We start from the raw sequence: 71,738 nt of genomic DNA, 5'->3' as shown, positions 1-71,738 counted from the left end.
CACAACATAATATAAAAAGGGCAAGCGATACCATGCCTAAGACTGCAGCAGAAGGAGACATCCGCCGATAACATTTTTCCTGTAGTCAATCGCTCGACACATTTCCCTATACATGAATGTCAAATTTGTCAAGCCCCAACTTAGTGATCCGGCCAGATAAAAGTCGCTAAGATGTCTCAATCACATACAGTGAACTTGGTTGCGCGATTTGTCCGGCATCAGTAACCCTCCTATCAGCTACAATATGCATGTTCGTGCATACATTTTAACTTGATCCTCTGAGGCGTCCTCACTCAAATTCTGAAAATTTGCATCTAACCAATTTAACGGTATCCGACCACCGTTAAAATTTCGCGGGACACCTCCTAGATAATCCTGGCACAAAGTAGTCCAGTTACCGTGCGCCATCCCTGAAATCACATCCCCATCCACCAAAAACCCTAAGTGCATAGAAACATCCTCAAGTGTAATCGTGCACTCTTCACACGGAAGATGAAATGTGTGGGTCTCCGGCCTCCACCGCCCCAGTAATGCAGAAATCAGGTTTTGTTCTATCTTACAATGGCCTTCTTATCTAGCTATGTGATCAAATCCAGCCTCGATTAAATACGGCTAGATACGGGTAGATAGCGCTAACTTAAAATTCCTAATAAAAGGTACTAATATAAGGTCGCTCTCCTAAAATATTAATAATTACAAAAATTAATTTATAAATTAATAATCATGCAATAAATAAATAAATTATTACTAATAATTTAAATTAAATTAAAATATAAAAATGTTACCGTATCAGCAAAATGTCGAGATATATGATTTCCATCCCAATGAAGTAGACCGCCTTCTATTTTATAATTACAAAAAAAATAATTAAATAAAATATTAAAAAAAATAAATAGTTAAATAAAATACAAACAAAATATTAAATATAATAAAATATACCTTAAAGAGCTATGAGAAAATATAAGAGTATTTAAGATAAGTTGAGAGAATTTGGTCTGATGAAAGTGATTGAGAATGAAGGTATTTATAGGGAGAGAATGAGGTGTGAAAGGACGCGTGGTTGGAAAATTAAAGAAAATGCGTGGTGCCTACACCGCGCATTTCTGATACATGTCAAAATTAAAACAAAGGTGCAACTATGCATCGCGCTATATCATTTCGTGACATAAAGTATGCCTCATGTACCATACCTTAGTTAGTGTACCGTCATATCAGCATAAGGCGCGGTTTATGGATCGCACCTTACCCCACGTAATGTCAGATTAATGTAAGGCGCAATGCATGAGTCATGCTTTTTTGTAAAAAGTATTAGATCTGTAAATAAAGATGAAAAGATATTTGATAGTTAATTAAAATTATAAAGGGTGATTTTTTTTTTGGTGTTATCGCCTTGGACTTTTCTTACAGTGTCTTATTTACTACAGACTCCACTCGAGTCAAAACTATTTTCATAAATTTTAAAGGGAAAAAATATAAAGAAAGGCAGTGTGAAAAATGGAAACCGTGAAGATCGGGTCTAATCCCAGGATTTAACCGAATCTTGGTGTCTGTAATTATATAAATCCCTCAAGAAAAATAGAGCTCCGAACGATTATTTTAGTCTTTTATTTTAAAGGTATTTTTTTAAAATTTTGTTGTGATTTTAATTCTTATTTTGGATTTTCTTTATTGATTTTCAATGTCTTTTTGAGTTTTTTTCCTTTAAAATAAAAAAAGAAGTTGAAGTGTTGGAGTGGAAGGAGCTGTGGTTTTAAAATCTGGGTATGTTCTTTCATTTTCCTGGAAACTTAAGCCGAGTATTTTTTTTAAAGAAACTTTCTGTTCAATTTTCTTGCATTTTCTTTGCAACCAAAACAAAGGGAGTTTTTTTATTGTTTGGATTTTGATGTAGGAAGTGAAAATATTGCATTTTAGTGGTGAATTTAGAGTGATTCGCAATTTTATTTTCTGTTCAAAGTAAAGATTTTTACTTGTTTGAATTTGGTGGAAAAGTTTGAAAATTCAAATGCCAGAGGAGGACTTGGTAGAACTTAAATTCCGATTGTATGATGGATCGGATATCGGTCCATTTCGATACTCACCTGCTTCAACGGTTGCTATGCTCAAGGAAAGAATCGTTGCTGAGTGGCCCAAAGGTCAGTGCTTCAATTTTCTCTACAGAAGTTGATTGCTTCAAATACCAAATTGCATTGTAAATTTCCAAGTAAATCCAAATTTAAGCTTCTTCAAAGGAGGCATAATTCTTATAAATTAAGTGTGCTTTGCTTTAGTGTTGTCTCTAGGGATATGCAGAACTGTTTTGCTCCCTTCTTTGCATTTTTGATTTTATAGTTATGGCTTGATTGAATTAATCTCTCCTTGTCTTTAATATAATGTAGTGGGAAGTTTTGTTCTTAGATTTCTTGTTTCAAGTTGTTTTGAATGTTGCATTTAAGTTGGATTGTTTAAAAGGGCGCATCGGCATTTGTCATCTGGTTGTTTCACCTTAACTATGTTCACTTTCCGGGAAATAATAGTGGACTGTTTGTATAACTTAATCCAGCTGTTTGTCTTTTCCTATATTCATTGACGGCATTACTGGTCATTGGGAGGATTTAGTTTGATAATAAATGGTAACTGGTTTGTACAAATACGCAAGTTTTCACGCTTTTTGACAGAAGTGGCCATGAAAATGGTGTTCACATAGGAGACTTCTTAAGTTTTTTTAATCCCAAGCAGCTCCACCTTCTATTTTTGGATCCTATAAGTGGATTTTTACTCTCTGATATGATTAATTTTAGTTTGGATGAAGTTGATATTGCTTGTTCATGCATCAATGAAGATATTCAGGGTTTCCTCTGCCATCCTATTCTCTGTTGGTTTTTGGTTCCTTGTTTTAGACTACTACTATTCCATCCTTCTGCTGCGTATGGTTAATGACCGGCCGGACGACCAATATATTTTCATTTACATGTGTGGATGGTACTTCTGAGATCAAACAAGTTTTTTTAATCTTTTTTTTTTGATAAAAAGTTTTTTTAATCTTTGATTTCAATGTAGTAAGATGATCTTATGTTCCATTTTGTAATACTTGCTGAACTAACTTTGCAAAGCATAAAACTTTGTTTTTTTTTTCATCCTTTTGGTCGGTATGATGCCTTGTTCATTCATCCTGCTTTCATGCAGTCAAATTTATTGGGTTGAAATTACTTCGTAGTTACAATTGCAATCGAAAACCTACTCCCATTGCTGACAATATATGTTTTATTTGTTCCCTTATCCCATCTTCTTGTTCTGCTCTGCTCTGTTGTGTTGAGTGATATTATACCAACAAGGTTATCAATGGCTACATGGAAATACTGTTTCATTTTACTTTTGCCCATCCACTTCAAAAGGTTCTACCTCATTTTTTGTGAGTCTTTTTGTACTGGTAATCTCGAACGATTTTGAGGATACCTTGGTTACGAGAATATTGTGAATTTTCAAGGTTTCTTCTAAAGTGTTGGACTATATATTATACTTGAGACTGCTAGATGATTTAGTATATTCCTCTCGTGCCCCTTGCCTTTACTTTGTCCTGTGGATAGTCACATCTCTTCTGCTGATATGGAGGGAACCATATGCTTTTGTTGATGACTAATCGTACATGAGAGTGCACATACTTCAGAATGGAAAATTTTATTTCTGAACCTTCATAATGGTCGGATGCATGTAGCAAAGATCTAGATAAAAATGTCGTCTTTGTGCTTTCTAATGTTCGATCTTAGTTGGTTTGATACGTGTTAGATAAAAAGTTTGCGCCCAAGGGAACCAATGACATCAAGCTGATAAACGCTGGGAAAATTTTGGAGAACGACAAGACTGTTGGCCAATGTAGAGCACCTTTCGATGATCTCCCTAGAGTGGCCATCACTATGCATGTTGTTGTCCAGCCATCTGTAACAAAAACGAAAACAGGTACTCCAGTCTTGTCATAACTTTTCTCACTGCAAGCAGATTTTTTTATGTTTTCTTTCTTATATGCTGAATGTTAAAATGTGGTTAATCTTTGTATATTAGCAGAAAAGAAGGTGGATGAGGCGCCACAGAAAAACTTATGTTCATGTTCCATATTGTAAAAAAAAACTTCTGTTCCTGTTCCATGAGTAGAACAGTGACATCATTCTTACATGGTATGTATGAGGGTGTTCTCGGGTAACAGTGAGTCGGCGACGATGTATTGGCATCTTTATAGAAACGGGTTTTTTCTTGCATCTGATAGCTGACTTCATCTATAATGGAAAGCTTATGGATTCATTGACATATATACGATCATCTTCCAGCCATGATCTTGATCCAATCTTGTATTTATTACCATATTTACTACTAGCATTTCACCAATAGCAATTATAAATAAGCTATCCAGTTCCGTGTGATTCCGTTGCATTTAATTTATATAGCAAGTAATAGCTTTAGCATGAGCTAAATGATACAGGCTGTACCACCACCGCCTCATTTCAACCTTGTTCACGGGTATTATATCAATGCTTCCCTTTCAGGCAAGGCAATAATTGCACCTAAACGACCCTGCAGATAGATGCTTGTGACCCCATTGAAGGAATGTTCCAATCCAATCTGCAAAACTAGTCTTTTAAGTTTGGGTCTTAAAACCAATCCCATCGATCCACATATTGCCAAAATACATTCACATGTCTTTGTTTTCTTGTGAATTTTTTTTCCTGATAAATTCAACCACTTTTGCTTGCCATTGGATCTCTCCATCAAAGTCCCATTATCCTCTATCCACATGATAAAATGATAATGCTTCATTAGATATTTGATTGAAACCAATCGATTGTTCATACAGAAAGTTGTCTCTCATCTCTCCAAAATCTTCTGCCATGAAACCAGTGATTCCCTTCCTGTTTTTATCTCTTCTAAGTAAGATATTATCTTTTCAAACTGAGTCAGCAAAAAACAATGGTCAGATCACTGTAATGGGCCTTGTTTATTGTGACATTTGCTCCAACAACAGCTTCTCCAGACACAGCTACTTTTTACCAGGTGAAGTGTCTCTTCAACAACCTACGCCTTGTTCCATGTTCTGTTGTTTTACTCTTTGAATATTTGGTAGGTAACAAAATTAAACCGAAAGCATGGTTTCTTATCATTTAACATGTTTTCCTAACCCAGGCGCCGAGGTTCGAATAGACTGCAACTTCAGGGCATTTGTTCCGAGAACAAGAGAACAAATATCGTTCTCTGTCAACAGAACTACGGATAAACGTGGGGTATACATGTTGGACATACCATCGGTCGATGGGATCGAATGCGCGAAGGCAGCCATTGCATCGACTTGCCAGGCAAGCTTAGTTGGGAGCTCATCTACTTCGTGCAACATTCCAGGTTACAGTAGCACAACAGATGAGATAGCAATCAAATCCAGACACCCCAATATCTGCATCTACAGCCTATCTGCATTGAATTTCAGACCATCGAAAAGAGACGTTACTTTGTGTGGGAAATAAAGCACGACATCTCAACTTGTTAGTCCCATATTACATAATTCATTCTCTTTTTATTAACACAATAATCCCGGTTATAGAAGATAGATACGGTCGCCTTCTCCTCAGCTATCCAGTGAAGGTTCTTTCTGTTTCCCAGTCTGCACATAACACAAGAAATGGAGAGCTTGCGCTACCCTTTTGCAGTTGCCTTCCAGCCTTACTTGGTGCTCTTAAGGACGAAAAAAGAGCCATATATTAATCGGTATTTTCATCCTTTCATTGTTGTTTATGCATATGGAGTCAAGGTCAAGCTTGTGGACATACATGATCGATGTACCATATATGTTATTTAGATATTAGTAATGACAGTATTTAAATGTGATAAGCTAAACAATTTCTCCAATTCTGCATATTAATTATTCCATGGCACCTAGCACTGACTCTGCCAAATACATAGGACGAGAAAGAGAGAGATTTATGTGATGGTATGAGAAGAAAGGCTTTTGTTGGAAAGATTATGATTCATATGAACTCCCCTGCCTGGTGTTCACATTGCTTTTGAAGATGCTTCTAATTCGATCCGATGCGTATGAATGAACTTCGGCTTTGGTTTTATGTATTTGTTTCTCGTCGCGTATCGATATTTTTGTATTATAGAGGATGGACATTTTCAATCCTCTACCACTTAATCCGCAACGTCTTCTTCAGCATAAAAAAATGAAATATGAGACATTATGATTTTGATAAAGACAAATGATTGGATTTTAAAATGATTAATATCTCTAACCTTGGGCATTCAAAGTAGTTTATACTATACATTTTCTTGATGGATTAGTTATTGCTTAACCACGTCAACACTATTCTCCAAATTAAAGATGGACAATTTACAAACAAGAAATACTAAACTTTGAACAATGGCGAAAATCATAAGAAAAAGAAAATGTTGGTACTTAAATGTATAGGCATTTCCTGTCGCAGTATATTGACATTCATTTATTTTCAAATAAGTAGGCACAATACAATACAGTTCAGAGGCTCACACCTCACCTGAAATAAAAACGCCACGAGAGTAACAACTTCTATGAGAGTTTGTATCGAAATCAAAATTTGTGGTCTGGCGGTAAAAGTATATATTGCTTCTACAAGGAAGCCCTTTTTCCTGATATTAGTAACATAAGAGAGAATCACTCAATAGGCTGCTCAGTCCGACAGGCGAATAGATTGCAGGATGTGTAATTTAACCGAGTCGACTGATATGAGACAGCCTACCTCGGACACCCTTGTGTGTGGTTCTCTAGGCTAATGAATGGAAAGGAATCACAGGGTGAACGCACTGAACATCTAACAAGAATTGAAAACTGTTGCTAACAAAAGGTCAAGCCGGGCCACACTTGCTTAAGCAGGCAATTCCCTCTTCCAGATAATCTTCCTTGCTGATCCAAAACTCGGGTGCATCCTGCAAGGTTCAAATATTTCATGCTGTCATCAGATATCAAGCTTTTGAAACATAGTTTTCTCTTTTTCGGCTGTGCAAATGAGAATGTGTTATTGTGTTCACATGTGCATGACTAGGAATGAGAGAGAAGAGCACCTTCATAATCCCCGCAAGTACAGCACCACCAAGATACACCATATGCTTTCTTCGTGGTGGATCCTCAATCCTCAGTCGCAGTTTCTATTTAGAAGCATGAGAAAACTATTTAAAGCTGAGAACAAATTCGTTTTAGCCATTTACTTGTTTTTGCTGTATATAGCTCAAATGATGATTTTACTTGACTTGCTCAATCAATGGCATTAAACAAAAATCAAAGAGAGATTATAGAAACAGTAGATGGAGTAGTTTCTATTATAGGTTCAGCAACAAATATTACCTTCAACCCATCCTTATTTCCCTTTAGAACCACGTCAAGATATCGATCTAGGATTTCCCTCTCCAGCCTGAATCAAAAGAAAATTGTTATAATAAGAAGGCACTGCCATACTAGAGAATGCAGCCAGGGGAATGATGGAACCAGTATTAAAGAAGATACTGGAATTCACTGCATGCAATTTCAAAAGTATCTTAGAAGGTAATTTATATAAGTAAAGCATATTACCTACTAGGTAATCCAGGGTACATGGTGCTCCCTCCACTTAAAACTATATGCTGATAGAGCTGTAAAATATAAAGCAAATAACAAGTTAGGTTTACATAACTAAAATCCAGCCAAGAACATATACATATACTACAGCCAAAGGGGCTCTGTAAATGGGAACAGGAGCACTAGAAAATAACTTTGCCTTGGGAATTTGTATCCTCCATTAGACAAGCATTTTTTACAAAGAAGATATTGAAAGAGCAAGCTCCTTGAAGAAAATGATGACTAAAATAAAGCAAAGGGAAATAGACACGAAAAAAAGCTGCATAATGGATTCAAAGAAAGAGGAGGATAAGAAGATTCATTAAAATGCATATACAGAGTAACAGATTTACAGCATAACGCTTCAGCACTTTGTTAGAGTTATTTTAGACAACAGATACTATATTCCCAGAAATAATTTAGTACCATCATGCGGTTGTCGATATCCATCTCCTGAATGCAGCGGAAAACCATGTCAGCCATACCGTCTCCTTCAACATCAATAAGTTCCTACAAAAGAAAAAAATCTTACTTTGACAATCTGGTCTATCAAATATATTTTTAAACTAAACTATCTTAGTTCTAAACTTCTAACACAATAATTTATTAAAACACGAATCGCAGCCTAATCAATGCAAAACCACATACAAACAATAACTGAACAGCCAACAGATCTGATACACCAATTCAAAAACTACATTACCATTGCAAATATTAATTCACATGGTAACAGTCAAATACATCCAGATAATCCTAGAAAATAGGTAGCACAGAAAAATATTAATTCATATAGTCAATGACAACAGAGAGAACTGCAGTACTTACTGGAGTGAAAAGAGCCTCAGGAGCCTGGAACCTTTCAGTGCCAACTTTTATAACTCTCCCATCAGGCAGCTGTTTTAAACAAAAATTGTCAGTACTCAAGAGACAATACTTTTCAATAGAGTTTTGATACTACAAATCTAGAGAGAACGAAATGCCAGACCTAATCCATAAATGTGCATCAAATTTAACAAGTAAAATCATAAAAAATAACAGATGGGTAATATACCAAAAAAAATTGTTTAGGTTCCTAATAAAGTTTCTTGCATAGGTAATCAAATTTTGTGGCAGACGAGGGAATGATTTACCAAAAGTACTTACAGTGTAATTCTTAACAAGGATGGTGGTCTCCAGTCCCAGTTGATATTCCCTTTTGTAATCATAACTGAATATAAACACAAGCAATGTGACATTGAACTATATACTTGATTCATAAAAATGGAAAACCAAATAAAATGATCTTTCACCTTATATAGCAGAGTTTCTCTTTGATTTCCCTGACAGTCTCAAAATCGGCAGTTCTATTCATTGCATACCTACAGAAAGACACCCAGAAAAAGATCATTCGATGATCAATAGCATTAGTAGTTTAATGTTCTGACAAGGTTTCTCATAAAGAAATGGTCCTCACCCTCTACGTGAGAGTAAATCAACAAGATAGGCTGTTATGTGCCGACCCGCTACATTCATTCGCTTAGTAAGATGAGGAAATGAAAAGCCATCAACAACTGGAACCTGAGACAAAAGGCAAAAGAAATTATTCTCAGGGCTTCACCTCGAGTGCTCCGATGATGGAGCACCTTACTACAAACTGCAACGTATCCTAAAAATAATGGTAAAGGGTTGTTGGACAGTTTACCACATGAGTGACACCATCACCAGAGTCGATAACTAGTCCAGTTAGCAGACCTGCAACAAGTCACAATAGTGCTTTTGAACATTTATGGTTTTGAACAAAGATTCTAGCACCCCACAGTACAAGATTACAATATTCTTAGTAACAGGCTATTATAATAGCTTCCATTATTTTCAAGGGGCAGCAGCTGAACCCCATGTCAAACCGTGAATATTATACAAGCACACACACATATAACTAATTAAACCTTCAATTATTTCTATAGGCACCTTGAGCATACAGAGTTAAAACAGCTTGGATTTGAATGAAGACACCAGAAAAGTTGTATTTTTCAAACATGGTCTCAACCTGCAATCTCAAATCAACCCAACTCATGAGATCCCGAAGTTAGGTTCCAGAAAATTCCAATAAATCAGTAAACTAATAAATTGGACTTCATACCATTTGTTCGCGGTTTTTAGAAGGATTAAGAGGTGGGTCAGTAAGTAATATCTTGCATTCACTAGGATTAATCTGCTTAAAAAAACGTAATTAAGACCAATAAAATAAATAACATGAATAAGAGTCAAACAACAAAAATTTAGGAAAGAAGACCTTCAGTTCATTGTAAAAGGCGTGATCCCAAACATGATACATATCATCCCAATTCTGCACAATACCATTGGTAACCGGATATGATATATCCAATTGATTTCTCAAATCAGCACATGCTTCTCCAACAATAATATCCTAACCAAAGTTCAAATTATGAAAATAAAGAAAATAAATCAATAATTCCAAGTTATACACCAAAAAGTTACAGCTGCAAAATCGGGGGGGGGGGGAAATAATGACACGATCTTAGAATCTCAAAACTTTGAAACAAGTAAAAGAAAAGGCAATATTATAGGAGAATAATTTTAGGACCTTCAACTCTTGTTCCACGAGAGACTCCTCGTATCGTAACATAGGTCTCCCGACCACGCACGGGAAGACAGATGTCGGAAAATTTTCTCCGGCGAAACCGCATTTTACGTACTGCAATCGAACATTAAACAGATCTAGTCAAGTAAACTAAAAAAATCAAATTAAAGAATGATAGAGAAAACTTGGAAATCGAGCTGAATGACGACTAAAATTTAGCTTGAAGTGGGTAATCAAGTGATTGAGTAATTTCTTTGAAAACAATTTCGCGCAGAGAGAGTAAATAAGATTGAAGGTGTGTTTGAAGGAGGGAGAAAAAGGAATTACGCCGGTGCCGTTGTCGCAAACAACGACATTTCGGTTATCCATAGAGAAGGCAAGGAGGAAAACGTTGACTGCTTGGGCTTTCACTGCATTTACATCTATCAATCACTTAGGTTGAAGTTGAAGAAGACGGAATGAAATTGCCGCTGAGAAATCCGGTTGTTGATTTCCCGGATTTCACATTTTCTTTCAAATTAGTTTATTTAATTTAATTAAATCATCAAACAAGAAAAAACAATAAAGAAAAACGAAAAAGCTTTAATATAATGGAGGCTTTTGGGCCAGTACGTTTTCATTAATCATTAGGCTCTAATACACCCATATTTGAATTTCGGACCTAAAATCGTAATTAGCCCTATTTGATTCATCGTGGGATTTTATAATTAAAAAATAAAAAATCATTCAAATGTAAAAACAAAAACAGAAACCCTTAAAATATAAAATTATGAAGGAAAAAAATAATCACATATTATGTTTCAATTTTTAAAAGGATTTTTTTACAATTTTATGGATTTTTTATTATTTTTGAAAATGAATTAAACAAAATTATTTTTTTAAACTATACTTTTAAAGATTATTTATAAAAACGTGAGGTTTCTTTAGAACTTATATGTATTTAATTTTTTAATTTGTACGATTTTAAAAAAAATTAAATTATTTTATTATTTTAATTGTTTTACCTATAGCAAATTACCAGTGTTTCATTGGGTCATGCTAACTTGAAAAAAATTGTAAAGTATATAAATGATGACTTAATAATGAGGAGGTTTTAATTGACTATTAATAAATTAATTTTTTATTTATATCATTTAACTATTTAAATGATATTAATTAAGTCATAAAAAATAATATAATTATACATTTAATTTTTATTAATTAGTAAAATATCTATTACAGTAATGCCATAATTGTTTTTTCTTAAACCTTGTTCTATGCACACTTGACATTAAATTACAAAACAAATGTAAAAGAAAAAAAGAAAGACAATTTGTCTGTCATTTCCATGGTGAAACATTATTGTCTTCCACGATAGACCAATGCAACCCCACCAGCATCCGCTACATGACTGGCAAATCCGTAATTATATGGAAGTTCCCTGGAAATTAGATTAGGCCAAGTGGCCTACATTCGCGTATATCCATATTAGAGAATTAAACAACGGTCGGTTATCGAAATAACAATTGTTATATAATAATAATAGTGATGTCTAATCAATATTGTATGTTCATAATATTTACGACAACTACAATAATATTTATTGCGTCTATAATCATGATAAACACAATACAATCAGAAATACGGTATCGAATCACAATCATAATTTAAATGATGGTTCATATATAATAGCCTATTAGCCATGCTATATAATACGCTACATAAATATTCCTTCAGCGGAAACTCCCCCCTCGCCAGCAGATTTAACAAGATCCTATAATACAAGCAAAACCATTCCAGCTGAACAGATCGTTTGTTTTCTCCCTAATACTGCATCATTTGTACTCAGTGGCGTGCAATCAATCCAGTTTTTTTTCATAGCATAGTCAATATGTGTACAGAGATCTTTGCTTCACCAATAACTGGTTCTGGTTTCACCGGCTTGAAAACCAATGTTCCAAAGCAGGTTCCGACTAAGGATTCTGTTTCGTGGAGCAAGAGAACTGTCTCCAAGGGCTCAAGAACCCACTGCATGAAGGTAGGGTTTTCAGTTCAACTTTTGCTGATGATATTATGTGTTTTTGGATTACATGTTTTGGCTCCTGATTTTAACAGACATGGAATCCAATCAACAAGAAGTTCGAGACTCTCTCGGATGACTAGATCGCAAAGGAAGTTGATTACATTATCAGAAAAGGGTTGATCCCTTGTCTTGAATTCGATGAGTTATAGCCTCTATAAGCAAAATATATAGTTTTTAGTGATTCAAGACTTGAAAAAATGTACTATATGTTTTTAGTTGGGGGCTGTGAACAGGGAGAATAGCAAAATTCCAGGGTACTATGACGCGAGATATTGGACGCTATGGAAGCTGCCAATGTTTGGGTGCAACCGTGCAACGACTCATCTCAAGTGCTGAAGGAAATCCATGAATGCACAAAGTAATCCCCCACTCACGGACGGCACCATACGGCACTGGGAAACTGAGAGAAAGGAATCCCCCAATTCTCTGCTCAGATTAAGATCAAGTAATCGATTATCGAAAAAAAGTAATCGTCTTCCTCGTTTTATAATATGGTGAAAACTCTAGATTTGCCTCAAATAATCTTCAGTTACCATGGACTGATAATCGATTTGGCAAGATTATTATCTAAGCCCAAAGCTTAAAGGAAGTCTAAAGCCCTGCATAGCCCAGTAAACTCACGTGCATGAATATATTTAGTAAAAGAAATCAAGGGAAGAGAAAAAGTATATGAATGAATGCCTTAAAATGTGGTTTCTGTTTTTTTATAACAAATTGTCAGCCATTATGTCGGTCGTAATCTTAACCACCTCTGTTCTCCCTCATCTCTGCATTTGCATTGTTATGGATTGAAAACTTCTTGCAACATCGTTCAGCACCAGCAATCATGGTTTCAACAATGGAACCCCAACACATTCTTGTGCTCCAATTGGCCCTTGCCTCTGCTGCCATTCTTCTTACCTTTTATCTCCTCATGCATCCTGGCCTGCCCCTCATGCTTGCTCAAATCCTGGTAAGCTCTTTTCTCAAATACATTGGTTGATTAATTGATTGTTGATGGTGTTTTATTATTATTGTTATTTATATATTAATGTCAGGGCGGAATACTAGTAGGGCCATCAATGCTGTCCAGGATTCCTAGGCACCACCCTCGTGTGGATGCAGATCGATGAGATCCCAACGAGGAGAGGGCCGATAGGCTTCTGGTGATTGCCGAGGCAGAATCCATGATTTCCCATTCGATGGTAGTATATTACCTTTCCGAGCTTGTTTATAAATTTAGAGATTGGAAGAGTGGCAGTGTGTCCTTCCATGGTTAGTACGTTGTGCAGTGACTCCCCATTCCGCAATAGAAGACCAGAAGGGTATCTCCCAAGACAAGGGACTCGGGACATGTTATCAACGCCTTCAAAAACTTCGGAGAAACCCATGCAGGTCTTGTCTCAGTTATCCCCTTCGTTTCAGTATCTCCTCCTCAAACAATGCAGGATCGTATGTCGGCGGAACTTCACTGTTATAATTCCTTTCTACGAGAAAATTCATGTTGGGCGGGTAGTGTACTTGTCTAAAAAGTCCTTAAAGATCACCAACCAGAATGTCTTCGATCAATCACCTTGCTCGATTGCAATACTCATCAACTGTGGCACCCTTAAAACCCTGCATGCCATTTGGAAAGGCTGGCCTTCTTCCGAAGTTGCCGTCATCTTCTTAGGTGCAGCTAACGATATGGAGGCATTGACCTCAGGAGCTAGGATTAATGCATGCAAAATATCAATTTGACACGCATACAGATCCGTTATGATGCAGATTTTCCGGATAAATACATGGAGGGGACTTGACAATGAAAGTATGGTGCAGTTTCAAAGAAACATCTCTGGGAAAACTTACACGAAGTAAATAGAGGTAGTGAACGATTGGATAACGATTAGTAAATTCCTTCGCACCATAGAGCATCACTAATACATGGTTGTGATAAGCAGGCGTCAGCACGATGTATCAACTCTTTTGTCAGGATTAACAGAATGGAATGAGAACAAGGAGTCGGGCGCGACCGGTGATATGTTGGCTTCTTCAGATTTCCTGGGAAACGCCAATATCTCGGTGGTTCAACAACATACCCAAAATGGTCAGGGCGAGTGAAATGAAATACCTTACATCACAAGTGTGACAAGAGAGCAAAACCGACCTGAAAGAAGCATACTAGAACTTGCAGATTGATAATTAAAGACAACCTACCTGTATAATAAGGTTAGGAATAGAAAAGGAACATGCATGGCTTTTCTGAAGAGATGTATGACAAGAAAAATGAATATTCAGACAGGTTTACTAACGGTTCTTATGTGATACCAATCGTTAAGCATAACTACCTTAAACAACTGAAAATAAATGCAAAGTTCATTACAATCTTCTACACAAAGAAAACATCAAGTTATAGTTAACCCATGCCATGCAGTTCAGGAATTACTTTATAAATAAATTCACTCTATAATTTTTTTTTTCCTGATAAGATTCACTCAATGAAAATCAACTGTCATAACACTACAAATCACAAAGAATCATCCGATACAAAGCTCCAACTTCCAAAAGAACTCTTCTCTCTTTGGATACCATGAATGTTGAATTAAATATTAAGATTTGAATGCTACAACATATATATAATGTAGTAGATGAAACACAAGTGAGATCATGAGTTGCAGAATATCAACTTGGACGAAGAATCATAGTAATGCCATATTTTAGCCATCAATTAACAATTCACTTTTTGGGACGCTAATTCTGCTGTAGGATAGCATGCAAGTCTCAAACTCCAACTAAAGAAGCCTAAGATGCGCAGTATCATTCAACCGTTTAATCTGCCAACCTGTTTTCCAAGAATGCTGTAATACAGTGACAGAAGAGTCTTCTATGCACACCTTACGTGAAATTACGGGGCTACACTCAAGGAGGCCCGTGACAAGACATTTAATTGGCAGGGAATGAGTGAAAACACCAACGGAAGTGGAGGCCAAGGAAGTGGAGGGGGGAGAGGAACTCCTGACATTTAAGTCATGAAGGTCAGGGTCATGACTGTTTTCCCGAGGAGACATTTCATCATCAGCATCATGTTCACCAATATTAGACACAAATTGTAGCCTGCTCTTACCAGACGTCTTCCATGATAGACCAGGTCGCTGCTTTTGAAGAATATCCCAATGGGGTAGTTGAAGAGAAGCTATATCTCTGTCATGAACTGAGTTGGTTAAAGCATGGTTGTTATGGTGTGTAAATCCTTGACTCTCATTCTGGTGTAAGGAAAATTCAGATCTAAGTTTTACAGGAAGTCCAAGGACAGTCCCGTTCAAGAATTGAACCATTCGAAATTCCAGTTGCCTGAGAGATTCTCCAGAAGGTGCAGAAAAATCAGGCTGGTATCTTTCCATTAGACCCAAAACTTCAGGTGTATATATTTCTGATCGAGGGCACCCCTCCCAGTGCGCAGTGCCCCATATTCATATCCATAAGTGCATCAGAGGGTTGTATCTCTGCTACAGCAAAATTCATCTCCTGCATGATTTAAAAGGGCAGATATCATAGATGAGTCAATATAACCAGGAAAATGCATACTCATCTTATATCATCATTAAAATTGCCTGCATCAAAAACAATAATTAGGTGATACCATGTACGAACTATAAGTAAACATTGGATTCAAGAATAAATTATTGCAACCATTGCTAGAAAAAAAAAGACAGAAAATCTTGATTCCTACCAATGATTATTCTTGATGTCTTGTTTACCATTAGGCTTTAACAAGGAAAGTATCCTTAAAGAAATAAAGGCTGAAGTTAATATTCATTTACACATTGGTCTAGCAAAGATCCTTCAGAAATGTTAAGTATTCGCAACTTACCCATGGTAAAATATAAAGCAGTTGAAGTTTATCACTAGTATAACCATTGGCTTGCTGATGGAGCCTGACCTTTCGACACTTCACTTGTCTTTTAACAGGCCTAAAAACCAAAGCTGAAAGCGTGGTAAAGTTTACTTCACACAAAAATAAAATAGGGGTAAAAGTCCCTCCAAAAATGAAAGAATGTTTTTCACTGATGGCTTCAGGACACTTACACATATATATCTTACATATTCACTACTAAATCTACATAGTTTATTTCCTTTAAATTTGTCATAGTCCACTCAGATAAGAAATTGAGATGAGGACATATCTCAGCATAGTTCCCTTCTCTATACGAGGGCATCTCCAGTGTAAGTTTGTTATATGATTGACAAGCAAACAATAAGAAATTTGATAAGAGACTTCATGACATTTGTGAGGAATTCATGTGTATTTGATGTCATTAACTCAATCTTTATTTAATTTGCACACATCAAATAGTCTGTTTCTAAAGTGTTTTCTACTCAGCCTGTCATTTGATCATTGCAAGAATATTTACTACATGTACTACGTCATACACTGCCTACTTCAACAAGTCCTTACATACTGATAACCTCAGCAAAACAAATCTAAAAAGCACTAGCAGTTGATTGCTACTTGACCCATTTCAGCACTTAGAGTTGCATAGCAAGTAAAAGTGCATCGAAAAAGATGTCTATACGTTTGTCCATATGCAGCCTTAGAGTTGCTAACCAATTTAACCCCCTATTTCTTTTCTATTTTGAAGCCCAACTATTGCAACTTGCAAGAAAGTGTGAACAAGAAAATGAAAGACTGCAAATGGAAAATACAACTAAAACAATGATAAGACGGGAAAAGAACTACGCTGATGCTAAATACTAATATTAGACTATGCAATTCGACTTTAGTGCACTCCATCATGCACTTATGACAACTCTAAGGAACTCCAAACAAATGTTACTGGCAACTTAACACATTCATCATACAATCACTTATCAAAGCAATCTCAAATCAAGATTCATTTGGGAAAATCCATTCCTTCCATCATCATACAAGCAAAAGGACGAACAAATCAGGGGTTCGCACTGTAACTAGTTAGTCCAACTCCACCCGAAGAATTGCCCCTGTACTTCCATGATCCAGATTAGACAGAGCACTAACTAGAAACTGGATGCAAATGAAAATTCCAATCCTATTGTTTTTGTCTCTTAGCCTAAAATGAAAGCATTTGATAGGAGGAAACCCCAATTGTAGCAGGAGCAGGATCTCAAGTTGCTCGATGGAAAGGATACTAAAGAGATTAGCAATTAAAGCTCAAAGTTTTATCCTACTTAACAATTCTATAATCTTATCATACTCAAAAAGAAATTCAACATTCATTCGAGAAGAATCAATCGAAAAGACGAGTTTTACCTGGCAAACGGAAAGAGCCATGGATCTAGCCCGATCCAACGGAGAGGAATAAACAGCATTAAACCTGACTCCTTGAGAATTTAGGAAGACAGCCAAAGCCCTGGCTTGGCGCTTCCCATTAGAGGTCAAGGCGGCCCCGTCGCATCTTCCACAGACAATATCAGGCCTCAGATTCAAATCACACTCGCCATGGCTAATGAAATAAACCTCAAGCACCATTCGATCATCGTAGAAAGAAAACGAACGAGAGAAAACAGGCGGCGGGGGAAGCGGAGGAGGCGGAGCCAATACATTATATGGGTCCCACACCTTGATTGAAGGACCCATCCTAGGAGTACCCAGGGAAGATAGCTGCGGAGAGAGAGGGGTTGCTGAAGCGTAACAGGGCAACATTTCGGGCTCCTGTTCCAGTACTTTCTTCACCAAGTGGTTGTTTTCGAGTTGCCTCATGTTGGGTTCATTGCTGTCTTCCTCTTCTTCCTCTTCGTCGTCATCTTCGTCCACTTGTTCCTCATCGTCGGGGCTATCTTCGTGTTGTTCTTCGGCTGCTTGTACGGACTGGGTGGAGCCCATTTTTTTCTTTTTTGGAATAGATTGAGGGTGATCTAACTAAGAGGGGGAAAGGCAAGATCTACTGGAGTTGAGGCGCTGCATTCTGGGACATCACATATGAGCAAATCTGGAAACTCCCGATAGATTGATGAGACTGGGAGTTTGGTCTTTATGTGAATGTGATGGGTAACTTATTAGGCTGCTGTCGTTTCCACTTTCTAAGTTACTGTAACATATAATACGAGTCTCAAGTTCTCAATCTCAATGATATATGCTTTTCTTCTATTACTATAACATATTTATTTCAATATAAAAAATATTTATCTGAGATTTTAAAATTACTCGTATTCGTTCTTTAAATTACTTTGGTTTTAGAACTGATTGAACCGTCACTATTGTAAAAGAATTTTTTTAAAAAAATTAGAGTTCGAACAATTATATTTACGAAATGTATATATAATATTATCTTAAAATCATTCGAACTATTAAAAAAATATTTTAATTTAATCGTAATATTGTATGTATTATAATTGGAATTTAAAAGTTCAGAAAATAAATAGACTAAAATCATCTAAATTAAGATATAAAGACGAAATTCACTATATATATAAGGAGCAATGATAGAATTTGACCAATAAAAAGCTCTCAACTTCACCTCTCCTCCTCTTTTAATGTTATCTTTTTTACGATTTAATATACTTTTGATGCTTATTAAATTTTAACTCAATTGATATGATTGGTATTGCAATGTATAAAAAATATAAGTTTAAATTTATTTAAAAATACAAATCATTTGATTTATGAGTGAAAAATAATCTAAATAATTGTGATTTTATATAAAAAAAAATTACTTATATTTTTTTGACAAATTAAGTTAAAAAATGCTTTTAACTTTAAAATTAAATTCTAAAATTAAATTCTGTGAAACAAGCATGCAATCCATGAAAATAGGGTAAATAAATGACCAGGCATGATATGCAAATAGTAATTATAAGTTGAATTAACTAGTAAAAAGTAAATGTTATGAAGCATGTTCACTAGGAGGTAATGATTTACCTTAAGGGTGCGCTTGATTCACGGAATGTAAGATTATCAGTGGGAATGTAAGATTATCAGGAAATAGGATTACTGGGAATGTTGTATTTTGTGTTTGGTTGTCTTAGCAGGAATGTAAGATTACCGTGTTTGGTTAAAGGAATAAAAGATTATTGGAGTGTATATTTGACCAAATTGTCCTTATTATATATTTGTTTTTTAATAAGTTGGAAAAATATTTATATATTTTCTTTAAAAAATTTAAATTCATAAAATTTATATAATTTTTTTTACAAAATTGAAAATATAAAAAGTTTAATGAAATGGTAAAATTTTATTTTAACCCTTGAACTTCATATAAAATTTTAATTATAGATTTTTTTGTAAATATAAAATAGTTTAAGAATAAATTTGTAATTTAACCTTCGTAGAATTTTTGTTATTCAATGACAGAAGAATGATATTTTTGAAAAAATAATAATAATTTAAGGGCATTTTAGTCCAAAACGCCGGTAATCCAACAATACCTAAGGAAAGAGAGGTAATGACAATCCCAATAATATATCCCAAAAAATCCACTATTGGTAATCTTACATTACGGGAATGAGATTTCCGGACTAACCAAACGGGAGAATGTGTATTCCATTCCCATGGAAATCTCACATTCCCCCATCCAAACGTCCCCTAAAATTACCAATAGTGAGTACAAATTTTAGAATTGAGTATGTCAATTTGGTATTGACATCGACTCTGAATATCAATACTACTTGGGTAATATTTATATTAAATTAAGATTTGATGTTTTAAATATTCAAAAAGTATCCATTTTAACCATGTAATACCAATATTGTATGCAAAAACATCGATACTCATAAGTTAAGTACCAATACTAACCACCTAAGTTGGTTAAATCCACTTGAAGCCCTTACTCTTTTATTTATTTTATGATATGATCCAATGATTGTTAAGATGTGAATATTAGTCCTTAAAGTTCAAATAACTGCTCGCATGCCTTGTTACCGATTGGGTGTTGAGAATGAGTGGTCTTGAATCTGCCACAGCAATTAGAAAGCCCAAATAATGTCGACAACCGCTAGGGCATAACACAAAGCCCATTTTATTTATATCTTGTCAATCTTGTAGTCCGCATCAGTAAAATAAATAAAAGTTGTGAACACTGTTGAGCAAACCATTGATTGGATATGTCCTGCGCAACACCACATGCATGCATGTGAAAACCAGACCATACACACAAATATAGTATTTTCTCAGATCAACTCATGCACTAATCTAACATTTCTGCCTGAATTGCCCCATGCCCCATGCTTGTTACCTTGTAGAATAAACAATTAACGAGTTAAGCCACCAAGCAAGGGTTTTGCATTGTTAACTACAACCAAGAAAGGGAACTCCATTATTTATTACTGTGTAAGTAGATGTTACAAGAGACAAGAAACAACACAGGTTGTGAGGTGATGAAGTTGTCTGGGTATTGTCTCCACACACAAAAATCTTAATAAGATGACAACCTTGTTATTCCTTTAATCACCCAATAATTTGCATCTATCATTCTAACCAATGATATTATATACATATAATTTAGTTACTCAATTCATTGTTTAGTAAGGCGAGAGCCGTTGACACTCGACTGCAACAGCCAACAGCTTTCAGGACATATGCAATTTGGGATTTGGGAGATCCTCATATTCGTTCTCTTTTAATTAATTTAACAATTTGAATACATTAAAAAAACAATATTATTATTCTTAGAGAATTCAGATTCGAACAACTGCATCTACATAGTGTATACATGTTGTCACTAGTTATAAGAAGACTTTGCACAAATACTACCTTATAATCACCTCATACTATTAAAAAAAAGTTAGTCAATCTTTGAACTATTTACCAAGAAACTCACTCCAAGACATTCAAATCATCCTTCCTAATTGATTGTGTTTTATGATTTTCAAGGGAAATATAAGAGTAAACTACACGATTAATACCTTAACTATCACTTTTGTTTTATTTTAGTCATACCTAATATTTAGTTTTAGTTTTATTTCGATCACCCACTATAAAAAAATAACAATGATACTGACTTATAACCATAAAATAATGTTTCATCATTATTGAAAAATTAAAAATTGTTACGTTAGTAGTTCTATTAAATTTGTTTAACTGTGTATATTAGGTATGATTTTGAAAAAAAAATAATTGAATGACTAAAATAGAACAAAAGTGATAGTTAAGGTACTAAACATATAGTTTACCCTTATATTTCCCATGAAAATCATAAAAATGTCTTGGATTTAGTTTCTTGGTAAATATTTTAAAGATGAACTAACTTTTTTTAAATAATATGAGGTAATTATAAGGTAGTATTTATTCAAAGTTTTCTCATAACTATTGACAACGTGTATACACCATGTAGACGCAGTTGTTCGAATATGAATTCTCTAATAAGAACAATATTATCTTTTTAATGTATTCAAATTGATAAATTAATTAAAAGATAACGAACATGAGGATCTCTCAAATCCCAAACTACATTTTGAAAGACATAATGACAAAATTACATTCTAACGTTTCAATTTTTTGTCAAAACAGACTATGTTAAATGGAAATCATTAGTTGACTAACGTCAATCTATATTGTTGACCTGACATTTTTCACATGTGTTTAATTGATGTTGTGACATGTTTTTGACAAAAAATTGAAACATCGAGGTAAAATGCTCCAAAAAAATATATCATAAAATAACTATTTACACAAAAGTCGAGGATACTTTTATCATTATTTAAAAAAAAAAATAGTAGATAACCAAAACAGAATAAAAAGTAATAGTTAAAATATTAAAAATGTGATTTAGCCAAAATAAAAAGTGGTATACTCAATAGGCATAGGCATAGGCTTTGGGTAGTCTTTTTAAAAGCTCCTTCTCCATTCTCTTTTTGTGTCTTTAATCATGTAGGGGATGCCTCCAACCCCAAATACCTAATGGTAAAGAGGAAACAAATAATGGGACATAATCTGAAACAAAATGGTCGGTCTCATTAAACCAATAAATTAACATCATTGACGAATGAGAATCCAAATCTTTCGCATCATACTAATTGTATATTATATTATCTGGCCTTCAATTATTTACATCAATTTCACCTACAGCTGCCCACCCTCTCTCTTCTCATATTAATCAAGTGTAGTAATGTATTATCTTTAATTATTCGGGATCGTCGAGTTGTTGTTGTTAGCTCCATGGAGTGGAATCTTGTGGGATATATGACACTGCTATTTCATCTTTATGTATTCCTTCACGTAATCTTCTTTTATTGTAAACAACGATAAAATATCGTTCTTTTTTTAAAAGAGCTTATAGACTGATTTCAGAAGATTAATACTAAAAAAAATATTCGTAACGTATTTTCAATGTATACTTTAACGCTCAATGTTTTATTTTAAGATAAAATATTTTTTGATTGGATGAAAATCATCGATTTACTAACAATTAATGCTTATCGTTGATGTAACAAGTTATGTGTGTTAAAAGTACTTACACAATACATGTCACATGTTCAAAAATGATGACATGATATTATCTGACTCCAAAGTTATAACGTGAATATTATTTGTGTCGAAAGTGATGATATAGAACATGTCACATCATTACTTTGAACAAATAGAACTTACCACGTCAACGACAAACGTTAATCATTAATCAACTAACAATTTTTATCCAACCAATGAGAATTCTATTATTAAATAAAATGTGGTAATCAAAATAATTCTAAAAAAATAAAAAACCAAAGTGTTTATCTTACTAAAATACGACCACTTCTTATTCCTGTCCAAAACGATGACAGTGAAAGCACCATTGCCATCAAACCTGACCTACATAATTATCTTGATCCGTATAACCAGTTAATTGTTGGTTTTGATTACAAGCACATTAAATAGGACAGGTCATAAGTGGTATAAATCATGTTCAGCTTCCTCTGCAAGGAAATGTGTGTCACTTTCAACTTCAACTGCGACAACGCTTTCCTCCTCTTCTTCCCCATATTCATACATCCTTCAAAAAATTCTTCAATTTTCTACTCTCCTTAAGCTTCCTCAGCATGCTTAGATCACTAGCCAGGTAAAAATACACCCTTTTAATCTGTTATTATTCCTTCAACCAACCTTTAATTTATCTCTTCTGTGTCGATTCTTTACCAGGCAGTTCAAGTTTACTTCCGATGGCTTATCAAGTAGGCTTTACTCTGCAATACCAGGTGGTTATTCCACACAGAGGTATAAGCTGTGACGACTTTCTTCACCTACTTCTCTTCTCTTTTGTCAGTATTTAACTCTGTTGATTGGACAACATTAAAAAGACAACTTGAATTTCTGACACCAAAAGGGAAAAAGAACAATTTAATTTGTTTGCCAATGAAATGACAGTTGCCCAGAATAGTTTCAGTAGCTATACACATGGTTACTTGCTTTTTCCTTGTACCAGCTACTAGCATAAGACTTTTGATGAAGAAAGAGGTTAAATGATGGCTTTTCTTGTTAGTTTTCTGCGATTTGCAAACATGATTTATGGAGATTATTATTGTTTTTCATTCTCAATATCTGGATCGCCCCCTAGATCTAGCAAACCATGTTTTCCGAGGAAAATGGATTCAAGACAAGCAAACTGAATATCTGCCATAATTTAAGGGTTTTTTTATGTCCATGTTTTATTATTTGGCCGAGCTTCATTGGTTTCTTTAACATGATGATGAAACAGAGCAGACACATTATGTTTACCTATTTGTTCATACAAGACAACGACCACTCCCACGTTTCGTCCCTCATTTCTTACATTTTTGTTTTGATTCGTTTGACAAAAAAAAAGCAGGTTAAGAAGCAAAGTAGCCTTAATCACAGGGGGAGCAAGTGGGCTTGGCAAGGCCACCGCTGTTGAGTTCATAAAAAATGGAGCCCATGTCATCATTGCCGACATCGATCCTCGAGTAGGCCAAGAAGCTGTTGATAGCCTTGGCCCTTCGGCTCAATTTGTGCAATGTGATGTAACCATCGAATCCCAGGTAGCCGAAGCTGTACGAGTCGCCATGGAGAATCATGGGAAGCTAGATATAATGTTCAACAACGCGGGCATAGCGGGGAAGGTATTCCCCTCCAGCATAACAGAGCTCGACTTAGACGAATTCGACAGGGTAATGAAGATCAACGTTCGAGGCATGGTGGCCGGAATAAAGCATGCAGCTCGAGTAATGGTACCGATGGGGTCAGGGTCTATTCTTTGTACATCAAGTATAAGTGGACTTATGGGTGGCCTCGGGCCACATCCATATTCAATGGCCAAATTCATGATCCCCGGGATCGTCAAGTCGGTAGCTAGTGAATTATGTCAAACGGGGGTGAGAATAAACTGCATATCACCAGCTCCGATACCGACACCGATGGTGATCCGTCAAATAGAGGAGATATATGGAGATATTTCGAAGGAAAAGGTGGTAGAGATTATAAATGGGGTAGGAGAGCTGAAAGGAGCGAACTGTGAAGAGATAGATGTAGCGAAGGCGGCATTGTACTTGACGTCGGATGAAGCCAAGTATGTAACAGGTCATAACATGGTTGTTGATGGAGGCTTCACCACCTTCAAGTCTCTTAGTTTCCCTTCCTTGTCGTCCTGACTTCACCATCTTTTCATCTTTTTCGTTTGCCTTTCTTTTATTATTACCAAACGCTAATACAATCAACTTTTCTTTTAAGTTATATATGTGGCCTAATTAAGGGCATGTAAAAGTTTTAGAGTGTGTTTGTTAGGATAAAAGTTATATTATTATTACAAATTATGTGTTTGGTTTACATGAAGTGAGATTATTGAAAATGTTATATATTTTATAAATATCAAACTTTTAATATTAAACTAACAATATTTACATGAAAATATGTAGAATCATTTTTGTATTTAACATATTATTAATATAATCAACATATTAAACAATGCAAAGAAAAAAATTACATAAATAAATATTTTGTATTTACATAAATAAGTGTTATATACATATAGATTTAAATTCATTGTGCTATACTACGTATATAGTTATATAATCAGATTCCGTTTCGTCGCTTGGTTAAAGCGAAGGTCTTAGGTTTGAGACCTGTATGGGCCATTTTTTTCCTTTTTGCAAATGGCGTCGTCTCCTCTCCTATTGTTTCTCCTGACCAAGACGGGAATGGTGGAGCTAAGACCAATGCTCTGATCACGGAGGCCAATCCTCCAGCTGAGCTGGAATTAATCTAGGTGTGGAATAAAGGCAATGGTTCAACTAATGAAAGCAGGTGAGAGTAAAGATAACAGTTGGAATTCATCTGATGGGACCGAACCAAATGGTCATCGATAGCAATGAAGTTAAAGAAAGTAGCAATCAAGGACATGGCTATGAAAAAAGTTCAACTACGGCTGCTGCAAGATGGGGTAACCAAGCATCTTGGGGTTGGAGCAAGTCGAAAGTGGCCGAAATCTCGATGCATCATGGGGTAGGCAATCATCAACTTCTTGTGGACAAGGGAGCGGTGGTGGTAGCAAGTGTCACAAGCTCTGGTAAGATTAAATCCGTAGGGCCTAGAGAACCTGTTGTCTGGTCATTTTCACTGTTCATTCGGATATGTACCCATTTCTCACATGGGAGGCTGTCCCATAAACAAGCATAGTCGGGTACGGACGCCCTCAACACTTCTAAATCTAGAGCTTAAAAGAATGGACTTCTCAAAAGTAAAGAACAAGGCAGAGGCAAAACCTGCTTTTGTCTTTGCTTTTAGAAAACACTCAATTCAATCATAAACAATACCGTGAGATAGGAAATTCAAATTAATTAAAAATATAAATTAGTTCTATTTAAATGAGTTAGTGATAAATTTGACTTTAGCAAGTCAGATGAATCTGTCAATAATTATGTCAATATGTTGTGATTTTCCAATAGTAGTTGGATGTTATTCTCTTTAATATTTTTCCTAGAGGTATTGAATTTAAGTAACTGCGTTTGTAGGATATGAGTGAGTTTATTGTCAATTGACTTGGAAAATTTTGGATAAATATTAGGTTAAAATTATCCTAAAATAATTGAATTTTTTTATTATATAAAATTAGATAAAAATATATAAATTTAATAGAATATAATTTTTGAACAATAAAATGAGTTAAATTAAACAATAAAATTATATATATTCTAATTTCCTAGAGGCTATAAAAATTTGATTAATGGTATTATATGTTAATCGAATTTTCTATTGTTTAATTTAACTCAAACCCCGAAATTTTCGGTTATAATAAATTTTAATCGAGTTTATTTTATTATATGTTAATTTTATTGTAATCATCCTTTCTCTAGAGGCTTCTTCTTGCATCTTTCGAATTTCCTAGTTGGAGATACTTATAATTAGAGGTGAACAAAATTCAACTCAACTCAACTCGAAAAATTGATCTATTTGACTCGAATTGATTTTAAGTTGTATTTTCATAAACTTGATTCGACTGAAAAATTTTAAATTCAAGTCGAGTTATAAAATAGAACTCATTTATATTTCTAATTAATTTAAAAACTATATTATATTAAAATTTATATATTTCTTATTTTAGACAAGACCGTGGGCCATGCTTGAATTACAGGGACAGAAAGTGCAAGATGTGTCATAGGGGGGTGTATATTTCTTATTTTGTGCAGGGACACTCATTTATCGTACCTTATGGGTTCTTAATGGACATAAGCTCATTGGGATGCTTGTTACTCTTTTTTACAATGATGTTTAATGGGGTTTTACGGCAATTGGGGACATGCCTTGGTGGGTCGAGCAACCACCACAGTTGATAAACTTTGAGGCCGAAGTAGATTGGGGAAATGGTCATGTTGTAAAACGATTATAGTGGTTCTCCTAGTAATGTATAGGTTATTAGGTGATCAGATCAATTGAATCAAGATGTACGTGAGAGTTATCTCTTTTATTGTGATAGATTGTTTATGCGGATAAAGTACTAAATTCGGGACAGAAGGTAAAAGAGGTGATTGTATCAATAAATATTTCTTAACATCTTTTTTATTATAGGAAAACATAATGAAGCACGATGGTATCTATGACGACGACGTCGCGAAATTGAGAATGATAGAAGGTCGAAGTATAAAATGACTTATAGAGACAACTCAAAGGAATTAGGTAAAAGCTTGTTCATGACGAGGTCATAGTGAGATCGAGTGGGGGAGAATACAACGCAACAAAATACAGTAAGTGAAAATCATAAAAAATTGAGTTAATTGCATCACATGTCTTCAAACTATAATCTTTATTTTAAATTAGTCATTAAATTTTTAAATATTTCAATTTCATCCCCAAACTATGACTCTCATTCTAAATTAGCTTTAAACTTTTATACATTTTAATTTCATCCCTAAACTATGACACTCTTTCTAAATTGGCCCCAAACTTCTGAATATTCCAATTCTATCCAAATATGTAATTAGTTTCAACCATAATTTAACCTAAAAATTATTTTTTTTCAAACATATAATAAAATAACTTAACCTGACGATTTTATTAACAATGGATGTGATTAGAATATACATATAGTTTTGAGATGAAATTGGAATGCTCAAAAAGTTTGGAGACCAATTTAGAATGAATGTCACATTTTGGGGATGAAATTGAAATCTTTGTATTGGCACTAGTTTGAGATCGATCTTTGTCATCAATTCAATGATCGCACTTTCCCAACCATAATCGAAGAATTCAACAAACTAATGTAAATAAGGTCTGTTAAGGACAACCAAAAAAAATTCAAAGAGCTGAAACCCTATATGCTACTACAAAATCCTACCTTAAGAGAGGAAGATTTTATTTCCATATTTGTGAGTGGATTGAAGGAAGAGTTGAAACACAGAATTAAAGCTTTTTGGTAAAAAGGGTTAGCTGAAGTTTGCATATAGGCCCAACTCTATAAACTTTCGGTATAGTATAAAAACAAGAAGCGAAAGGCAAATCTTAGAATCCCACCTTACCCAACCCAAGAAATTTTTTTCGAACCCTTACATAACACAATTCCTCCAAAGTAGGGATGGCAAACGGGTATAGTTTCGTGGATTCCGTACCGCATCCGCTCCAATTGGAGCGGGGATGGGTATAATTTTAGAGGGCAGTGGGCGGGTGTGGATTTATAAAGTGGTACCCATCGTGGGTGGTGGGCGGGGTAATGGGTTTGAGATATTACCCGCCCTGCATCCGCCCGCCCCACATCCGCCCGCCCAGCTAAATATCTATTAAATTTTGGATCATTATGAATTTAGGTGTAATTTTAGAGACTAATTTATAAATTTTAATATTGTGTAATATATAACATATAATTTAACCAAATATTAAGGATATTTAGTCTTTAATTAGGGAAATATTTGGCTCTTTGATTAAACCCATAATCCCACTAACCACGTCACTTTCCATGTTCTTTAGCTCATGTTGCCCATCCAAACACAAATTAGCCGTACTATATGTATTAACATCAAAAGCAGAAGTTTCCATGTTCTTTAGCCCCTCAAAACCCATATTAGGCGCACTATGAGCATTAACATCGAAAGCAACTCAACAATCCAGCTCTGCGACTACATGCTCCCTACAATCTGTCTTCATAACATTCGTAGAGCCACTCCTCTGACAAATTGAAGCATGCGTTACTACCCCATCACGAACTGTCTGGGAACCAACTCCAACATCCCATTAGTTTGCTGTCAGGCGGGTCTAGATGGGTATGTCGCTAGTGGGTAGTGGGTGTGGGGATAGATTTAAAAATGTACCCGCGTGGGCGGGTGTGGATTTGAAAATTTGTACCCATCATGAGTGGTGGACGGGTGGTGGATTAAAAAGTATTAGGTGGGTATGAGGATGGGGGAGGGGGTATCCGCACCCGACCCGCCCGTTTGCCATCCCTACTCCAAAGCCCAATTAGGTCCCACAAAACATAAACAACCTTGTGGAATATCTAAGGGTGAACCTATGTTTAAAGTTTGTGGACAAGTTCACACTGGGACATCACTGCAAGCTTAGATATCTTAATTTGATGGAAGAAGGGGACTGTCAAGAAATGACGAGACTACACCAGAGGAATCAAATGAGACATTGGTTTAGGTAGAAGAAATTTTTTGAAATCTCCATGAATGCTCTTACTGGGAGCATTGGTTACAATACATTACGAATTCAAGATTTGATTAAAGGTCGACCACTCTAACATTTTGATCGACAATGCAAGTACATAGTTTCATAACACCGAAGTGGGCTAAAGCAGGAGCTGAGCTGGTTAACGCACACTCTCTGGCCATTGCAGTAACCAATGGAGAGCAATTGTTCAGTTCAACCAAGTCCAATCAACTCTGTGCAGAGGCAAGCAAGGTTTTTGGTCTTGCACACCACTTTGATGTTACATAAAATGGGTTGAATATGTAATGCGCCTCTAAGGGAAGAGATGTTATATAAATGCAGATCATGAACAATGGAGAATAAAAACATAGAACATATAACTGTAGTTAATCGAGATCAAAAGTAGTGGTCAATTGCAGCATTTCAAAATCCAAAAATGGGACCCCAGAATTATCCTTTGTAGGATCTTGTCAACGTTGATTACTCAATCTTGATGGGAATTGCATGATAAATAAAATGAAGAGATTGAAATGTAATAAACATAAGCAAAACTTGGTCCAAGAAAGAAGCAAAACATCCGGCATATTCAACTTGGTCCAAGAAAACATAATCGTGTGAAAAGCTAAACCCTGTAAATTTGTCATTTAACGGTGAAGCATTGGAAACCCTTCGAAAAAAGAAGCAATTCTCAATACTTTGGGTTTTTTTGTTTAGTATTGAAACTAATATTTCATTACTATTGTGGAAGAACTTGGACAAAAATAAAAGTGGGGAGCCTTTTATTCTTATCGATGATATTACAATTGTGTAATAGTTGGTAAGGTGCACCAAGTTTAGACAATGTATCTATCAATTGATGAGGGGACTTGAGTTGAGACATGTTTAAACATATCTAAATGTCCTGACAGTGATCATGTAAAAATGGCCATTCTCATAAAATCAGATGAAAAACAATTGGTGTTGGTGACAACGATAAACGATAAATCTAGAATTACATACCACACAAAATAGTAAGATATTCTTAAGTTTAAACCATCTGACTTTCAAATGAATCTACAGAGTTTACAATTAAAAAATCAAAGGGGTAATAGTAGTTTAATTAAAACAACTCAAGAGGAGTACTTTGGGAAAAGGAAAAGTGTAGGGGTGGCCTTTTGGAAACTCAAAATCCTTGTTTACAAGGCCTAAGGTAGAGTTACAAACTTTTGAGAGCACAAACCCATGTTTACATAACACAATTCCTCCAAAACCCAATTAGGTTCCACAAAACATAAACAACCTTGTGGAACATCTAAGGGTGAACCTATGTTTAAAGTTTGTGGACAAGTTCGCACTGGGACATCACTACAAGCTTAGATATCTTAATTTGATGGAAGAAGGGGACTGTCAAGAAATGACGAGACTACACCTGATGAATCAAATGAGACATTGGTTTAGGAAGAAGAAAACTTCGAAATCTCCATGAATCCTCTTACTGGGAGCATTGGTTACAATACATTACGAATTCAAGATTTGATTAAAGGTCGACCACTCTAACATATTGATCGACAATGCAAGTACATAGTTTCCTAACACCGAAGTGGGCTAAAGCAGGAGCTGAGCTGATTAACGCACACTCTCTGGCCATTGCAGTAACCATCGAAGAGCAATTGTTCAGTTCAACCAAGTCTAATCAACTCTGTTAGTCAATCCAGGGTCATTCTTTTAACCATGATTTACGAATCCCTAATCAACTCTGTTGGTCAATGCGGGTCATTCTTTTAAATATGGTTTACAAATCCTACACCTATTTGGGTTGATATTTTGTTTGGGATCGATTGGATGCGTAAGTTTAACCTTAATATGGACATCAATGATATGACCCTCAATTTCAAGAAAGATAGAAAACAAGTTGTCATACAAGGGAAACACAATTCCATGCTCCTTAAGTCTATGGCCGGTGAAAGAATTCAAAAATTGGCAGCTATGAATTCTGATTTGGAGGAATACAATAATATCTTTGAAGAACCCAAGAGATTACCACCGCAAAGAACAGATGACCACCCTATTACTCTCAAACATGATGCTTCTCCAATTAATTTACTACCATATCGTTTTGCCCACATCAAAATGCCAACGTGGAGAAGCAAATCAATGAGTTGTTATCAGCCTCAATTATTCAAGCGAGCAAAAACCTCTTTGCATCTCCTTGCTTGTTAGTTAAGAAACAAAGATGTGACTTTGACATTTTGTGTTGATTATAGACAAGTCAACCAACAAACAATCAAGAATAAATTCCCTATTTCAATGTTGAAGACCTTCTCCATTAACTTAATGGAGTTGCATTCTTCTCTAAAATAAACTTACGTTCGGTTTATTGACAAATTCAGATTCAGTCAAAAAATATTTACAAGATGACTTTTCTATCTCACCACGGGTATTTTATATTTAAGGTAATGCCTTTCAACCTTACGAATACCCCCAACTTCATTTCAGTCCCTAATGAACGATTTATTTAACCCTTACCTTCAAAATTTGTTCTTATATTTTTTTTAATGACATTTTAGTATACAATCCCACCATGAAGCCCATTTTAGACCATTTGAAGTTGGTCTTACAGGGCGATGGAGAAAGTGTCCTCGTTTCAGACATTTCAATGTCTACTGGTAGAGTAGTGAGAGAATTTGCTATCCCTTCTCTCTAGGTTTCTTCTTCGAGATGGGTCAATGGTCGGTCTCAATGGTTTCTTCCATGGTTTCTCATGGATCCCTGGTTGTCGAGCTTCATTTTTAGAGATCAAAACGGTTAAGGTTTCTTAAAATTCGGTTGTTTGGTTGTCAAAATTTTAGTTTATTAGGATTTGATTGCTATTCTAAATTCATGAGTCATTCTCGGTGTTCGTCTTCAGCGAAAGAAGTTGAAGGTAAAAGCTATCTTTGTTATCATTGTAGTTTATCACTCGTGATTTATGTCTTGCAGGATCTTCTTAAGGGTTGCTGGCGATGGAATGATGAAGAGAGAGGGATTGTAGCTTTAGAAAACTCTCAATATTGGTTTGATGGGAATGTGTTTTTCGAGGAATGAGAGAAAGTACTGAAGAAGGATTGGGAACGGTCTGGAAGTATGAGAGCTATGGGAAAACTGGCAACAGATAAAGTTTTAGGGAGGAGTTCGATGCCGAAAATTGTAGTAAGTTCCGATAAAGAATTAGAAGAAGTTGAAGGTAAAAGCTATCTTTGTTATCATTGTAGTTTATCACTCGTGATTTATGTCTTGCAGGATCTTCTTAAGGGTTGCTGGCGATGGAATGATGAAGAGAGGGATTGTAGCTTTAGAAAACTCTCAATATTGGTTTGATGGGAATGTGTTTTTCGAGGAATGAGAGAAAGTACGGAAGAAGGATTGGGAACGGTCTGGAAGTATGAGAGCTATGGGAAAACTGGCAACAGATAAAGTTTTAGGGAGGAGTTCGATGCTGAAAATTGTAGTAAGTTCCGATAAAGAATTAGAAGAAGATGATCGGAGCTAGGCTTCCAAAAACAGTAGGGGTTTTATTGGAGTGATTAGAGGAGGTCACATGATTACAACAGTTACTGTTCGGAATCACAAACAGTTTTGGGGATGGTTTGGTTATGTTCAACAAGAAGTTAAGGGAGAAAGTGTGTGTTGGTTTGTGATTGAACTAAGCCAGAAGAAATTATCAATCAAGGAAAATCTGGAAATGGGTGATTGAAGTGTCAAGTCAAGATCCCATCAATTTTATGAAATTAGATTGGGTTTGGGGATTTTATTGGAAATTCTCATTATGGAAATTTCTAAGAAGATCTTTGTATGGCATGAGGTTGCGGCGTGGGGAAATGATGCATTATCACTTACCTCAATGGAGGAAGAATGTACAGTGGGGAGTTTTTTCTCAATACGGGATGGGACTGGGCTATTTATTGTTCTGCTCGGTGCAGACAACGAGTGGAATCAGCAGGGGGATAGTTCACGTATTATACTGCTCGGTGCAGATAGCATGTGGGACTGGCAGAGATCACGCAGGGGATGGGAGGCCAGAGTCAGGTCTGGCAGAGCAGTTGGAAAATTACGGCGGCTACAGTGCGGCCAGCTGTTACGAACACTATTCGGATAGACATAGTTACTGGAAATTTTATGGGAGACTGGCTGTTTTTGGGGAAATGGTGCATTCACATTTATTTAATTTGAGTATCATTTTAAAGAGATTTTTTAAAAGCCTATTGGAGTAGGCAAATAATGTAAGAGGAGAAAGTCACATCGGAGCGGCTATTGTCAAGAGAGTGAGGTTAACATTCGGGTATGAGATAAGAGACTAAGGGGAGAGAATAAGAGGAGATATCCTATTGATAAGATAGTATCTAGGGTGGGCAAGTGTTGTAAGTGGGTAAAATCACATCGTTTTCATATAGTAGTGTAGGTGGGGTTGCTTGTCGTGATAGGGATAAGAGATTTAGTGGAGGAATGGAGGGTTGTACTTCACACATTGTCAAAAGAAATCCCTCAAACTTTGTCTTTATACTTCGAAGTATTACTGTTATTACGTTGGCTATCAAAAAAGAGTGGAAGAGTGTTGTATTGCTCTCATCTTCAATTACTCATTTGTCCAGCATAATGTCGGAGGAAGTAGCGGATTTGATGAAGCACTTGAAATTCACTGAGGAGGAGTCGGAGGACATCTCTCCACCACGAGTCATTACTGAAGATGATGTGATGGAAATGGATAAGTGGATCGTAGCGAGGATAATTGGCTACAAGAGAATTGATAGCGAGGTAGTGTTGCGGGTTTTTTGATCGATTTGGGGCCATGCTAGACTCTTGGACTCGTATATCTTGAAGGACAATATGTTCCTTTTCAAGTTCAAGACGTTCTCAGATAAGCAAGCCATTTTGAAACGCACCCCTTTGAGTTTCGAATGAACTCTTTTGGCTATTGCTCACTTTAATCCTAATTTGAGTCTTGAAGAATTTGATTTTCGGCCCCTTGGAGTGTGGGTGAGAATCTATGAGCTCCCTTTGGGGTACATGAAAGTTGAGACAGCGAAGAAGATTGGTAATAGAATTGGGAAGACTATTGCTACCGATACAAGATCTGGAGAGGGAAGAATGGGCGATTACCTTCGTGTTAAGGTGGAGATTGACTGTTTTAAACCGTTGCGAAGATGTGCTAAGATGGGAGTGCTTGCAAATGGAGAACCGAGGAAATGTCTGCTAAAGTACGAACAACTGCCTTCTTTTTGCCATAGGTGCAACATTATTGGCTATGTGCTCACGGAATGTCCGGGATTCTCGGAGCAACTGCAACAGCCACTTCAATTCGGGGAATGGCTTAGAGTGTCTCTCATCAAGAGACTTGTTTAAAGTAGCACCAAAAGAAGAGAATGGATTATCTATACTAAAAGGGAGAATATTGGAAGGTCATTGACTAGCTCGGCGAATAGTCCTCTCTCAGATCGGGGTACTAGGTCTCCCCTAGGAAGACCGTGGATGCCAGGACGTGACCTGTTACACTCGACTAGCTCCAACCGTGAGGATGATTTGGACCCGACCAACCCAACCGATCCAGATAGCTCCCTGTCTCGATCATTCCTGGAGGTTTTCATTGCACGTGACCGTTTGTTCTTAGAGAGCAACTACCGAACCAAGATGCCAGTGTAAGGGTCGAGGTTGGTTCTTCTACTTCGGGAAAGAGGAAGAATGGGGAGACAAGTAAGGGAAGGCGGAAAGTTAAGCGAGTTAATCGTCAAGTGGTGTATATTTCATACTCCACTTTGAACTCGAATGTGGGCACTAGTGAGAAGAAGGACCCTAGCGAGATACCGGAGGAATTTGCAGGTGATGTACTGTTAATGGCGGTGGCTGAGGCTCAGCCCCGCCAGTAGCCATGACAATCTTATGCTGGAGCTGTCGAGGGCTTGGGAACCCTACGACAGTTCGAGAGCTTAGGAGACTAATCTCCGAAAAGGACCCGATGCTGGTTTTTGTTTCTGAAACTAAGTTGTGGAAAAATGTTTGGTTATTTTTCAGTGAAAAGATCGGATCACTTTGTGGGATTAATGATGCTTTGGAAGGAGGGTTTAGATGTCTCACTCCAGAGCTTCTCTAATCTACATATTGATGTGGAGGTTTTTTGGAAGGAGCAAAAATTCTGGTTTACGGGGTTTTATGGGCACAGTGGGTGGTCGGATAAAAAGCACAACTGGGAGATGATTTCTCATTTGGCATATAACTCTTCTCTTCCTTGGTGTTTGGGAGGAGACATTAATGAAATTATTCATACGAACGAGAAGATAGGGGGCGGAAACCGATGAGGGTTCATATGGAGGAGTTCTAACGATGTCTTCGTGATGCCGATGTGTGGGACATTAGACCTAGGAGTGGTTGGTTTTCTTGGGCTAGTGGTACCTGCCCTAAGACGTTTGTGTGCGAGAGAATCGATAGATTTATTGCGAAGATTGAATGGAGACTTATGTTCCCGGAGTGTTATGTGGACACGGTTCCGATGGCGTCGTCCGATCATTCTGCGATCTTGATGAGCTTGGAGGGTACTATTACGATCAGTTCGCCTATGAGGGATTATTTCAAATTTGATGCATGTTGGGCTATGAAGATCAATGCCGAGATATTGTGCATTGGATTTGGGAGAACAATGAAGACTCTTTCTCAGTCAAAGGAAAATAGGGTCTACGCTAGGTGACTGGCAGAGATCGAGAAGAAGTCAAGCCAAGAGGGATGAGAAGCGTTTAAGGGGTTCTATTCTTAGGCTTGACTCTGGCCCGATCACGGACGAGTTTTGTGAACTTCGGAGGAAAGCTCTGGCGGATCTTAAGGACGTTATGGATAAAGAAGATGTTTTGTATTCAAAGATCCTGAGTGGCGTGACTTAAGGATGATGATCGTAATTCTTCCTTTTTTCATGCAAGAGCCAATGGGCGTCGCAAAAAGAATTGGATCGGGGGGTTGGAAAGTGAGGGAGGGGTTTGGTGTGACAGGTTGGAGGACATTTTTGGTGTTACTACGAGCTACTTTTTCTCTCTCTTTCGTTCATCCGAAGCGACTCCCGACGAGGAGATCCTTCAAGCCATTGATCGATGTGTTTCGCCATGTGATAACGAGATGCTTTGTCGAGACTTTTCTGCCGAGGAGGTCACCATTGGTTTTTCCCAAGTTAATCCCTCGAAAGCTCCTAGTTTTGATGGCCTTCCAGGTCAATTTTTTCGATCTTTTTGGAATATTGTTGGATGTGATTTTGTTAATCTTTATCTTAGCCTTTTGAATGGTATGATGGATTTCAATTATGTTAACCGTACTATTATTGTTCTTATCCCTAAGGTTTCTAGTTCGAAATTAATGAAGCAATTTAGACCGATTAGCTTATGCTCGGTCATCTACAAAGTTGTGTCAAAAGCTATAGTAAACCGTCTTAAACCATTGATGCATGTTTGTGTTGTCGAGAACCAATGCGCCTTTGTTCCGGGTCGTCGTATATTTGACAATTTTCTAGTGGCTCATGAACTTATCCATTATCTTAAAGGGTCTAAAAATGGTCCTAATAAGGGCGTTGCTATTAAGTTAGATAAGGAAAAAGCGTATGATAGAGTGGAATGGGGTTTTTTGTTGGATGTCATGATTCGGATGGGTTTTAGTAGTTCCTTTGTCAATCTTATTCGAAAGTGTATTTCCACGGTCTCTTTTCAAGTGCGTATTAATGGTGTGTTATCTGATTCTTTCTTTCCTCAGAGGGGTCTCTGACAAGGAGATCACTTATCTCCATATTTGTTTTTGTTTTTTGCTCAGGGTCTGTCTACCTTACTCCTTAAGGCTCAAAGGAGGAACGAGATTAAGGGTATTAGAGCAAGCATGAGAGGGCCGAGGATTACTCATTTGCTGTTTGCAGATGATAGCCTATTGTTCGTGAAAAATTCAGCTGCGGAAGTGCGAAAAGTAAAGAGTATCCTAGCTCAATATGAGAAGGCTTCAGGATAGAAGGTGAATTATGAGAAATCCAATATTTATTTCAGTCCTAATACCCCAAATATGGACAGGAGGACCTTTTTGAGTGAGTGAGTTAGGAGTCGTTGAGGCCACGGATCCGGGAAATTACCTTAGTCTTCCTCTGGCAGTTGGAAAAGGCAAAAGGGCGGCTTTCAACTTTGTCAGAGATAAGACTGAGAAGAGGATTCAAGGATGGACTAAGAGACTCTTGTCTTTTTGAGGACGAGAAGTTTTTATCAAGTCGGTGGTCCAGGCGCTTCCCGCTTATGCTATGACATGCTATCTCCTGCCGGAGGGGGTTATTGATGACGTCAAGTCATAAGCTAGATCCTATTGGTGGTCCGGGAAACAAAATTCCAGAGGTTGGGCGATGGTTGCATGGGATAAGATTTGTCAATCCAAAAAATTTAGAGGAATGGGGTTCAAGGATCTTAGATTGTTTAAAATTGCGCTTCTTGGGAATCAGATTTGGAGACTTATTCAAGATGAACATTTTCTGGCTTTCAAGGTTCTTAAAGCGAAATACTTCCCGTGCTCTTCATTTTTTGAGGCAAAACTTGGGGCTAAAAATTCTTATGCTTGGGCAAGACTTATGAAGGCCAAAGAAGCTCTCAAGGATGGTTTTTTTCTGGAGAGTGGGTATGGATAGCAAGGCTCGTATGTTTGAGGACAATTGGGGGGACACTAGTCCTATTCGATGGTATGAGAGATACATGGATCATGCAGAACAATCGGTTAGAGTTGCGGATTTTATGATTCCAATGTGTGCTAGGTGGGATGAGCCTAAGGTGGTCGGAGTGCTTCTGTCGGAGGATGCCTCGCAAGTTCTTAAAACGTTGATAGCTTCGATCTGGGGGGACAGATTGTTATGGGGTCATCATAGTTCGAGGTTTTATTCGGCTAAGTCGGGCTATAACTGGTTGAAAATTAAAAATAGCTCGGTTATGGTTGCGGATGGTATTTAGAATGATGTAGCTAAAGCGAAGGTTCTCCCAAAAATCAGAATTTTTGGTTGGCGTATTTTTCATGAAGCTATTCCCATGGGATCTAAAATTAAACAAGCAAATCTTGTAGATGGTATCTGCCCTCTTTGTCTTTGCGAGCTGGAATCGATTATGCACGCGATTAAAGATTGCCCTAAAGTTAAGACGGTTCTTTTGATGTCGAGTCTTTCCCCCGAGATTGTTGACTGGAGGGGAAACTCTTCTATCATGTGGTTGTCATATGTTCAGTCAAAGTTGAATGGTGAAGGTTTCGATTTGTTTCTCGTCTTGCTTTGGAATCTTTGTAACAGGCGCAATTATTTTGTTCATAATGGGGATCTTCAATCGGATAGGGACATTATTATCAACTCTTCGAATTTGATTGGGGAGTACAGAATTGATTCGAATTATTTTGGGAGTATAAGTGACAAAGTGGTTTTTCGTCGATCGCGTTGTTGGATTAAGCCGGCTCAGGATGAGGTTAAAATTAATGTTGATGTGGCTTATTGCAAGAATTCTCGAGTTGCGGTTGTGGGTATAGTGGCTCGGGATTCACATCGAATGGTTATTGGGGGATTGACTAAGAAGATTGATCATCCGTTCTCGGTTGAGTCCACAGAAGCAGTTGCTTTTACTGAGGGCATCCTATTGGCTTCAGAGAACGGTTGGAACAATGTAATTATCGAAGGCGATGCCATTTCGATTGTTTACAGATTGTCTAATCAGGTTACTAAAAATTTACAGGATATTTCTACAATTGGATTGCTGCTCAATGAGGCTAGACAGATTTTAGCTAACCTTCATTTTGTTAAAGTGCACTATGTGTGTAGGGAAGCTAACCGAGTCGCCCATTCACTAGCTCAATGGGCCTTATCGAACAACAATCCAGTTTGTTTTTTTAGATGAACCTGATTGTAGTAAGCAAGTTGTAATTGATGATGCTATTGGAATATAAGCTTTTATTCCTTTAAAAAAAAGAAGTTGGTCTTACAGATACCACAAGATATCATTTATTTGCTAAGAACTCTAAGCATTTCATTGGCCAATATCAAATGGAATATCTTGGCCACATTATATCTTATATTAGGGTATGAAGCAATGACCTTTGCCCAAAAACTTAAAATCACTTAGAGGATTTTTAGGTTTAACCCAAATAAAAAATATATCCATTAAATTTAAATTAATCCAACTAATATATATATATATATATTCGATTAATTCAATCACCGATGTCCTGACATCTTGCCAAGAAATCCAAGGTTTCTTGACGATCATTACTCCAACATGAACATCATTTTGGTTGATATATATATATTGTAAGTTACTTCTCCTTTAACCTATGCTTGATTCACCCAAGGATTCAAATAGTGCTCGGATAGTGGAATAACAATCGCTATATCGCGAAAAATAACGGTGTGAAGGAAAGTCACGCCAATAACGATGGACCACGACCGTAATTTAATGGATAGCAACCAATCGTACCAATAGCGGGCATAGATAAGTAGACATAAACTTAGATAAGTAGTCTGAATTGACCCTGAATAGAAAAGTACTCAAGAAGTCATGCCTAAATCGATGAATTTCTAGTTTCATCGTTAAGTTACACGTTTATACAACAAATTCCTGATAATCCGTAAATCTCCAAGTTATGAGTAAATACCTGAAGAATAATTTATCGATGATGCTCTTTTGATAGAATTGTTCGAAAGGGCTGAAATAAATGATAAGTTTGAATTTGATAATAAGATTGAACGGAAAAAAATGATTGTAATACACTGGATCTATAAAATGACCAAAATACCGTAGAATGGAAATGACCAAGAATATCACCAAACTCAGAAATGATTGGATATCCTCGAGCTCTGAAATTAATGAAATAAAACTGAGCACCAAAATGACCAAAATACCCTTATGGCCTAGACTAAGTAGATGTTTTGGATTAATTAAGGAATCCAAATAAGCATAGGTGTTGTACTACCCTTAAAAGTTATGGAACATATATTAAACCGGGCAACCAACGCTAAGGCTATATCAGTACCTGAATGGCATAGATGCCACTTGAATGCTTGTTCGTCTCCTTAAGTTTGTATCGATGATAATTTTGGAAGTATTCAGCTCAGCTCAACTCTAGATTGCATTCAGTACTAAGAATTTGATATTTTTTCGACAAATCAACCACGAAGACCAAACTGAACTGAACGAAAGTACAATATGTATATGAAATTCAGAAAACGTCCAAATTACTCTGGAAAACTCTGAAGTAACCGGGATATACTTGATTGTTAAATGAAATAAGTAACCTCAATGACTGAGGATTAAATAAGTGATTTGGATGAGTCTGGAAACGTTAATGAACTTACATGATGTAATGTTCTTATGGGTCATGAACTTCAAATCAAGTACGTCAGCATTTCATGATATCGTTGAAGCGTGGAAATGAAATAAAGACCCTTGGAAAACCCATTCAGCGATGACTCGAAAGATGATTTATGGACATTAATTATATTTATTAAAGAGTGAGTCCCTGAAGAACAAAGAATAAATCATTCAACATGCATTAGTTATGAGAGTTGTTCAGCTTGAGTTATTTCGATAATCCGATAAATCGACACAAACTGTAAATGTCTTAAACCTTCATTTCTTCCTTATCAGCTCAAGTCTCATTCTGAATAATTGATAATTTCTTCAGTTATTGAACTCTTCCAATAGTGATTCTAAATTCCGACATTCTATCTGTATACTGAAGATCCATGTTTCTCTGCCTGCTAAGATTATCCAGTATCTATGAATAATATATGTAAACTCTGGATTCTGCTAAGATCCATGATTTTTGACCTGGATTCTGATATGATACTTGACCTGAATAATGTTTTGATTTTTGATATATCCGTTTACGGACGGAACATGTTTTATTTGGGGGTATTGTTGGAGGAAGAATACTTTGAGGCTCCTCGGCTTTGTGCTCAGTGCCTTACTGGATGTGACGGGGTTGTATGGTTCTGTTGAACCTACACGTTTTGGACATGTTCGGTTGGGGGAATTAATATGGTTTTTAAATTTTAAAAATATATTTTAAAAAGATCTGTATCATTTCACTGGTTTTATGGGAACACACTAGATAACCTATTATGATCTCCTGAACTCAGTCATCCGAAATATTTCTCTGAACTGAAAGCTCACTGTATGTTACTACTTGAAATATCAGTAGGATTTCCGCTCAACATAAAGATCTATAGATGTCTGAACCGATAAGGAAATATAAGTTTATATGTATTTGCACGTTCTTCAGCATCATCTGGTAGTTCTGTATTAATGAGCTTTCCGAAGCTCACTCTATTACTCACCATTGCAGGTTAAAAGAATTGTACTAGTGTAGCTATCGACATCAATAAGGGAGTTCCTAAGGCGTTGCTTGCAGAGTATGGTACATGTGATTAGGGGACATGTAATTGTATTTTGTTTTATATACGAGTCTGAAAATCTGTTTTGTTTCTGAATGCTGATAAAGCAATTATAAGTTACATGTTTTAATAAAAGTTTTAAATTTTCCGCTATTTTACATTGAGTCGCTCCAGTGGCCCTAATGTGACACTCCAGATCGGATCAGGTTATCTGCATCGGTCTGAGGGGGTTACAGAGGGACTCAACAAAACAACGCCTTATAGTCGAAGGACTATTTTTAACTTTTAATAGTTGGAGAACTTAACAAAACAATATGCTATAGTTAAGGACTATTTGTCTATTTTACCCTAAAAAATGTATGTGTGTTTCAAAAATGAAATATTATTACGTAAATAATTGAAATGTAATATTTTTCAAAATTAATTATCAAATAATGGTTATTTTATAGTTAAGCAATTTTTACACTTTATTATGTATAATCAATCATTTTAATAGGTTAATAAATTATTAATAAATCATATGTATCGTATCCATCAATTAAATTATTCTATTGCATGTTCTATTATATGTAATGATTTTAATTTAAAATTTTGGTCAATCAATTATTTAAATATATGAATTCATTTTAATGATTGGTATTGTCGATAATATCCCCCGGCTCTTGGTGGGGATTATTGTACTGGAAACCACGATTCAGAAGAAAAAGAAAGAAATTTAGAAATCCTCCAAGGCCTGTTAATATAACCTGTAAAAATAGGGCAGTGGCAGTTGTCCAAGCATTTTAGATCGTTGGGGGGCGCTATAGAATGTTACTGAAATTTCTTATGCATCATCTCCTTTGACAATGCTTAACTTTCAATTTCACAATCCAGAAGAGGTCATGGAAAATGAAGGATATCTGTAAACAGAACCTCATTTACACCATCCAATTCAAAGTGATTACACCTTCAGACAGTCGAAGACTTCCTAAGAATATAGGCTATCAAGCTCAAAGTTTCGATTTCTCGATTTGAACAAACCAAGTATATGAATCGATATATACTGTTGCTAAACATGTTTCAGAACCGCATTGGCAGATTGATGAGCGAAATACTTTTGCCTCAGTTGAACATAAGGGTAACCTATAAATGATAGAAAGTGAGCAGGCTTTGAGAAGGAAAGTACTTCATACCACACTTGATCGTTCTCATCCAGCTCGATCGAGAAACGTTCTTCCCCAGCCTGATTTCCACCAAAATTTCCAAACCATGTTATCATCAATCAGGCTAGTAATATGCAGCAATAAGCATCAACAGAACTGATTGTATTCACCAAACTTTTAAAGGCACAGGAAACAATTCATACAGATAACCAGCCATTGCGAACTCTAAAAGAAAACAATAACTTCACCAAACCAAAAACTCAAAGAGTCATTACAACTCAGAAGAATGAGGTACTAAGTAGTAAGTACTAACCAATAGGTGACCTTGTAATGTGCCACTGCCAAAACCAAAGGAGGCAGCGGCTTTCTTAGTCTTAGTCCTTGTGTTTTCCTTTACATACACCACTTGGAGAGGCATCATGACCCATGGCAGAAATTCCTTGAGACAAACACAGAATTTCTCCCCACTTTGAATAGGAGTCTTGGGATCAACAAATGCCCAATCTAATCCAAAATGCCTACAAACAATACCAAAATTTATATGGCTACGATATACCTCTGTTGCAGTTATCTCCATATACCAAAAACAACATGCAAAAACCACAAACCTCCAGTTCTGCAGTGCTGTCTTGCCCTTTTCATAGGTCTCAAAACCAGAACCAACAAAAACCCTTGCATGGTTGATTAAATAACCATCTTTGGAGAGCTCCTTGTCTTCCTTAATGCAGGAAACCGGCTTTGCAGTAGCTGCTTTGTATTTGGCGTCATAGTTGAATGTGCCAGACCTGGTGATGACATACACATCAAAAAGGGCAAATTCCCCACGAGAAACAAAGAGAGTATACCTAGTTTGACTTTAGAAATCAACTAGTAATATGATTTAGTACTTGTTAATGCAAGACTTCTGTTGTTCAGGAGAAGGTCGAACCCAGCTCAAGAAAACCATTTCTGTCAAAAACCATGAATAATCCTCAATCACCCAAAAATTCAATTAATAAAGCTTTTTCCCCCAAAAAAAATGAACTTTAATCAGGAAATGATTAAGCTTGCAGTTAATAAACCAGAAAAGGAAGTTTGCCTGATATCCAAACAACGAAATTGCCAAATTGGACGATAACAGTGAACTGTTGCACGATATTATCACCCGGGAGTCTTAAACCGAGCTAGAAGTAAGGTGAAAGGTTGAAAATGGCCAATGTGCCCATTTCATCGTAGACCCAACTCTGTTATAAATGTAGCTGAACTGGGCCTGCCACTCAAATTACGCTAGGCCTTCTATTTACTTATTTCTCCAACTCAATACGGCAAAAGTAATTTATTATATTTTTATAGACTCAGTTATATCTAGGGACGATAATCGATCAGGTTGAATTTTTTATCCATCCAATCTAAAAGTTGAAGTCTTTCACCTACATCCGATTCAACTCGGTTTAAAAAGGCCCCAATTTAATTAAAACTTGAATTCAAAACTTGTGTACAACTAATCTGACCTAAATATATATATAATTTATTTTTACGAGATAAATAAAGATCTATTTTAAAAAATAAAATGGAAAAATATATTATTACAATTATCTCTAAATATATAAAAAATAGTTATAATATTATATTTGGTCAGACCAAATTTTACCCTAAACTCAAATTTGATTGACCCAGATTTTCAAAATTAAAATCGAACCGTCTGGGTCAAAACCTTTTAGGTCTAGATAAAATAAACAACCCTATTTATACTCTCATCAATATTATTATTAAAATTATTTCTTTAAAATATATTAAAAATATATTATATAATTTTAAATGATATTTAATTTATTAAATAAATTTATCGTATTTACAAAAGTGAAGAAAATGAATAAATATATTTAGAGAAAATAACCTCAGTGACCGAAAATACCTTATAATATACGATTTTAACCAACTTTTTTTGGATTTACGAAAATGACCAACAAATTCGCAACGCGAACTCCAATTTCGCAACCCAGTTTCCAAATTCGCAATGCGAATATGTGAATCGCAACAAAGAAGTAAAATTCGCAACGCGTTTGCCAAATTCGCAAAAATGAATTTCAAATTCGCAACTGAATTTCAAATTCGCAACTCGATTTTCGAATTCGCAACACGAATTTAATTTCGCAACAGGTTTTAGTTTCGCAACACAAATCTTTTGGGTATATAACTACGCAGCAGCAACAACTCATAACCTAAATCCCTAAATCACAACTCATTCCATCTCCATCTATCACTCTCTCCAGCGACATCCGTTCCTATATCCAACGACATCCTTCCCCATCTCTAATTATTTTTTTACATAATTTTATTTATATATAATTTTTCAATGATTTCTCTCCCAAATTATCAACTATCAACTTAATAAATGTATATTTTTCTCTAAGTTAGTGATGATATGTAGTTTATAGCTCGTTTGTTTAGTAAATTAATTTACAATTTGTAGAATGAAATCATCTAATGTTGATCATGTTTGGATAGATTTGTGTTTTGGAGAGTCATGGGAGAATGTTCATGGTATTTTACAATATGAGCCTTTACCCATGAATCTTCAACTAAAATTGTCATTAAAAAAGTTAACTTATGAAACTCTAATGTTACGTGTTGCAAAGAAATTGAATTTAGAATCTCTAAGTGAATTTAGGCTATCTTATCAGAGAAAATGTAAAGTTTATTTGTTAACCGACAATGAAGATGTTGAACGATTCATTGCTTACATTAGTGTTTCGCAAGAAGATGATGTTACATTGTATATTGTTGAACCTAGAAGTAGTGAAGTTGGGTCAGTAGCGGGTAGTAATCAACTAAGTTCTTTAACCCCAGTTTATGGTGCTCACAATGTACAACGTTGTTATCAACCTCAAAATTTAATGGTTCCGCCACAATTTCATCACCAAGAAAATTTTGTTTCACCACATTTCCAATACCAAACACAATCTCAAAACCCACAACCTTTTCCTAATCCAAATCCCAATTAACTTTCAGCACAAAATTCCGGTTTTCGTATTGACCAGTTAGACGATTATGAGCCAACAGAAAAAATTGTGAGTACTAGTCAGTATTCGAAATTTGATCTTGGTCAATACCCGGACTTTGATATTGGTCAATACTCGGATTTTGATGATGTTTTAGAAGAAGAAACAGACCCTGCGTGTAATGATTTTGATATTGGTCAATACCCGAATTTTTATGATGAAACAACCGCTGCCAAGGAAGATGTTGTTGATGATAATGAGGAGGAAGTTACGACTGTGAATGAACATGTTGAACATCCATTCTATAATTCATATAACCCTGAAGAAGAAGAAGAATAAGAAGAAGTCTCCGAAGAAAAGAAAAAGAAGAAAATTCCACGGGAGTATAACTGGAATATGCCAAAATTACTTCAGATACCGGAAGAGTTGGTAAAGATAGCAATTGATTATTACACAAAAGTTATTCGCATCAAGAAAGATGATTGTTTTGATACAAAGGAAGACTTGAAGATAGTTTTGTATACGAAATGTGTGGAAGATGACTATCAACTAAAAGTTAACAAATCAAACAAAGATCGTTTCGAAACAAAGTGAATTGCTACACTAAAGAAGTATATCGACAGACTTATGCGAGATTGTCTACCCTATTCCACATCCTTCTGAGTGGGACATACCATATGACTTACAAACAGTTTTGCCACCAATCATGGACAGCAGGCTACCTGGCCAACCAAAAAATCACGATCGTATACCGTCTAAGGGTGAAGAGAAGAGGATATCGACATGTAGTCGGTGCAAGGAAAGTGGTCATACAAGGTTGACCTGTGGATCACCAGTGCCATCACAATCATATTCTCCTCTACCAAAATATGGATCCTCATCAAAATCCAAAGCTCATATGGTGCCAAGCAATAGGAAATCAAAATTGCAATCAAAATCAAAATCCCAATCACAATCGGCTTCACCTTTTGAGACTTATTAACTTAGGTGATTTTTAAATGCAAACGTTGTATTAGTGTATATTATGTGTGAATGCATACATTTTCAGTTAGACATTCATTAGTAACTTGAGTTTAAACATTGATATGATCTTTTTAGTTGTTATCACTTATCAGATTGTTGTCTGTTATCTTTTTGAAGGTGTTTTCCTTGAATTCGCAACGCGAAAGTCAAATTCACGTTGCGATTGATGCGAAGTCAAATTCGCAATGCGAAAGTTAAATTCGCAATACGATAGTCAAATTCGCAACGCAAAAGTCAAATTCGCAACTCGATTATCGCGTTTCAAGAACATGCATACAAGAGGACCAAAATCCCCTCTGGCTCCCTTCGTTTATTGTGGCGCAGTCTCATCTCTGATCATTGTAACTTTGAACTTTTTTGGCTTCTTGTTTCCAGAATTAGTCCAATAATCAATTGCATTCAAGTATTTCGCCAAATGAGCGCTCCATCCCTTACAAATAATATCTCTCAAATCAGACAATGGTATGTAATTTAACATGCTGTCATATACTATTGTCTTCAGGGATGGGAGCTGAATCTCGAGGAGAAGCCAATGACGACGATCCAAAACAGGGATAAACACCTGTAATATGCCATAATAAATCATTGCGCACATCAAATAAAAGACGTTCCAAAACAGGGATAAACATCTTTAAAATATTCAAAAAATAAATACTAACCTTATCGACCTCCCACAACGCAGGATAAAGTTTAGCTTTTCCATTAACCAACATATATGAAGCATCTCTCGAATCCTTCAAGTGAGCTACGTGAAAAGACATCGGCATAATAGTTCATCGAGTATTTTTTATTTTCTTCAATTTCCTTATTATTAGAAGACGTGACACCCATGCATCAATATGTTGTTTTATAAAACAAATACATATATTAGTGAATTTATTAATAAATTTTTAAAAAAAATTAATTAAAATGCAATATAAGAAGAATATAAAACTTACCACCCCTTCAAGATAGCCATTATCTTCAACCCCTAATAAAATACCTCACCAAGACTGATCAAGAAACAAATGAATAACATCGTCGAGTTTGCATATGTCAGAATAACACCCCTTGCTCCGCTCATGTAGATAAAAATCAACTGCGATCTTAGCCCAAAGGATATTATCCGTAATTGTGTCCGGTAGTGTTCCTCTCTCCTGCTGAGGAATGGTACTGGCCGGTAACACATACGAAAGCCAACTCGCATCCATCATATTGGGCACGGGAGGGGGTTTATCAATATGTCGACATATGACGCCATGAATCGAGATCTTGAACGGTGGGATAGACCTCTTGAACGATGACATGGTCCTCTTGAACGGTGGGAGGGGCCTCTTGAACGATGGTAGGGGCCTCTTGAACGATAGGAGGCGCCTCTTGAACGATGACAGGTGCATCGGGCTTCTTCTTACAGAGTCTTGGCACTAGTGGGGTGAAAGGAGACGTAATGGCACGTACACGACGTCTGATGCGTGAACCCCGTCGTGCAAGAAAAACCCGACATAAAACATCTACTTTATCGGGACGCTGAAAATAAATTAATACATAAATCAGTAAATAAATAAATAAATAATGTCAAAAAAGGTTATTTGCATTTTTAGTATAATATTAAACAAATTTACCTCATTGCGTAGAGTATGAACCTCATTTTGCAACGATGAAACAATCTCACGTAGAGCGGCTACCTCATCACGTAAAGTAGATACCTCACCACGTAGCGCACCATTGTCATCGCGAAAAACATCCACCTCACCACGTAAAGGTCGTACCTCATCATGTAGCGCACCATTGTCTTCACGTAAAGTACCGATCTCATGACACAAAGTACCGACCTCATCACGTAACTCCCCTAACTCATCCCGTGGAGGTGGAGAACAGGGAGATAAATGTCGTGGCCTCTTTGCCGGTCGCCTATCATGAGGTGATGGTGGAGAAGAAGCTTGATGATGTGATGGAATAAGTGATGGTGGAGGTGGAGAAGATGCTCGATCAGGTGATGGCTCCGGGTGTCTCTGTAAAATCGGCCCGATCAGGTGATGGATCTCGAAGTAAGGGGTGCTCATCATCCGTCCCATCAAAAAACCGCTTACTAGCTTGCCACCAATCAGTGGCAAGCTCAGCCTCTGTGCGTGTCAGCCTCTGTAATGGATAGTTGGCCTCCTAACAATATAAAAGATCAAACAAAGTTAAACGTGTACTAGTAATAACTTGTTTATATATGGTAGTATTTGTGTGTTAACTTACATCATTCATCGTTGTATATGGGAGTAACTCTTCCCAATCCAACAGGTGGATCCTCCTCTAGGTAATAACCCCAGGAATGTCATTTGAATTTTTTATCGCATATGTCTGTATGCTGGGGAAAGCCTCAAATATCCAAATCTACAAACAATATAATACACAAACATCAATAATTATTAAATAATTAATTATAAATTTGGAAACATTATATAAAAATTCTTACCTTAAAGGCCCAAATAAAACCTACCAAAGTGTATTTAGAACCATCGCCCTGTAAACGTTTTCGGTCCTCAAAGGCAGACGACAACTTCTTCCAGGTAGCTTTTCATAGATATGAACCCCACGGAAACATGTTCCATGCATTTAGGTTATCTACCAATAATATTAGGTCCTCAGAAATAGGTTGTCTATCCTCTTTGCCTAAAAAACCGGCATGCAAAAGTAATAAATGACATACTCGGACAACATCAAGGTCATCCATCCGAGTAAAACCATCTTTAACAAATAATCTCTTCAAGTCGTCGACGTGTAAACTCGGCTTCGACTTTGCCAGCTCAGGAAAAACCCGAGATAACCATGATGGGCGGGAGATATGACTAGTGTATCGGGTTACTTCATCGTGTCCTAAGCGTAAACCAGTGATTAAGCAAAACTCCTCCCGCCCAAAACAAGTATACGCCGGAGGAAAATGAAACCATATCTCTTCATCACTACTTTGTATCCTCTCGGGTAGATCGTTAGTCATGGTCTGAAGAAACAAATGTGTCAACATAGCATCTCCACCCGGATGTTGTACTTTCAGCCATGACCCGAAGCAAGTATCCTCAAACAATTTTCTTTGTAGAGGTATAAGCGTCGAAGCAATATTAGTGGCTAGGCTTAATTTATTCCTTAAGGTCAATTGAGCTAAAAAAAATTTCTACAAAAAAATAAACATACCAAGTTAGATATACCAAAAACTAAAAATTATACATTATAAACAGACATGATATTAAACAGTGAAAACAAAGCCAAATATAATTCAAACTAGCACGGTATTCACCTAAGTCATTATTCCATCATAGTTCACAAAATGCATCAGATAACATTCCAGAAGTAAGCACTTATAAAACATTTAAAAAGACAACATATAGGTTTAGTGCAGGTTCAAGGACAACATAAAGAGTAGTAGTATATTCTTGAAGCTTAAATTCGCAACACTGTTAAGTTAGTATTTGTCTTTGTTTTTTGGTTGAGTAATGCAATTCATTCAAGTTTCAATTTGCAAAAGAAGAGTAGTTTCTGAAACTTAAATTCGCAATGCGAACATGAAAATCGCAACGCGAAACTAAATTCGCGTTGCGATTTTCGTGTTGCGATTTTCATTTTCGTGTTGCGAATTTAAGTTTCAAAAACTATTCTTCTGCAAATTAAAACTTTAATGAATTGCATTACTTCAACCAAAAGACAAATACTAACTTCACCGGGTTAAAGACTAAACAGTTTAGCAATATTGGCAGCAACCGAATGAATTTACTAAGCAATCTAAGTGAAATGGTTAATCTATATATTGAAATTACCAGTAAATTTATCATCAATATAAGAAAATTCTAATAATAATACAAAAATTTCAAAATAAAAATAAGAGATTAAAAAAATTAACCCTTGGTGGTAGATTTTCCATTTCTGATCGTGAATGGTTGTGAGGATTCCTATGAGAGATAGAGATAGACGGATTTCGTCGGATATGGGGATGGATTTCATCGGAGATGGGGACGGATGTCGTCGTAGAGAGTGAGAGATGGAGATGTGACTGAGTTGTGATTTAGGGTTTTAGGTTATGATTTGTGATAATATTGTTTTCATTTGTGTTGCGAAATTAATATTGCGAAAATAAACGCACTTTGACTTCTGTGTTGCGGATTTGACTTCTGTGTTGCGAATTTGGAATATAGGTTGCGAAATTGGAGTTCACGTTGCGAATTTGTTGGTCATTTTGGCAAATCCAAAAAAAGTTGGTTAAAATCGTATATTATAAGGTATTTTCGGTCACTGAGGTTATTTTCTCATATATTTATATGAGAAGAACACACATCTTGCGAACACATTATTTGATTCTATGACCTCTAAGAAGAAGAACATTTTCTTTAATCACTAAAATCGCTCGATGAGTTTAGAGTTTAAATGTTACGAGACATGAATTATAATCTACCCTCATAGTATCTTTGAGCTTCTTAAATTTGTTATATAGAACCAATGCTACCTTCCAAGAGTAAATCTTATGTAAGCGGTACAAATGCCAGTGTAGATTAGTATGCTTATTCATTGTATTCATACCTCCGCAAGTTTTTCCAATTCCATCGCTCTACTCAAATTCTGGAAAAAGGTTCACCATGGATGAGATGTTATGCGATTCAAGCGAAAGATTGCAGTCCATCACATGGTTGGAATATACTTTGAAATATAGACTATGAGACTCTAGTATAAAGAAACTATATTCTCTAAAGATGAGAATTACAAAAAGGAAAGGTTTCCTCACCTGACCATTAATAACCCAGGTTGGGAGTCCTTCTAAATTTACTTCTGGACATGCCTTGATCATTTTAGTTCCTATCCATCAGGAAAGCATTCGACATAGTCCAACAACTTCGCCACCTCACGTCCGAACATCTGCGTCAGTTACTAATATATTTATCCCACAATGTGATACCTGTAAACAAATCAATAATCATTGTAGGGTTACTGATATACTTATCAGACAATCTGACACCTGTAAAGAAAGAAACTTTTCAATCAGGTAGATATGGTTTTTGAAACCATCAATACTTCAACCGGAAGTTGACACATGACATTGTTTTAGAATATAGAATGGGAAAACTAAATTAGCCACGTGACACGCCAAGTTTACATTATTATTTTCAAACATTTTCTCATAACAATATTTATTGGGAAATAATCGAGTAACGAGTAATTTCCCTATAACCAGATTAGTGAGAATGCGAAATAAAAGCGGAAAAATGATACCCGAAAAATTGATAACGGAGTTCAGCCAATTGTGCCTACGTCTCCGGACTGCTGCAGATCTTTTTCTAAGAGAGAAAAATTATAGGTGTTTACAAAACACTCACTACTCACAATAAAGCTCTCTAGTATTGGGAGAAATAAATGATTTTGGGATAATTTTGAAGCTAAATGAGCTACGGTATTTATAGTTGAAGCTTAGGGACTAATCTTTGAAAATACCCTAAAGTGTAATGACTAAAATGTAATTTAGCCATCTCAAAATTTCAACACACATTAATTGCACCGAATTCGGTGCATTAATATAGCAACAAAAGATGACTTCTTGATGATTTTGGTAGCCCCCTTATACTCCCCTTCTTGGACTTTCAACAATCTCCAACTTGAAGATTGATTTTAATCTGTCTTCACACCTCGATCAATGCATCAGCATTTATGGTCTTGTTACTCTAGCATGCCAACTGAAGTTGAACACAACTTCAGTTTATCCGTTGTCACCATCTTTGTTAACATGTCTGCCAGATTTTGAGCTCCACTAATCTTTTCAAGTTTCAAAATCCCATTTTCCAGAAGAGACCGGATAAAATGATACCGTAATTGTATGTGCTTCGTCCTGGAATGAAAAGAAAGATTCTTTTCTAGATGGATAACACTTTGATTATCGCAATACAAGACATTGTTTTCTTGTTTCTTGCCTAACTCTTCCAAGAAACTTTGGAGCCAAACCATCTCCTTGCTGGCTTCCGTAACAGTGACATATTCTGCTTCAGTTGTGGAGAGAGCAACTATTTTCTGTAGTTGAGAAACCCAACTCACTGCAGTTCCTCCTAGAGTATAGACATACCCTGTAGTGCTCATTCTGATGTCAACATTTCCAGCTAAGTCAACATCTACATAGCCTGTCAGTATAATATCTTCACCTTTGAAACAAAGTGCTTTGTTTGTGGTACCCTGCAGATATCTGAGGATCAATTTGAATGCTTCCCAGTGTACTTTTCTCGGATTATTCATGTACCTGCTAACAGCTCCCACTGCATGAGAAATATCTGGTCTGGTACAAACCATGGCATACATCAGACTTCCAATTGCTGAGGCGCACGGCACCTTCACCATGTGTGCACGTTTTTCCTTCGGCTTTAGTGACTGTTCTTTGGAGAGTCTAAAATGAAAACCTAAAGGTGTACTTACTGGAGAGTACTTTGTTGATGTACTCAGCCTGTGATAACATCAAAGTCCTTGACTTTGTGTCTCTCTTGATCCTCATCCCAAGAATCTGCTTTGTAACGCCCAGATCCTTCATAGCAAACTACTTCAACAATTTTTGCTTCAAGTTTATAATCTCTTGCATGTCTGAGCCTGCAACGAGCATGTCATCAACGTACAATAATAAAATAATGAAGTTGTTGTCGAACCTCTTGATGTAGCAACAATGATCTTCTTGGCATCTGGTAAAACCACTGCTACTCATGAAGCTATCGAACTTCTTGTACTACTGTCTAGGAGCTTGTTTTAAACCATACAAGCTCTTCTTCAACCTGCATACCAGGTTTTTCTTGCCAGCCTCTATGAAGCCTTCTGGCTGCCTCATATATATTTCTTCCTCCAAATCACCATAAAGGAAAGTTGTCTTTATATATAACTGCTCAAGATGTAAATTCTCTGCAGCTACAATTTTCAACATCAGTCTGATTGGAGAGAAAATTTCATTGTAGTAAATAGCTTCTTTTTGCTGAAAACCTTTGATAACCAATCTTTCTTTGTAGCGTTTGCTCCCATCGTGCTTTACTTTGATCCTGTAAATCCACTTGTTGTGGAATGCTTTCTTGTCTGATCTCATCTTTCATGGAAGACTCCCACTTGATTGAATTCTCCACTTGAATCGCTTCATCATAGCACTCTAGTTCACCATTTTCAGTCAGCAACAAGTAGTGCAAAGAATGAGAATACCATTGGGTTGGTTTAGGAATTATGGAGGAGCATCTCAGTTCTGGTGTGTTTGGTTCTTCTTGAACTGCTTCAGGATTGATCTGAATATCATTTCCAGAAATCTCCTCGAACTCAGCAAATTCCTTTGTTTCAGCTTCGACATTGGAGCTACTTGATTCTACGGTTGACCTGTCTTTGTACATCATATTCTTATTGAAAATGACATCTCTGCTTCTGATGATCTTTCGATTTTCATAGTCCCAAAACCGGTAATCGAACTCATCACCGCCATAACCAACAAAGGCACATTTGTTGGACTTAGCATCAAGTTTACTTCTTTCAGGAGAGTCTATGTGTACATAAGAAATACAACCAAACACTCTTAAGTGTGAAAGATTTATTTCTTTCTTGCTCCAAACTTCCTCTGGTATTCTACCATCCAAAGGAACTGAGGGTCCACGGTTGATCAGGTAAGCTGCAGTGTTGATAGCTTCAACCCATAGAAATTTGGGCAATCCGACATGTATCCTCATGCTTCTGGCACGTTCATTCAGAGTTCTATTCATGCGCTCTGCTACGCCAATCTACTGCGGAGTCATGGGAACTGTTGTCTCCATCTTGATCCCATTGTTTGCGCAGAAATCTCTGAATCTTCTATTTTAGTACTCTCCTCCATTATCAGACCTCAACCGCTTGACTTTCAAACCAGTCTCATTTTCCACCATGGCTTTCCATTTTCTGAAGGTATCAAAGACTTCTGATTTCTTCTTCAGAAAATAAACCCACACCTTCCTTGTTGAATCATCGATGAAGGTGACATAAAATAATGAGCCTGCAAGAGATGAAACTGGAGATGGTTCCTATACATCAGTATGAACCAACTCTAACTTTTCTGCCTTGGGTGTCTTGTCAATCTTTGCAAAAACTGACTTTCTTTTGTTTTCCAAAGATGCAATCTTCACATAGTCCGACATCTACATTCTCTAGATCCGGCAGCTTCCCTTTTGACAAAAAAGTCTTTATCCCTTTCTCGCTCATATGGCCAAGCCTTTGGTGCCATAGGTTTGATTTTCCATCTGCATCTACTGCAGCAATGATATTCTCTAAATTTGATGTTACATAGAGAGTATCAGTCTTCTTACCACAAGCAATGACGAGTGCTCCTCTGGTAATCTTACATTCACAGCTTGAAAAAGTTGTACTATAACATTCTCCATCAATCTGTCCTACAGAAATCAAATTTCTTTTGAGGCCAGGAATATGTCTTACTCCTTTCAGCGTCCAGGTGGTCTGGTTTGGCAGCTTTAATCGGATGTCTCCTTTTCCGAAGATCTTCAAGGTTTCATCATCTACTAGATGAACCTTCCCAAAGTCACCACTGACATAGTTCTCCATGATTTCTTGGCATGGGGTGGAGTGGAAAGATTCCCCTGAATCCAAGATCCATGATTCAATTGAACTGTTGACGCTTAAAATCATGGCATCACCTGTCTCCTCTGTCACGTTGGCAGATTCCTGTGCGCTGGTATTTTTCTTCAATGCTCGGCAATCTCTTTTAAAGTGACACTTCTTGCCACAATTATAACAGGTAAAATCTTTCTTTCTCGTTCTTGATTTGCCCCTTATGGATTTCGATCTACCACGATTTGAATTTCTTTCTGAAGTTCTCCCTCTGAACTTCGTGTGCAAGGCTGAGGAGGTTGATGCTTCACCCGATTCTCTCTGTCGAATTTCTTCGCTCAATACTAGATCCCGAATATAGTCGAATTTTAATTTGTTGTTTCCCGATGAGTTGCTGACTGTTGTAACAGTAGCATTCCAACTGTCTGGTAGAGATGATAAGAGAATTAAAGCTCGAACTTCATCATCGAATTCAATTTCCACGGAACTCAACTGGGTTGTAATTGTGTTGAGTTCATTCAAGTGTTAAGCCACTGATGCCCCTTCTGCCATCCGCAAATTGAATAATCGCCTCATCAAGTGCACTTTGTTTGAGGTCGATGGCTTCTCATACATACTAGAGAGAGCCACCATAAGACCCGTCGTGGTCTTTTCCTTTGCTAAGTTGAAAGTAACATTACGGGATAACGTCAGTCGGATAACTCCGAGGGCTTATCTGTCGAGAAGAGCCCAGTCTTCATTCTTCATGCCCTCTGGTTGCTTTCCTAAGAGGGGTTGATATAAATTTTTCTGGTACAGAAAATCTTCGATCTGCATCTTCCAAAAGCCAAAGTCTGCACCATTGAACTTTTCAATTTTCGCATTCCCTTCGTCTATAGCCATCGCTCCCACTCGAGTCTGACTTCGTTTGGATCGTTTCTGACAATTCTTGCGAACCACTGAGTATAGAAACACCTTCGTCGATAAATTCGTACCGCCGATAAAATTTTTACTATTCACGAAATTCACTATTCATGTGAATAGTAATAAATAGTAACCTCGCAAAAAATTAACAAAATTCAAAACCGAAAGCTTTGATACCAGTTGTTGGAAAATAACATAGTAACGAGTAATTTGCCTATAACCAGATTAGTGAGAATACGAAACAAAAGCGAAAAAATAATACCCAGAAAATTGATAACGGAGTTCAGCCAATTGTGCCTACGTCTCCGGACTACTGCAGATCTTTTACTAAGAGAGAAAAATTACAGGTGTTTACAAAACACTCACTACTCACAAGAAAGCTCTCTAGTATTGGGAGAAAGAAATGATTTTGGGATGATTTTAAAGCTAAATGAGCTAGGGTATTTATAGTTGAAGCTTAGGGATTAATATTTGAAAATATCCTAAAGTGCAATGACTAAAATGTAATTTAGCCATCTCAAAATTTTAACACACATTAATTGCACCGAATCCGGTGCATTAATATAGCAGCAAAAGATGACTTCTTGATGATTTTGGAAAATTACAGGTGTTTATAAAACACTCACTAATCGCAAGAAACCTCTCTAGTATTGGGAGAAAGAAATGATTTTGGGATGATTTTGAAGTTAAATGAGCTAGGGTATTTATAGTTGAAACTTAAGGACTAATATTTGAAAATACCCTAAAGTACAATGACTAAAATGTAATTTAGCCATCTCAAAATTTCAACACACATTAATTGCACCGAATTCGGTGCATTAATATAGCAGCAAAAGATGACTTCTTGATGATTTTAGTGGCCCCCTTTTGCTCCCCTTCTTGGACTTTCAACAATATTAACTTTATAAAAAGCATAACAAGTTTTGACCCTACCTTAGTATTGAATGTAATTACTCTTTTAAGAGGTCTTAAGACTAATGCTCCTCCTCGTTTGCATACGAGAGTTTTTATGTTTTCAGTTTTTTCGTACGATATCATTTATCATCGTTTTATTGGTAAAAGTTAATTCATTCAAAAAAAGTCGCATCATCCGTCACATACGGAGCTTAAAGGTTAAGTGACTATCTTATTACTTTTCATAACATTAATGATTGTTTTGGTACTTTTAAAATATTACCGGGTAAAACAAAATCTTCTTAATACTTCAGTGGCCACTTATATAGTTTACCCTAAAAAGATTTGGCAAAACGACTCGTTGAAATTGATCTAGCCGTGTTGTAAATGCTTCAAACCAGCAGATTGGTGGGGATGGGTAGATAAATATCATCCTCCCACGTTCTCTAGTCTGGCAAGCATTGTTCGGCAAGAAAAAATAAAAGTAAACTAGCACAAATATGGCTCGCACCGCGTAACTCCTTCCTTTAAAGCCACCACCTTCTCGGGAATGGGACAATGAATCAGACCTGAAACACACAGAAACGAAAACTAGATGACATCCAATATGGGCACTGGTAGAAACTGGTTCAACACAGTTCGAAAAAGGTTCATCAAATCATCCAACCAAAGAGACACCACCATCCTTCACAGCGGAAATCTAAGCCAGCATCCAATGATCAAAGAAGCTAGAGACTTCCCCAACATCTCAGCTTCGTCTACATCATCATTTCAGACAAAACATCTACAGAGGACATTGCAGCAATTCAAATCCAGTCGCTCTTCAGGGGGTCACCTTGTAACTAGCATTTCTTTTTCAAGCATTTTAGATATGGTTAAACTTACCTTTTCGTGTTCTGGTTTCAATAACTGAAAATTGTATAATGAACAGGCAAGACGAGCATATAGATCTTTGAGAAGCCTAGTCAAGCTACAAGCAGTGACGGATCTAGAAATTAAAAAATGGGGTTCCAAAATTTTAATACCCTATTCTAAAAAATTTTGGGTATACAAATTTTCTTATTTTTTTCTATTCCTATTAACAAATTAAACTAAATTTAACACTTTTCTAAAAATAATAGGTGTACAATGACTTCCCTAGGAGCCATGTACATCCGCCCCTGCCCGAGGGGCGTATGTAAGAACACAAGCACATCTAACAATGAATTGCATGCATGCACTTGTCAGGTTACAGGTCAGAGTTTGTGCCCGCCAACCGCTCAGCAAGTACAGTGAGTGACTGCCGATTTTCCCTGCGGTGTCACCTTCAGTTTCAACTAACCACGAACACTGTTTGCTACAGGTATAAGTTATAACCTTTTCCATTTCAAAAATTTTCCGATACAACAATTCCTGTACTCTCTTTTCACAAAATTTTAATAAACATAAACATGAGAGATTGAGTCATGATCCAGGAATGTGATAATGATGAACTGTACTTTCAGATGATCCATTTTACAGATTGCAAAAACAGAAGATATGAAAAGTCAAGTATTAGGGTTTCACATAACAGCTTAGAGAAGACAAAAAAGTAGGAACCAAAGAGGGAAATTGTAACTTAGGATTGCTGAAAACTGAATCACTCTCCAAATGCACACTGCTGTACTGAATAGCTCATCATTCATAATGCTATATATAAAACGATAAAATGCAGTCAGACAATAATACTTGTTGTTCACAGCATCCTCTTTACTACTGGAGTTGATGGTGTCCCCTCAACATAGATGGGAAAACACAGCTGGATGACTTGCTCACGTTGCAATCATCCCCCTTATCTGCAAACTATCACAATAGTACCATGCTTAGAATTGTTTGACGAGGCAAAACAAAAAACATGTCATATGAATATTGTACCTCTTTATCTATTTGTTGAAGGATTTGTACAATTTCAGAGAAGTTGGGCCTTTGAGTGGGGTCCTGCCGCCAGCATCTCTCGAGCAATTCCCCTAGTCTTGGGTGTGTATTCTTTGGGATTGTAGGGCGTAAGTTCTGAAAAGAACATTAAATGTTATAAACAAAATATCCTACTTAGAACAGAACAAAATTTTCGTATTCGTACAAAAATAAAAGTACCTTTTGCACCACACCAACTGCTGCTTGTAGTGGAGTCAAGAGAGAATATGGGAGCTAGCAGTTGCAATGTAAAAGAATAAATCATCATAAAGATATAAATCTCAAAGAATGTACTTGTAGATGAAAGAAAGTTCACCACAGGCAAGTATCCACAATAAAAAACCAGAACTATTCCACAAAATAGAGCCTTACTTCTCCTGTCAGTAGCTCCCAGAGTGCTATTCCAAAGCTAAAACATCTGCCTTGTGATCATATGGTTTGTGCTCAATAACCTATATTAGTTAAGATAGGGCAATGAAATATTAGATTAGATCTCCTTCTAGAATTGAAAATCATGTTCGTGTCAATTAATAAGTAAAAAATCTGCAGTGCATGGTCGAAAATCAAATTATAAAAAAGTGTAATCATTTAGAAGATGATCATATTTAATGGGATAACATCACATGCAAAATGATTTTTTAGTTCCCACACGGAATTAGTCTGAATGCCAAACATGTATTTTTTATGATCTTGAAGAAACATAAAATAGCCAGTATATTACAAGATCATCGAAGTAGCTAAACTACTAACATGTAAAGAATACAAAGGAGAAACATAATGTCCAAGAAAAATGCATACCTCAGGAGCCATCCAGCGGTATGTTCCAGTTTCGGCTGTCATTACTCCAGAATGAGCCTGCACTCTAGCAACTCCAAAATCAGCAACTTTAACAACCTGTAAAGGACAGACCAATAATTTTAAGACAAATATCATTAGTTAATCAATCATACAATTTACTGCATACTGTAATCCTAGTCAAAATTCACAAGGAAAATAAAAACAAAATAGCTTTTAATAGAAAATTAATTAATCAGTGACTTGATTAACAAAAACATCTTACTTGATTCTCATCCATCAAAAGATTGGCAGTTTTCAGGTCTCTGTGGATGATGTTGTTTTGGTGCAAATAGTTCATTCCCTTGGAAACATCAAGGGCTACTTTGAGAAGAGACGGCAACTTAAAAACACCCCTATGCTTATGCAGATAGTCATATAAGCTACCTCTGGCCATGAATTCTGATAAAGCACAATTATCACTATAAAAGAACTATCTGTGAAATGAAAAGGGAAATGTTTCTGTATTTACAAAGCCACAGAGTGTATCATCATAGAATTAAAGGGATGAAAAGGCATACACATCCGAATATTTAAATTTTGGTATACAGATGGGAATTCAGAGACTAAATTCGTAATGGTAGGTTTTGTGTCAATCTCTCAGTTTGCACTCCAAAGCCAGAATTGTTCCCTTCTAGCAACATAATTATAGATAATATCTGGTAAAATATAAAAACAGCAACACTTAACAGCACCATTTAGAAGAAAAAGTTTCAAAATTTTATGCACCAAAGAAAAAAACTATAGAGCATAGTAAATCATTGCTGGAAACTTCATTGGATTATACCAGTCACGATGCAGGGGTTTGAAGCTCTTGTACACGCGCCTATGAATTGTACAACGTTCTTATGTCGGATTTTCCTACAAACAGGAAAAAGAAGGAAAAGAAAGAAAAAAAGGTTGAAATTCAACTGCATGTGAATCCACCTCAAAAATAAGTATCAAAAAGACTCAGCCTCCTAGGAATCAATGCAATGATTAGAACATTAATGCATTCAATAACTAGAGAAGTTCTTAAACTGAACTATAATATGTGAGGACCATGAGATATCTAAATGATACCTGCCACAGTTTTTCTTGTAATACTTGCACCTAATATACACAAACCATGTATATATATGGACACGTGACATCATTTGGTTCTACTAGAGGCTACTAGGAAAATGCTGGAGTTCAAACTTCACTACAACCACAAATCAAACCAAAAATACAGAAATACACAGTGCTTTGAATGAGAATTGAAACGCAATGTGCATGGTAAATAGAAGATATGCAGACTGCAAACTAAATAAATGGCCTATTTCAAAGCTATGTCCCTCTGAAACGTTATAACCCTCCTTTGAGAGCTAACTATCCCATTTTCAAGAATAAGCAGCATCAATAGTTATCTCCTTTAACTTTTTAAGTACCAAACAACCAATATTCCCCAGCATAATATTCATTCACCATAATACGTGGAACTTACAGCAGCTAGTGATTCAGAAATCTAGAGAGAGGTGGAGCAAAACAATTGAACCAAAATTGTGCAGAACAGTCAACCAGTTGCTTAACAAAACCATACAAAGATGGGCACTGGTCTCGAAAATTTTGGAACAGAAATGGGAAAAATGATTGAACAATTGCTGCTCAAAATCTGTGGTGCCAGGCAAGAATCCTACCTATCTGGTAGAAATGGAATCATCTGAGACATCAGAAACAGTCACTTGGTCTAGCGTATCAAAAGATTCTGGAAACCCAAGGAAACAGCTGGTAATCCAAGAATCTAGCTCTGATACACTGATGCACACTAACAAATAGTTCCAGAAAATGGTGAGATGATAGGAAAGGCAGAGAAAAGAAGAGCAGCAATTGTAATAGCTTGGAGAGGGGTGAGAGAATCTGATAATTTTTTAATACGAGTTGGATTTTGGCTTGAATTTGTATTATTATGAACATCCAAATATAGAACACATTGAGGATGCTTATCAGCATAAGCAACTGGTTCAATTCAAAACAATTAGAATATATTGGCGCTCCAACAAACCTCATAATAAAAACTTCCTGAGAAAACTCTCTCAGCAATTCTCCAGTAACCCGCTCAGGCTTGAGGACTTTAATAGCCACTTCTTGACTATAATATGTGCCTCTGTATCTGAAGATGTTAAATGTGACGATGAGTTAGAATTTGTACTCCCCAAGTCAAAAGGAAAAAAAAGAATGCTCGAGGCTGACAAAACTTACAGATCACCATATGACCCAGATGCAATCTTGTTTTCGATTTTGAGCTGCCTGGAATCAATTTCCCATACATCAGTTCCATCAGTCGGGATTTCAAGACAATTGGGTAAGGAAAAGACCCCTTCTTCGACGAGCCCAGTCATAGCAGATTTTGAACTCTTTGTAGGATAAGATGGCACCTGCATCCAAATTGAAACCAATCAAATGGAAGCAGAAAAATACATAGGCTCTAGTAATCCATAATCAACATGATTGCTACTATGGTCTTACAAGTCATCATCAAGTACAGGGAGTTGGGTTGATATACAGAAAAGCAATGAGTATGCATATGTTTGGAGGTCAGACACTTAAAGCTAAAAGTGGAAACCACAATTCACCTTTCACTTTCTGGAAAGTTATTTATTTAACATAAAACCATTTTAATTAAGAAGAAGAATAGATGCCAAAGCTTCAATTTGGATATATACAAAGAAATTCTATTCCAACAAAGAGGAAGACTGCAAGCCATGTTTGGCAATCATCTGCAAAACTAATAGCACTGACAAGGCTTGATTCAACATTAATAGAGGGAGAACACGAGATACCTTTGACTTTAAAATTTCCTTCTCTAGTGCATCTTTGAGCCCCTCGGTTTCCTAAAAGACTAATGAGTTAAAAATTGTTCTTTTCCAGCCTTAGCAACAAGTACTTTATCCAATTATTAGGGTGAACAAATATAAGAGCAAACCTCAAAAGGCCAACCATCAACAAAAACATCCAAAGAGTATCCATCAACAGTGGAAAAAGCATGAGCTTCCTGAATATTCAATCCAATCTCCGCAAGTAAAGAAGTCAACTGTAAAATAATCATTGATATCTATCATTCATTACAAGCAAAAGTTTCAACAGAAACATACCAAATGGGATCTTCCTGCAACAAGAACATGGTAAAATGTATACATAAAATTTCAAATCAATCTGACATCATATCATTCCAGACAAAAGTATCATATAACCAGAGGTGTGAACTTTTATGTTAACTTGACTATCATGTCTCAGCATCAAAGAACTCTTTTTCAACCACAAAGTTGTTACCATTTCCTTTAAATTGATGCAGAGGCAGAAAATCAAGAGATTAGAAACTCTGTTTCTACAAAAGCTAATGCAAACATAAAGAGTGGTATCCATGACATCCCTTTCAAAAAAATCAGTAAATGAAGTGTTAAAATTATCTTTTTCTTTTTATGTGAAAATTGGTGATTACAATATCAATACTGCTGCATAATATAAGCAATGAAATTCCAGCATCTGTCGTGTTAAGCACAAAAAAAGGATGCCAGTATCTATCTGAATTTTATGAGAACACACAGTGGAAGGGATCATCAAGACAGGAGAAGTGGAAGCACCAACTACCTGACTGAGGAGTTTTGGCCGGTCAACTGTTGAAAAGGTGATCTCATGCATAGGCCTACAAGATTCCATATCATAGAATATTATTTATGAAAAATTAAGTTATGCAACTATTAACCAAAAGCAGTGGATTAGTTAAGGGAAAAAAAGCAAGGAAAATAGCTAAGGGCTCAGCTCAAGGGTCCAAGTGTCAATAATAGCCAGAAGAAAAAGGACAAAGCCATTTTGTAGTACGAGACTTAAAAAAACTTCTCGATTCAAATTCTTACCGAAGGCATGGTGATGAATTCACAGCACTGTCTTTATCTTCAGTTGCTTGAAGAGAAAAAGCTTCAAAATGAGGTGATGAACCAAAGGTGGGTGGTGGGTGGATGCTGAAAAAAGACAGAAATGAACAGCAGGGATACCCAAAAAGAGAACCGTAGTTAAGTTTGGGTCTAAAAAGAATAAGGAGGAAGAGCATAAAAAGAATCAATGGAAATACTAATTTTAACTACAAGAGCCTTACCCCAGTCTATTTGAATGATAAGCACTTTGTGCATCTTCTTTACAGATGAATCAGAATGAACAGAGTCAACAGAAGGTGTGGTGGAGACAGGATAAACCTATAGAAGATACCAGAATCACCAGAATTTTTAAAATTCTTCAGCAAAATTCTAATGGCAGACATGCAGAAATGTATACCTGCACAACTCGAACTTCAAGAACGGGACCATTAGCAGGGTCCTCTGCCAGATGCAATAATCTTTTGTGTAAGAAATCTTCTGCCCGTTCCACATTCACATCTAACGCGTATCTATCAAAGGTTACAGAAATCTTAAAACATCAAGGCAGAACAACTGATAATTTAGTATAAGCTCAAGTATTAAACTTTCATAAAAAAGAAGTACCGATAATTTCGAGCTTCATTAACTAGACTAATGTGGAAGGATAATGAAAAAGATGAAAAGAGACAAACTGTTTCTCTGATTTGATTTGAACTTTTTTTCCACGTTTTGTTAACGACAAAATGAATTCTTAAGAAAGAAAAAGGATCATACTAAGATTCATGAATCCTTATACCTAATTTACCCTTCCAATCATCAGCAAGACAGCAAGCAAACAATCATTTTAAAAGGAAAGTCGTGCAGAATCAACCCGAACAGAAAGCTAGGGTTAGACGTAGTACCGAGCAGGGAGTCGATTGAAATGAAGCCAGAGCCGATCATCGAAACCAGGCAGATTAGCTTCCTCATAATTGGACTCCTGGATACGCTTAAGCACCTCGTTGTAAACGTCAAGCTTTGCCTTTGCTGTCGAGGATTCATGGGCCAACGAGTCCACAGCTCTACTCCCGCAGCTCTCAGTCCTCTTCAATTGCCATTGGGGAGTGTCGCAACAACCACTCCCGCTAACCAAAACAGATTCACAGAAAAAAAATTGGAGGACTCAAATACTCATTAAATAAAAATTAGAAAAACGAAATTGAAAAAGAAAGGAGTGATATCTTTTTAAATTTAAAAAAAAAAATTATTATTTTATTATTTATTTTAAATTATTTTTAGGGTAAAGTATAGTAATGGTCACTGAAGTTTTCTAAAAATTTTCATTTAGGTCACATACTTTTAAAACTTGCAATATAATCTCCCAACATTTAGTATGTTTATAATATGGTCCCCGACGTTATACTGCCGTTATAAGACGCTGATGTGGCAATGAGATCACCATTTGCAGCTATGAAAATTAGGGTAAATTATATAAATGGTCATTAGAATTTTTAAGAGCTTACATTTAGATCCCCCAACTTTTAAAGTTTGCAAAACAATCTTCAATTTCATTCTAAACTCCAAATTCCAAACTAATTCAATTACATTCTAAACCCAAAAATTCTAAAATACTTCAAAATAATATTGAGTTAACCAAGATTTATATATATATTTTTTGATTTTTTTTGATGTTTTGATTGAGTTTTCAATAAAAATTGATTGTTACTGTTCGATTGAATTCATGTGCAATTGAATGGTGGGGTATGCATGTGTAAATGATGCATGAAATTTTACCAATTTACTGCAGCAGTAAATACGCTACCTCTATTACCTTTTATATTGAAAAAAGAAAAAAAACTCTGGAATAGGGAAATTGCTTCTTTGCTTTGAGTTATGCATGTTACTGTCGAGCAAATTGCTGGCTAAGTAGTTGATGAGTAAGATTGTATGCTTTTATAAAGTGCCAATTACTTGCATCCTAAGAACTTGAAAGCAAATGTAGCATAGAAATGGACAGTCAGAGGTAACTTGGACCACCGATATACAAACTTTCACAACTTACTCTACTAATAAAATTAAAGGGCTAAAGTCTAACCAAATCGATATATCGAGTTATGCAGATTTTTAGAATGATAAAATGGTAATGCATTCATCCAAAAGATACAATGGAAGTACCAAAACCTAACAACAGTAAAGCATCTAGACCATCGGTTCAATTAGTCATCTTGGTAGCTTCATTTCTATAATGAAGTAATGATACAAACATAGCAAGGTCATACTGGATGTGTTCCAAAACACACTTCAATCGGTTCCAACTAAGTTTCTATTATACATACGTAGATTATTTCGACATCCTGCATGTTACTACATCACAAGCAATTCAAAAGTAGAACATCAGCTCACACCTTAAAATCAGCACAAAATCGGAAATCTGATACAATGAAGCAGCCCCCACTCTAACTTCATTTCTTTGCCTGCCATATATTCCTACTTCTCAAATTAGAAAAAAAAATTCACTATGGATCTTGCGGTCGTAAGTGGAGTTGAACAAATAACATAGTACATGCATCATTACACATGTATACCCCACCATTCAATTGCACATGAACTCAATCGAACAGTAACAATCAATTTTCACTGAATACAACTCAATCAAAACATCAAAAAAAAATTATATAATTGGTTAACTCAATATTATTTTGATTATTTTGGAATTTGAGGTTTAGAATGTAATTGAATTATTTTGGAATTTGAGGTTTAGAATGAAATTGAGAATTGTTTTGCAATTTTTTAAAGTTGAGGGACCTAAATGCAAGCGTCTGAAAAATTCAGTGACCATTTATAATTTACTCTAATTTTCATAGCTGCAAATAGTGATCTCACTGCCACGTCAGCATCTTATAACGGCAGTGTAATGTCAGAGACCATATTGCAAACAGACTAAATGTTGGGGGACTGTATTGCAAGTTTTAAAAGTTAAGGGACCTAAATGAAAGCTTTAGAAAAATTCAGTGACCATTACTATACTTTACCCTTACTTTTATATTTAATAATAATAAAAATATCATGTCAGACAATAATAATAATAAAATAATTTATAGTGACAAAACAAGAGTAATTTTGAAAATTTAGTGAACAAATTAAAAATATTAAAAGTATAATAAGTAAAATATGAGAGAGAATAAAGTTCAGTGATTAATAGTATTTTACCCATCAAATAAAAGAGGTCTAATTCCTCTACCAGTCCTTGTATTCATATATTTAAAATTTAATCATTTACTACGAAACACATACCCATTCATTTATTCCCGTCCCTTAAAAATGATTAATTTATTTTATTACTTTTTTTATTAATTTAAAGTTATTACAAGATAATATATATTAATTGTATTATCAATCATTAGAAAATTAAAGCTCAAACATTTTTACAGTCTGTGAATCTCTAGAGATAACAACCATACATTTAATCATTGAGGCAACTTGATTCATGCTATGATCTATTTATTACTAAACACATTATTGAATGATAAAAACTCTAACTATCAGGATGAGTCTACAGTAAACGTCGCACACCGATATACACCACTAATGCAACACGTCGAAATACACCATTGATTAAATTGTCTTTATTAAGTAAATAATCATTATTTGATTAATCCATTTTAAGAATTTAATTTTAATTTTAAGTTGATTAATCGCAGTGATCCTTAAGTTTTTTAATGAGTAAATTATACATTTAATACATAAACTACATTTTCATTCCACTTTAGCATTTAAACTTTAATTTTTAATATTTTTAATTAATTTTATTCCATCAATTAGGTGATAACATGTCACCACCTATGAAATTAAAATAAAAAAATTATTCTTGCTACCACCCTGAATTGACGTGTCACCACCTATTTATTATTGCACGAGATGTAAGGTACACAACCATTTATTCCAAGGGTAAAATAATGTAATATTCTTTATCTTTTTCATTTATTGTTCAAAATAAAGATCCATATTATAGTCAAATTTAATTTTTTTTATTTATTCTTTTATTTGTATTTATGTTGTTTTCTTAACAAAAATGAAAACAATGTTTGACAATAATTAATTATTTTTTATGATTTATTAATATAATATTAAATTAATTGTCCAAAGTAATAAAATATACTTTCATCCTATAAGGATTTATATTTTAGTTTCACCTCGAAAATGTCCAAGACGACTTTGTATGCTTTTAATTTCACGTACATATCAACCATCACTAAAAATGTCATACACTTTTGCATCATACATGTATGCATATTAAACATGATTTAATTACCATGCATACATGTCATCAACATTTATACAAAATATTTTAACTGGTTGAGTCAAGACTTATAAGTTTTATTACGAAACATCGTAAGTTAATGTCTTATTGACATCAGCACACACATCTAATAATATTTTGAACAATTCTAAGGGCTATTTGCAAACAATTGCACATCGTATAATGAGTTAGTATATAAAGTGATGCTTAAAAATTGTCTCAAATTTGATTAGATATTATGTGCATTGATGTGAATTACTTACGACATTTTCTAATCATATTTAGATGTAAAATAAGTCTTGACTAATTCAGTATATAATGAAATCATATCAGTTTAGCATGATGATCTGATTGTATATAATGAAATCATGTTTAGCATGGGTACATCTAAGATATAAAAGTGTATAGCGTCTTTAATGATGGTTGATATGTATATTAAATGAAAAGCATATCAGTTTTGCTAATTCGACTTTATGAATATAATTAGTTTGTATTTGTATTTGTATGTTATATGTATATATTATGTATAATAAAAGAAACATTGAAATTTTACGTAAAAAATTCTTTCAGAAAAATTCATAAATAAAAGAGAGAAAATAATCATGTTTAGCATGGGTACATCTAAGATATAAAAGTGATAGCGTCTTTATGATGGTTGATATGTATTAAATGAAAAGCTATCAGTTTTGCTAATTCGACTTTATGAATATAATTAGTTTGTATTTGTATTTGTATGTATATATTATGTATAATAAAAGAAACATTGAAATTTTACGTAAAAAAATTCTTTCAGAAAAATTCATAAATAAAAGAGAGAAAATTCATTATATCGAGAGAAGAAAACACAAGAAGAGCCTCCATAGTGAGAAACTGCACAAAGGTTGTGAGAGGTGTCTGGGCAGTGAACTGAAATGGAAACCCACCCAGAATCTGAAACCAAGGTATGTATATCCTTCCTTTTACCGTGAAAAAATTGCATGCATGGTAAAAGTAATTGTCCTTCGAGGAAATTCTGCATGGATAATGTAGGTAAATTGAAGAATTAATATCGAGGTAAAAACATACTAAATTCTTGGTATCTATTCAATGAGTACAGATGAGAACATAAATGTGAAGACTATTCACCCATGTGAAAGAACTTACTGTTTTACTTTTACCTGAGGAAAGCTGTAAATCTCAAAATGAAGTTTCTTTTTATCTCCAACAAACATCCATTGCTCATAATTATGTCGCTTTTTATCTCCAACATAACATCCATTACTCATATAATTATGTTGGTTGAGAACGAAACAAGTGACGTCAGTGATAAAGGAATTTGTGTATTCTTTGAGATTCCGGGTTCAAACATCAAATGTTAGAGATGTACGCATTCAATATCAAATGGTTGAGAGTTATCTTTAAACATATATTATTTGTACTTACCTCATATTAATAAAAAAAATTACTCATATAATTCAATATTAAGCGGTTTCTGTTCCATCATCGGATTTATAAATTTTAGAGGGGATAAAAATTTCAGAGCTCGAAATATATATCAATAGAAAATACAAAGAAAAAGAATTTAAAATTTAGGGGATGGTTGTCCTCACCCGTCCCCTTGGTCCATCTCTAACCATTACTATCGCATGCGAAACATTAAAACACCATGAATGTAATATAATTCCTTCAGATCTTGGTGAGGAGTTGATGCATCAAAATAAACAACAAATCCTGCGGTTGCTGTTATGGCGCATATAGCTCTTATAAGCCCTACTGAGCTTGGTTGGGTGTGGTGTTTCCCTCTTTCCATCTTTTTAGGGTTTATCATTAGCAGTTCTTTTGAATTTGCGACTAAATAATACCAAAAGCTTTTCTATTTCTTAAATGTTGATGGATTTTAACAAATCACATTTCTGGATGATTTTAGTGCGAAAGATTATGAGGTCAAAGATCAAAATGAAAAGAACAATACTTACAAAAGAAGTACACTAATATTAACACAAACACTAATTAAACCAAACTAAATAATATACATATAAATTTTAACTTCAATTATTCATTGAAAAAAAAATATAGATGTTATATTTAAATACTTATAAAAATCAAATTATAACTATTGGGAGTTTGCCTTTAGTAAAAAAACAAAACTAATGCGAGGGCTCTTTGCAGTTTGCATTACCATAAAATTCCATGTTGATTAGATAATTTTTTTTCTTTCATTTGGTCCTTTATATTATAGTAAGACAAGAGTCACCTGGAAAACGCCGCCGCCTTGGTCTCGTTTAAACGTTTTTCAATAACCTGCAAATTTTATAACAGCAGTAAAGTAATGGATCTACTTTTTTCTTTACACTTCTAACTGAAAATAAAACCACTTCTTGTCTACATAAAAATATTCACCCTAAAGCTGCGGAATCCCAATGTACGGTATGTCATAGATACACGACTGGAAATATTATTACAAACATGAATGGATGTATGTTTGTGTTAAGACGAAATGTTAGGAATAGAAAATATAAAAAAAATCTAAAATATTGATTTGAAATTTTATAGTAACGTCTTGACCGCCCCATTCGGTCCGGCAGGAACTTCTAGCACACACGTTATCGAGGAGACAAAGCTTGCGGATATATGAAAGAGTACTAAGATATTGGCACGGCTCATCAGACCAATACTTCAAAAAGAAAATGCTTTGTTTTAACGTCTGAGTGAACCAGGCCAATATCAAGTCACTATTTCATGTCATTTTACACCATAAAGCTACCTGATACATGCAGGTTGTCCCCAACTACAAAACCCCTTAAGAAACAGTAAGCAATGAATAATCGAGCATGTTGATCAAACAGAAAGAAAAAGGAAAAAGAATGTCTGGTAGGGAGGGATTTGAAGGGACGTTGACGAAGAAGAATGAACAGAGAGAAAAGTAGAGAAGAAAAGTTTTTGAAGGGGGGAATGGTAAGAATGTCTGGGTAGGGAGGGGATTTAAGAGGTAAAAAATAGGGCCTGCACCAGCATTTAAAACCTCTACTACCAAAGCAGAAGTTGGGTCACTGCATTTAAAACCATAATATTCTCCTCCCTCCCCACAGTCTTATTCATATAGGGCACCCCTAAATTCCACAACTCTTCTTTTTCACAAATTATATATCACTTAACCCTTAATTCACCTTAGTGCTAAAAACGATATGGGTTTAAGTAATTGTGTCTGTAGGACTATACGTTGTCATAGACTAAAAAAATCTCTGAATAAATACTATATTTTAATAATACGTATTATTATAAAATAAGGTACAGTACTGGTTAGCTAATATCCTAATATTATCGCATGCCTGGACCAGCAAAAAGGACTAATCTAATTAATAGAACGATGCTAAGTAATATGATCAATCGCTCTCACATCCATCAACGGAGAAAGCAGCAGATTTGGGATGAAAGTGAGCTCGTGTTATGCTAAAATATGATGTCTGGTTGGTCGACTGTGAGGCAGTACTTTACAGAAATGGCTAAACCAGAGTTCCAAAGTGAGAAAACAAAAATATGGGGTTAACTGAAATTGTCCTTTAAGACGAGCACATGGTTTGGTCATAGTTATAAAGTAAGCAAGGTGAAGCATGCATGAATTCGAAGGTGTGCCCCAATGGTAAGATGTACATAGAGGCCATGCCAAGATTGTGATACTCTCTGCATTGCCGAACCAGAAAGACCACCATCATTAATGAAGGAATCTCTCGCTCTCACTCTCTCTGACC

The 71,738-nt window shown here is 35.8% G+C and overlaps 6 protein-coding genes and 2 pseudogenes across 10 annotated transcripts; 4 read left to right on the top strand and 4 right to left on the bottom strand.

The window, feature by feature from the left end:
* The first annotated feature begins 1,465 nt into the window (after positions 1–1,465).
* Positions 1,466–4,104, top strand: LOC120122546 (membrane-anchored ubiquitin-fold protein 4-like). Of its 5 annotated transcripts, none has more exons than XM_039141680.1 (5): positions 1,466–1,549; positions 1,726–1,761; positions 1,892–2,135; positions 3,766–3,936; positions 4,042–4,104. In XM_039141680.1, exons 3-5 carry the CDS (start codon positions 2,006–2,008, stop codon positions 4,095–4,097), a joined length of 357 nt encoding a protein of 118 aa, XP_038997611.1. In that variant the 5' UTR covers positions 1,466–1,549; positions 1,726–1,761; positions 1,892–2,005; the 3' UTR covers positions 4,098–4,104. The 5 variants fall into 5 exon arrangements, with proteins under 5 accessions (XP_038997611.1, XP_038997609.1, XP_038997607.1 ...); XM_039141678.1 differs by having other exon boundaries at positions 1,993–2,135; positions 4,039–4,102; XM_039141676.1 differs by having other exon boundaries at positions 4,039–4,102.
* A 687-nt stretch (positions 4,105–4,791) lies between these two features.
* On the top strand, positions 4,792–5,839 carry LOC120122544. Its single transcript, XM_039141674.1, has 2 exons — positions 4,792–5,022; positions 5,152–5,839. The coding sequence occupies exons 1-2, from the start codon at positions 4,860–4,862 to the stop codon at positions 5,484–5,486; spliced, it is 498 nt and encodes a 165-aa protein (XP_038997605.1). The 5' UTR covers positions 4,792–4,859; the 3' UTR covers positions 5,487–5,839.
* A 779-nt stretch (positions 5,840–6,618) lies between these two features.
* LOC120122596 (actin-related protein 2-like) lies at positions 6,619–10,685 on the bottom strand. Its single transcript, XM_039141725.1, has 15 exons — positions 10,494–10,685; positions 10,170–10,280; positions 9,858–9,992; positions 9,705–9,776; positions 9,533–9,611; positions 9,267–9,316; positions 9,039–9,142; positions 8,875–8,943; positions 8,729–8,792; positions 8,411–8,479; positions 8,012–8,095; positions 7,562–7,620; positions 7,337–7,403; positions 7,057–7,140; positions 6,619–6,921 (listed from the first exon to the last, which is right to left on the bottom strand). Exons 1-15 carry the CDS (start codon positions 10,533–10,535, stop codon positions 6,841–6,843), a joined length of 1,170 nt encoding a protein of 389 aa, XP_038997656.1. The 5' UTR covers positions 10,536–10,685; the 3' UTR covers positions 6,619–6,840.
* A 4,036-nt stretch (positions 10,686–14,721) lies between these two features.
* On the bottom strand, positions 14,722–18,174 carry LOC120122630 (annotated as a pseudogene).
* Positions 18,175–23,088: 4,914 nt separating this feature from the next.
* LOC120122595 (short-chain dehydrogenase reductase 2a-like) lies at positions 23,089–24,781 on the top strand. The gene is made up of 3 exons (XM_039141724.1): positions 23,089–23,195; positions 23,276–23,350; positions 23,943–24,781. Exons 1-3 carry the CDS (start codon positions 23,176–23,178, stop codon positions 24,739–24,741), a joined length of 894 nt encoding a protein of 297 aa, XP_038997655.1. The 5' UTR covers positions 23,089–23,175; the 3' UTR covers positions 24,742–24,781.
* A 17,700-nt stretch (positions 24,782–42,481) lies between these two features.
* LOC120122689 (UPF0548 protein At2g17695-like) lies at positions 42,482–43,924 on the bottom strand. Its single transcript, XM_039141813.1, has 5 exons — positions 43,824–43,924; positions 43,633–43,693; positions 43,354–43,530; positions 43,059–43,263; positions 42,482–42,825 (listed from the first exon to the last, which is right to left on the bottom strand). Exons 2-5 carry the CDS (start codon positions 43,689–43,691, stop codon positions 42,652–42,654), a joined length of 615 nt encoding a protein of 204 aa, XP_038997744.1. The 5' UTR covers positions 43,692–43,693; positions 43,824–43,924; the 3' UTR covers positions 42,482–42,651.
* Positions 43,925–57,459: 13,535 nt separating this feature from the next.
* Positions 57,460–58,815, top strand: LOC120122543. The gene is made up of 3 exons (XM_039141673.1): positions 57,460–57,931; positions 58,025–58,138; positions 58,321–58,815. Exons 1-3 carry the CDS (start codon positions 57,689–57,691, stop codon positions 58,366–58,368), a joined length of 405 nt encoding a protein of 134 aa, XP_038997604.1. The 5' UTR covers positions 57,460–57,688; the 3' UTR covers positions 58,369–58,815.
* On the bottom strand, positions 58,615–64,828 carry LOC120122540 (annotated as a pseudogene).
* Positions 64,829–71,738: the final 6,910 nt, after the last annotated feature.

The sequence above is a fragment of the Hibiscus syriacus genome, unplaced genomic scaffold (genome assembly GCF_006381635.1).
Source record: "Hibiscus syriacus cultivar Baekdansim isolate YM2019G1 unplaced genomic scaffold, ASM638163v2 tig00110387_pilon, whole genome shotgun sequence".
In the NCBI taxonomy this organism is placed as follows: domain Eukaryota; kingdom Viridiplantae; phylum Streptophyta; class Magnoliopsida; order Malvales; family Malvaceae; genus Hibiscus; species Hibiscus syriacus.
The sequence above is the reverse complement of the archived record's forward strand: the minus strand, read 5'-3'. Positions and strand labels throughout refer to the sequence as shown.

Bases quoted from the DNA above. Each gene is read 5' to 3' on its own strand.
- LOC120122546 (XM_039141678.1), top strand. From the start codon at position 2,006: ATGCCAGAGGAGGACTTGGTAGAACTTAAATTCCGATTGTATGATGGA. The intron at 2,136-3,765 runs GTCAGTGCTTCA...GATACGTGTTAG, and splicing joins CGTTGCTGAGTGGCCCAAAG to ATAAAAAGTTTGCGCCCAAG. The intron at 3,937-4,038 runs GTACTCCAGTCT...TTTGTATATTAG, and splicing joins TGTAACAAAAACGAAAACAG to CAGAAAAGAAGGTGGATGAG.
- LOC120122544 (XM_039141674.1), top strand. From the start codon at position 4,860: ATGAAACCAGTGATTCCCTTCCTGTTTTTATCTCTTCTAAGTAAGATA. The intron at 5,023-5,151 runs GTGAAGTGTCTC...TTCCTAACCCAG, and splicing joins ACACAGCTACTTTTTACCAG to GCGCCGAGGTTCGAATAGAC.
- LOC120122596 (XM_039141725.1), bottom strand. From the start codon at position 10,535: ATGGATAACCGAAATGTCGTTGTTTGCGACAACGGCACCGGC. The intron at 9,612-9,704 runs GTATGAAGTCCA...TTGAGATTGCAG, and splicing joins CTAAAAACCGCGAACAAATG to GTTGAGACCATGTTTGAAAA. The intron at 6,922-7,056 runs GTGCTCTTCTCT...TGAACCTTGCAG, and splicing joins TACTTGCGGGGATTATGAAG to GATGCACCCGAGTTTTGGAT.
- LOC120122595 (XM_039141724.1), top strand. From the start codon at position 23,176: ATGCTTAGATCACTAGCCAG. The intron at 23,196-23,275 runs GTAAAAATACAC...ATTCTTTACCAG, and splicing joins ATGCTTAGATCACTAGCCAG to GCAGTTCAAGTTTACTTCCG. The intron at 23,351-23,942 runs GTATAAGCTGTG...AAAAAAAAGCAG, and splicing joins GGTGGTTATTCCACACAGAG to GTTAAGAAGCAAAGTAGCCT.
- LOC120122689 (XM_039141813.1), bottom strand. From the start codon at position 43,691: ATGGTTTTCTTGAGCTGGGTTCGACCTTCTCCTGAACAACAGAAGTCT. The intron at 43,531-43,632 runs GTACTAAATCAT...TGTCATCACCAG, and splicing joins CAGAAGTCTTGCATTAACAA to GTCTGGCACATTCAACTATG. The intron at 43,264-43,353 runs GTTTGTGGTTTT...TATTGTTTGTAG, and splicing joins ACAGCACTGCAGAACTGGAG to GCATTTTGGATTAGATTGGG.
- LOC120122543 (XM_039141673.1), top strand. From the start codon at position 57,689: ATGACATCCAATATGGGCACTGGTAGAAACTGGTTCAACACAGTTCGA. The intron at 57,932-58,024 runs GTAACTAGCATT...TATAATGAACAG, and splicing joins GCTCTTCAGGGGGTCACCTT to GCAAGACGAGCATATAGATC. The intron at 58,139-58,320 runs GTATACAAATTT...TGCACTTGTCAG, and splicing joins CCTATTCTAAAAAATTTTGG to GTTACAGGTCAGAGTTTGTG.